Source organism: Saimiri boliviensis, chromosome 3, assembly GCF_048565385.1.
Source record: "Saimiri boliviensis isolate mSaiBol1 chromosome 3, mSaiBol1.pri, whole genome shotgun sequence".
NCBI lineage: Eukaryota > Metazoa > Chordata > Mammalia > Primates > Cebidae > Saimiri > Saimiri boliviensis.
This window is the reverse complement of record NC_133451.1, coordinates 146,158,166-146,230,254: the sequence shown is the minus strand read 5'-3', so window position 1 is coordinate 146,230,254 and position 72,089 is coordinate 146,158,166.

Sequence of the window (72,089 nt, the reverse complement as noted above, 5' to 3'; positions counted from 1 at the left end):
ATTTTATCTTTTTGTTCCCCTTGTAAAAACTACACTGAAATTTATTGCAAGTCTCCTTACAAAAGTAATAAAATAATGTAAAATGATCATAAAACCAATCACATATTTTATAGAAAATAGCAGAATAAAATCACTTTTTGTGAGATGTCAGATGCAAAGAAATTTATCACTTGAGAAAAAACAATGTCCTGCTCTCTATAAGCATTTAATCTCTTCAACTTCTTGTGCCATTGCAGGACTGGAAAGCCTGCTTATTATCACCAATTTGAAAAGACTACTGACTACTGATTATGCTTTTATAACCCTTCAGTGTGAGTTCTGTTAACTGAAAAATCTTTTAATAATTGTCTATCTTATCTTTTCAGCTATATTTACTTAGTCTCTGCCTTTTCACATGCCAGCCAAAATAAAACAAAACACTCAGTTTTCTGTAATATTATTTGAAACCAATGGTTCTTTTTTAATTTGTTTGTTTGGTTGGTTGGTTTATTTATTTATTCTACGTTAAGTTCTGTGGTACATGTGCAGATCGTGCGGATTTGTTACACAGGTATACACGTGCCATGATGGTGATTTGCTGCATCCCTCACTCTGTCATCTATGTTAGGTATTTCTCCTAATGCTACCCCTCCCCAAAGACCCCACCCCCTGTTATTTCTCCCCTAGCCCCCTACCCACCAGGCCCCGCCATGTGATGTTCCCCTCCCTGTGTCTGTGTGTTCTCATTGTTCAACACCCATTTATGAATGAGAACATGCTGTTTGTGAAATCAATTGTTCTTATGATATACTAAGATCTACTGACATTGGCCTATGTAGAAATGTAAACAAAAGATTGCAGAGATCATAGGACACCAAAAGCTGAGTGTATTATCCAGTAGTTCAACATGCTTCTAAGCAAATTAATAAAAGCATAGAGAGGTTAAATGGGGTATTAGGCTCAATTCAACTAGTGAGACTCTTTTGAAATAAAGGTTCAATGGGGATTTCAGAGAAGTAAACAATGAGTATGTTTCTGAGAAGGCTCACAAAACTTAAAGAATGAAGCTGAATAGGAAACAGTGAAGAAATCATAGGCACAAAAAGCAAGAGATGGTAACCATCTGCCCTCCATCTCCACTGGAAATGGAAGAAGAAGAAATGGTCTACAACAACAATGGTCAAATAAGAGCTAAGGCTTACTCAGTGGCCCCTTTTCAGTCATCAGTGAACTCAGTGTTCTGAAACATTGTACACTTGCCAATTACTCCCTCCTTCCTGAACAACCTCATCCATCCTCCAAGGCATCCGTCCTCCAAGGTACAACTCTCTGTTCTCATCATACCTTGCAAATCACTCCTTTTGTATCCATGGTGTCCATGGTCTCAAGATCATACGAGGAAGGCAAAAGTTTAGAAATGGTCTGGGTTAGTTTCCACATATTTTTTTTAACTTTTACTGTTTTGTTTTAGTGCCTTTGCTTCTTCTGACCATCTGTAAACTACAATGTTATCTAAGATTATATCCTTTTGGGAACCTTTTTCCTTTTATTATCTTTTTTCCTTCCTGAGCATCTCACCTACATATACTTGTGACCCTTAAAATTATCATCTACCTCTAATCTCTTTCCTGAACTCCAAACTAAAGATCTTTCTTAGTTGTCTTGAAGGTGCATACAATTATATCATGTTGAAAGTCAAATTTATCATTTCCACCTAAATCCTTCTTCTCTCATGTTTTCTATTAATGGCATCTCCATCAAAGCAATCCTGAATTGACCTTTAACAACCATGAAAATGACTTTTAGATCTTCCTCCTCCCTTGCTGCCTCCTACATTGTGTATTTTTTATCTCCCCTTCTACGCTGATACTTCTTGAAAGTAAAGACATGTCTTATACATCCTCCTTATCTCTATGCCTACAATAATATCTAGTATGTATTAGGTACACAAAGTAGAAAGGAAAAAAATTAAAAAGGGAATGGAGGCAGAGAGGGTCATCATGAAAAGAAAATGGAAGTAGAAGAAATGGGAAGAGATGTAAGAAAGAAATAAATTAATAAAGTTACTAAATTGTTACCCATAATACGGTGTTCAAAGGTTGTAACAGCTGGCCCTGTCATTCTTCTAAGGAAGAAAGCTCTCTGCTGGAAAAATATTATGAGTGGTCCTTGAAGTAAAAGTTAAGCTCCCCAAGATCTAAACATCAGCTAGTGAAAGCTTGGAGGGAGACAGAGAAATTTTCTACATAACAGAGAGACAGAGTTTGGATATTTCCAAGGCAAAATAAGAGAAAAAGAGTGAGACACAGAAAGAAATAAAGATTAAATGAAGCAACCAGGACCATAACAATGTACTCACCTCCATGACTGCAAAATTTCCAAGCAGTTCCAGGAAATGTATTAAAGTTTGGTGTAAGTAGGTATTTTTGTTCTTGCAATGCAGTGAAGTTATGAAATTTTAAATCTAGGTTTACATGGGGTGAAAACTGAGACAAAACTCATGAATGCAAAAGCCAGAGCACAAGGCAACAGCTGGCATCTGGGTTTATATTCACAATCACATATTGTAGTGAAAGTACTTGGCCTTCTTGTAAAGGAGCGTGAAGCATGACCTCATACTCTGCCAGGTAATTTGATACAGATAATCAGATCAAAGGAACAATGATCCCATCCAAAAGATCAAACCAAAGTTATAAAATCTAGTGCTCAAGACTGTGCAATATGTATTGCTAAATAAACCAACTAAAAATTCTTAAAAACTCAAGCTTTGTGTTCTTGGTCAACCTCTTCTTATACCCATTGAAAACAGTGATGGAATCTCTAAAAAATATTTAAATACTCCGAAGCTGCTAGCCTAGCCCTGAAAATAGGCACTGACACATACCAGATGAATATTAAAAAAAATCTGTATTAGATGAAAGATACTTTGGCAATAGGCTAACAATCAACTTCAATATTGTCCTTTTTCCTTTCTAGAGACTCTGTGTTGATCAAGGTACACTTGTGTTCTCATAGGTGAGTGAGGTGGGAAGCAAAAGAAGGAGATAGGGATGTCTAATGGTTTGAAGTAGAAATATTCATGTCTGAATCAAGTTCTAGAAATAGAAAATTTCTTACCACTAGACTACTACACTCTTAATCTCATTTTGATGCCATACAGGTTATTTATTTCCTTTATATGCTTCAGTTCAAGTTTTATAACCTATAATTATATGTGTTGTTATATAAAAAATGGATGTAGCTACTCATTTTGACAGGCTAATGAGGTGCAGGAGTTCTACCGTAATACTTGTTTTGTAATAAACCGAAATGTGGACCTCCAAAATGTGCTGCTGTCTAATAATAAAACCATTCATAGCAACAGCTAAGAGATGAGAATTCTTACTTTTCAATCTGTGATATTCACCTCTGCTATAAAGAAAATGCTCTGGGTTGTTTTTGAAGCAGAAAAATAAGTAAATACCCAAGACACACTCCAAAAACTGATGTTAGTTATCAAAATAACCTAGCAAAGCCTCGAAACCATTTGAAAAATATCAATCTTGTGAAGGTTATAACAATCTTAGTGTCTACTCTACTGTCAGCATTTACAGAAATTTTTTTTTTTTTTTTTTTTTTTTTTTTTTTTTTGCTTCTCTTGGGCATCATTCCCAGCTAGTATATTCTTACTCTAAGATGCTCTGTGCCACATTTTACTTCAGGTTAGAAGCAGTGCCAGATAGTTTACATTGCATTTTTCAAATGCATATCTCCTTCTGGAGTGCCAACTTTGAACATTAGGTAGACACCTTTCTCCTTGACCAAGAAACAATACTTTTTTCTTTGAATCAGTCATGTTTGTAAACTAGCTTCCATGTTATAGCAGCAAAAAAAAAAAAAAAAAACATTGGTGGCAGTCTCTAGACTTTTATTTTGTCTTCCCCTGAAACTTTCTCTCCTGATGATGCAAACAATCAATATGTGAAACAGGAGTTGGTGGATTTCAAATCAGAAGCCATTAAGCAAACTGCTGTTTGGTCACCATGAAAAAAAAAAAAAAAAGAATCAGTTTCCAATGACAGTGACATAAAATGCAGAACAAAAGAAATATTTGATTTTCCCTTCAAACCACTGCTTTACTCATATTTTCATAGCATAGAACAAGCTCTCACTGCTTTCTAACATAACTACCCAAACAACCAAAGTTGCCAAAACACCTCACCTACATGAAGTTTGTCTATCTTATGAGTCAATCTGTATGCTATAGAGCAAGGAGAAAATGCTGGGAAGGCCAAAAGTGCTATTTATGTAAGAATGTCCCTCACTCTCTTTCAAAATCTGGTTTTTTTTTTTTCTTTTTTTTTTTTTTACTTTAAATTCTGGGATACATGTGCAGAACATGCAGGTTTGTTACACAAGTATACCCAAGCCATGGTGGTTTGCTGCACCCACCAACCCCTCATCTACATTAGGTATCTCTCTTAATGCTATTTCTCTCCTAGTCCCCCACCCACACAGGCCCCGGTGTGTGATGTTCCCTTCCCTGGGTCCATGTGTTCTCATTGTTCAACTCCCACTTATGAGTGAACCGAATCTGTTTATTTTTAGTTGGGACAGAATTCTAAGACGCCTAAAGGCAGCACAGTGTGCTTATTAGGAGCTCAGGCTCTGGAGTTCAACTGAGTTGAATCCTGACTCTGCTATTTACAAACTCTCTGACTCTGGGCAAGTTACTTAAACTCAATGCTGTGTTAGATCACTTATGAGATGGGGAAAATAATAATAATTCGTATAGGGTCTTTATAAGACTGAAATGCATTAAGATACATAAAACAACTAGAACTGAGCCATGAACATGGTGTTTGTTTAATTTCTAAGCTCATAAAACATTATGAAAGGCAAGAAATAAACAGAGAAGGGTTTCTGTAGGCAAATTGCACTGACACCAGCCGGTATTATCAACCAAAAGTTTCACGGAGGCAAGGGAGGTGTTGTCTAAAAATAGACACAAGAACTGGGGACATTGAATCTGGGAACAGACGCCTGCTGAGCATCCAAGGGCATCAGTTTATTACATTGCAATAGAGTAGTGAAAGTTTATAAAGAGGAACCTGAAGCGTCATGTCCAAGGACATCACTTCAGCTCAGTAAAATAGTTAATGTTTATAAAGAGGATCCTGAATATCCAAGAAATGATTTTAAAAGTTAAATTATTATTTTCAAAAATTTAACTGAAGAGGCAATACATTTTGAACAATTTCTGTTGAGGACAGCCAAGTAAAATGTGTTTGTGCCTTAATGAATACCTGTTCAGCTATCAAAAATAAAAACTCATTCAGACCGATTCAATCTTTAAGTGCTCTTGTTATAAGAAGATAACAAAAGTAAAAATAACATGTTAACATGGCAAATCATTTCATGAGAAGGTATGGCACTGTCCCCTAATCTTCACCCTCCAAGTCTTCTTTTGGGAAACAGAAATGTCCTATGTATTTAGGGAGATAACTACATGCAACCTGGAAACAAAGATGCATGCCCCAGCCTTCCCTGTAGCTCTATGTAGCCATGTGACAAAACCCGCATTAAAGGAATGTGAACAAAAGTCTTTTATGTAACATCTGCGGTGCTTCCTTACAAGGGAATTGCTTTCCTTCTACTTACTTGTCCTCTCCCCACAAGCTGTATTGAAACAAGAAGCAGGTAAGCTAGCTTCAATCATACAGAGGAGGCAACAACCAAAGAAATGACTGAAAAATGAAGACAGGGCATGCAGGGTCCCAGGTCAGCCTGTGGAGAGAGCAGAGCATTCTGCCTCCCCTGGACCCATCCCTCCCTCAAGGCCATTAACTTCTGTCTCACTGGGGCCAGGTCTTTTGTTGTAGCAGCCTAGCATTATCTTAACACATTTGGAGAAAATAATAGAAATTAAATCCAAACTTATTTCAAGTGCAAGTATTAGGTAATTTACAGTGTTAGGCTTTACAAAAATGCAGAATTAATTGGATTCAATTTCTGACCTCAGAAGCTTTATAATCTGGAAAATAATGAGAGAAGTACCCAAATAATTGTATTACCATGCATTCCACATTGCTCATCATCTGAGGGTTATAGAGAAGGCAATATGGTGTTATAGGAGGAAAGAGTTCTATCAGTTTGAACCAGAAATTATTCAATCAGGAAAATAAACTTTCATGAAGATGGCCTTTGAAAAGAACCTGTAATTGATAGGATTTCAAAGGCGGGAATAAACAATGAAAAAAAAGGAGGGCGACACTTCAGGAAAGAAAACAACATAAATGATAGCAGTACAGCAGAAAAAAAATGATACATCTTATTTTGTCCTATTAGAATGGAGGGTGGGAGGGCTTAGGAACACATAAGCTGGAAGAGTAAGTTTAGATCAAATGGTGAAAAGCACCAGGTTGTTACAATTATAAAATATTCATGAAGCCCTTTCTATATGCAAGCATGATGCTAGGTACTTTATGTGTACTTTCTCAATTTATCCTCAGAATATACTCTAATTTTTTATGTATCACTTCTTGTCTGAGGAGTCAATGTCTAATTGAGCAGAAAATTTTGAAGAATCACAAGAAACTGAATGACACGCTCTAGCTGGGCTTCCAGAGACCTAATTATGTAGGAGCATGAAATACAGGATGTAAAAGGGAGCAATAACAATAAAGGTAGTTTGGTAATAGATAAGACACAAGGTGGGATTGAAATGGTGTGGCAGTGTTGAAACTGAAGAAGAAGGGCTAGATTCAAGCAAGACATTATGAACAACTTGGCAAGTAACCATGTTACTGCGTGAAGAGTCCTATGAAGCAGAAGATGGAGGAAAACCCTAACATTTAGAACATGAGCCCTGAAATTAACAAAGTAAGAAGTGAAGTGTTATAATTAACAACAAAAAAGTAGCAAGTAAGGCAGATAGGCAGATGCAGTGGGTTTATTAAACTCTTTCTAGAGTCTATGCAGAGAACTTTTGCTGTTTACTATGTGACCTTAGGAAAATAGCTTAATGTTTCAATCTTGTTTTCTTCTCTGAAAAATGTGAATAATAACATCCAACTTACAGACTTTACATGGGAATTAAATGAGATAATATTTTTTGAAAAGAAAAGGAAAAGCACTGTGGATAGCCCATGTCAGATATTCATTAAACACTAACTAATACTGTTGCTATTGCTACAGCTATGTGTCTTCTGGACGTTATGAAAAACCGGGAGTAAAATGTTTAAGTTTAGGAGATATTAATTGAAGATGTGAGAGTGGATAAAATCCTCAAAGAAAAAATTTTTTTAAAGTTTTGAGAAAATCTTGGATTACCTCCTTTTTAAGACACAGTAGGAGAGAGGGGATTCCATGAAGGAAAGAGAGGAGAAAATATTAGTAAGGTAAAAAGAAACGAGAGATGGGGAAAAGAAAGATCATCGAAGAGATGGTTAAGATGTCAAATGCTGCTTAGAGGATAAAAAAAGTTGAGATTTGAGGAAAATGTTAGCAGCAGAGTCAAAAAGTGTTGTCTGTCAGAAGATGGAGACCTAAATGTGTTTATTAACATACAGGAAAGAGCCAGTAGAGAGGAAGATTAAATTTACAAAGAAAAAAACCAGAAAATTGGAAAGAATAAGATCTCAGTGAAAGAAAAGAGGTCCAGATCAAGGGCATAAGTGGAAAGGTCAGCCTCGACCAGGAGGAGACAAGCACTTCCCTACAGTGGGGGATGAGAGAAATGAAGAGGAGGTCAGAGCCGTGAATAAAAAACTGAAGGTCCTAAGGGCAGTGCTACATGATGACAGAGCTCACTTAAGCTGGCTTTTTAGTAAAGCAATAGGTTAGGTCATCTACTAAGGGGAAGTGAAGTGGATCAAATTAAAGCCTTGAAAAAATGTTCACAGTTTATTTTCTTCTTCCACAGGTAAAGGGCATTTACTCAGAAAAGGATATGTCTTCATGTTTTCACCTTAATAATATTTTATCGAAGCCATTTTTCTCCTCAAAGCACTCATTTTCCTAGTATTTGGAGAAAGTTTTCAGAGAAAATCATCTTAAATGACTGAAATTAGTTCACTCTTTAATGTCAACTCTACATAAAAATGGACTAAGTGGTGGTGGTGGGAGTGGTGAAGGGGGTTCCAAATTGCACAGCATCATTCTGAAGCATTCGCCTTCCTACAGAATGATTATAATACAATTTTTATAGACTTCTATACCCACTGTATTGTGTTGAATGATGTCCCCCCAAAATGCATTTCTTCCTGGAGCTTCAGAATGTGACCTTGTCTGGAAATTAGGTATTTGCAGATGTTTAAAATGAAGCCATACTAGATTTGGTGATCCCTGATCCAGTAGGTCTGGTGAAGGAGGGAGAAAATTGGACACAGATGAAAGACAGAGGCAGAAACTAAAGTTATATTATGACAAACCAAGGGATGTCTGGGGCTCTCAGAAGCTAGAAGCAGCTGTTTTAGTCTGTTTTCATGCTGCCAATAAAGACATACTGGAGACTAGGAAGAAATAGAGGTTTAATTGGACTTACAGTTCCACGTGGCTGGGGAGGCCTCAGAATCACAGTGGGAAATGAAAAGCACTTCTTACATGGTGGCAACAAAAGAAAATGAGGAAGAAGCAAAAGTGGAAATCCCTCATAAGCCTGTCAAATCTCATGAGACTTATTCATTATCATGGGAAAGACCAACACCCATGATTCAATTACCTCCACCTGGGTCCCTCCCACAACACATGGGATTTCTAGGAGCTACAATTTAAATTGAGATTTGGGTGGGGACAGAGCCAAACCATATCATTCCACCCCTGGCTCCTCCAAATCTCATGTCCTCACATTTCAAAATCAGTGACGCCTTCCCAACAGTCCCCCAAAGTTTTAACTCATTTCAACATTAACCCAAAAGTCCAGAGTCCAAAGTCTCATCTGAGACAAGGCAAGTGCCTTCTGCCTATGAGCCTGTAAAATCAAAAGCAAGCCAGTTACTTCCTAGATACAGTGGGAGTATTGGGTAATACAGCCATTCTGAATGGGAGAAATCAGCCAAAACAACAAGGTTGCAGGGCCATGCAAGTCCAAAACCCAGCAGTGCAGTCAAATTTTAAAGCTCCAGAATGATCTCCTTTGACTCCAGGTAACACACAGATCACACTGATGCAAGAGGTGGGTTCTCATTGTCTTGGACTGTTCCTACCCTGTGGCTTTGTAACAGACTTGCACTCAGACTCATTGTCTTGGACTGTTCCTTCCCTGTGGCTTTGCAACAGACTTGCACTCTGATCTGCATTTCTTCCATAAATTCTTCAACTAAAACCTGTCTTTTATTCTCCCACTCTCAAGTAGATATTCTATCAAGTAGATATTCAGCCTCCCTCCCAGCTGGTTTCAAGAGTTGGCATTGAGTGTCTACAGCTTTTCTAGGCCCATGGTACAAGGTGTTGGTGGATCTGCCATTCTGGGGTCTGGAGGATGGTGGTTGTCTTCTCATAGCCCTGCTAGGCAGTGTCCCAGTAGGGACTCTGTGTGGAGGCTTCAACCCCTCATTTTCCTCCTGCACTGCCCTAGCAGAGGTTCTTCATGAAGGTCTCATCCCTGTAGCAAACTTTTTTCTGAGTATCCGGAGTTTCCATACATCTGAAATCTAGGTGGAGGATCCCAAACCTCAGTTCTTGACTTCTGTGAACCCACAGGCTCAACATCTCATGGAAGGTACCAAGGCTAGGGGCTTCCACCCTCTGAAGCCACAGCCTGAGCTGGAATGGCTGGGACACAGGAACCAATTCCCTAGAATGCACACAGCACTAGGACCTTGAGCCTAGCCCACAAAACCACTTTTTCCTTCCAGGTTTCCAGGCCTGTAATGGGAGGGGTGGCCATGAAGGTCTCTGACATGTCTGGGAGACATTTTCCCCATGGTTTTGGGGATTAACATTAGGCTTCTCCCAACTTACGCAAATTACTGCAGACGGCTCAAATTTCTCCCAGCAAACGAGTATTTATTTTCTATCACACAAACTGCAAATTTTCCAAACTTTTATGTTCTGCCTCTCATATAAAACTGAATGCCTTTAGCAGTACCCAAGTCACCTTTTGAATGAATGCTTTGCTGCTTAGAAATTTTTTTCTGCCAGATATCCTAAATCATATTTCTAAGTTCGAAGTTCCACAAGTCTCTAGGGCAGGAGCAAAAAGCTACCAGCCTCTTTGCTAAAACATAACAAGAGTCACCTTTGCTCCAGTCCCAACAAGTTCCTCATCTCCATCTGAGACCACCTCAGCCTGGACCTTATTGTCCATTTCACTATCAGCATTTTTGGCAAAGCCATGGAAGTTCCAAACTTTCCCACATTTTCCTGTCTTTTTCAGAGCCCTCTAAACTGTTCTAACCTCTGCCCAGTTCCAAAGTTGCTTCTACATTTTTGGATACCATTTCAGCAACACCCCACTCTACTGGGACCATTTTACTGTAGAAGGCTGTTTTCATAGTGCTGATAAAGACAGACCCAAGACTGGGAAGAAAAAGAGGTTTAATTGGACTTACAGTTCCACATGGCTGGGGAGGCCTCAGAATCAGAGGCCAAGAACAATCCTCCTCTACAGGCTTCCAAGTAAGCATGGCCCTGCCAATACTTTGATTTTGGACTTCTGGCCTCCAGAACTGTGAGAGAATAAAAGTCTATGTTTTAAGTCACCCAGTGTGTGGTGCTTTGTTTCAGCAGCCCTAGGAAACTAACACACTCACCGAAAGAAACAAAGGATGTAAATCCTATAATTATTGAATGCTTCCTATATTAGGTCTCTTAATAAATCAAAAATCAGATGTATCATATTTTGCCAGAACTTAGCTTTGCTAAGCCTGCACCCCTCTTTGGAAATGTCAGGAAAAATATTTCTTAACCTATCATTGTAAACAGAGTGTGTTTTATCTGAAAATCCTGAAAAAGCAATGTGAGTGGACATGAGATAAAAATATCTTTAAATTTCACTATGTAAAAATTATCCAAGTACTGTTAGTCCCAAGGTTTTACACAAGAGGTTAAATTGGAGTGAGAACTTATCACTTCAAATAACCAATTGGTAGAAAAAAAAAAAATGCTCAAGGTCCTAATCCATGTCTCTTTAAAAAGAGAGACACCAATTAGAGCACTGAGCCTGGAGCAATCTACAGTAATGAAAGTAAACAAGAGTGAGGTATCTGTCTGGAACTACTTGATAACACATCAAAGGGAATCACCGGCACACAAACACCAGAGGGAGTAGGAGGACAAAGCCCAGTTTAGGTGTGAAGCCTTCCCTGCTGAATCTTACCACATATTTGTATAAAAGAATAACCTGACTCTCTCCACTATAAGCCTGTGAGATGTTACACAAAGAAATACATCAAAATTTAGAGATCAAGGTCTGAGATTGTGTTGCAATTATTCTGGAGAGGTAGTGAAAAGATACCAGAAAGAGCCATGGAATAGCAAAAAAGAAACCTTAAGACTCAGCTTCTGTTGTTTTCTTGAAACAATATATTTGGAAGGGAGATAAAAGGAGAAAACTATTTTTTTTTAATTTAGAGAGCTCCTGGGAAATATGCTGTATTTATAGGTACAAAATGGAAAAAAAATTGTAATGGAGTAGAAAGGGCCATAGTAAGAAGTTATAGGAGATATTATTTGTAAAGAACATTCAAATTTAGTTTGAAAATGGACCAGAATCATTATAGACTTCTAAAAAAATTTGAGTAGCAAGATCAAACTGACTTTATAGAAAGATGCTTCTCATTGATCTGTGAGCAGCATCATTTACAGAACAGAGAAGGCAATAAAAAGAATTCAAGCATGAGGCAATTGAGCATAGAGACTGAGCTATGCGTGTAAAAAGATCGGGACATGGGATTCAAAATGGATGAAATAAAACAGACTTGCACTCGGATCTGCATTTCTTCCATAAATTCTTCAACCAAAACCTGTCTTTTATTCTCCCACTCTCAAGTAGATATTCCATCAATCTTCTGCCTGAAATCCACTGATCCCAACAACTTTTTTTTATTGTTCCTGTAAATCAAAGAAAATGACAGAGACAAGTCTCATTTTAAAAGGTTTATTTGCCAAGATTAAGTACACGATTTGCTGAAGAGGGTCTGGGAATCACAAGATTTAAAGCAAAAAGGGTGAGTATTGGGGGAAAAGGAAGACGTTTTTTAAAAGGTATGAATAGATAAGAGGCAAATGATTGCATTCTTTTGAGTCTTTGATTAGCCTTTCACTGAATACACAATCTACATGAGAGAAAGGAATAGAGAAATAGTAACTTATACCTTCTTCTAGCTCTGTGAATCTTCATTTTTACATAAGACAAAATAAACATAGGGTAGAGGAAGCAATGAGATATGCATTTGTCTCTGAGGTAAGCAGAAGGATGACTATGAGTTCTAACCTTTGTCCCATACCTGTGAAGAGAAGCTATCAGTTTACATTGCCAGGGTGAAATTCAGCAGAACTGTTTTAGAATGAAAATCATGGGGCCAATGAGAAATTTCTTTGTGGGAAAATTGTGAGGAAGATATGTAGCTTTTTAAATCTTTGTAGCTATCTTTTTAAGACCAAAGTGGGAGGCAGGCTTGCATGACCCAGTTCCCAGCTTAAATTTTCCCATTGGCTTTAGTGAGTTTGGGGTCCCAAGATTTATTTTCCTTTTATATCCTTCATCTCCATTATGTCCTCACTTCTCTGCCTACACAAATTACATTCCATAGATCACCATTATAATCACTCCTTTTCAAATGCCAGGATGACCTGTCCCTCTCTCTTTCCATTATACTAAATACTATTGTTCCCTAAGCTCAAATCCTCACCTTCTTCACTCTTTCACCTAAACAACTGAATGGGACTGAAGAAAAACACACAACCATGCACAGCTCTCTCCCTTTGATTTCATAATCTCTAAGCTTAAGAGGGCTCTCCCTCAGCAATCATGCGATTTTCCTGGCTCATTCACTCTCCCAGTTGCAAAGATAATTATTTCATGTCTTTGCTGTCTTCGAATCTCCCATACTATCTCCCCTCAACTGATGGGATTGTTTTCTATTGTTCTGAAATTACAGTGTTCTGAAAATACAGTGAGATCAAAAGAAAAATCTTCACACACCTGTTGCCATAGGTATCTTTATATCTGCCTTTCTTCTTGTTACTAGAAATCATAGCATGTCCTTATCTAAGTTTAACCCCTTCTCTTACACTCTAGGTCTAATCTTCTCTTATACCTAGGCAAAAACATCACTCCAATATCTATCCTTCTTTCTTTTTTTTAATTATAATTTCTACTTTCTCCTAGATTATCATTATCATACAAATATAGCAGCTTAAAAAATGTTGCCTTATTTTCATACTCTTCTTTAGTTATTTTCTCATATCTCTATTTTATTTTATAGATAAATTTAAGGTTCTGTCCTGAACGTCATGCTTACCTTAACCTACTTCACACAGGCTTTGTCTTTACTTAACCGAAACTATGCTTACCAGGTCACCGTCACCACGCCATTGTTACATGCAATGATAAATTCTTAGTCCTCATCTCATTTGACTATCATCAGCATTTGACACAATTGATCACTTCCCCTTTGAAACATTTTCTTCACAAGGCTTCCAAAACCACTTCTTGTTTCTCCTCCCACTTCAATGTGGGTCTCTTGTGGTTTTCTTTTCTTTTATCCATTCCAGCCTATAAATATTATGACTCGGGGCTTAGTCCTCAGATCCCTTCCCTCTTTTATCTACAGTCTTCCAAAAATGATGAAATCTAGTCTCATAGCTTTCAAAAGCATCTATACATGAATAACTGCCAAATATATCTTCTTTTCCCAGATCTTCCCTCTCAACTCCAACCCTACATGTCCAACAGCCATATGTCATAATTCTTTATGGCATATCTGTTATGAGATTGACAATATATAAACATAGCATATTTACATTTTAATGGAATGGGATGTCCATTATTTTAAAAATAACATAACCAAAATGGATTTCTCAATTCCTCCACCTCCACCCCAAGATTCTACAGTCTTCTCCATTCATTCTTCCTAGTTGTTCCAAGCAAGAACCTTGGAATCATCCTTGATGCTTCTCTTTCTCTCAGACCATTCATCCAATTTATTACCAAAGCTTTTTGCTCAAGCCACCATTATGTCTCTCCAAAATTGTTACAAAAGCCTACCAAACAGTCTCCTTGCTTCCACCATTGCCTCCTTCCTCATATGTTTCACACATAAGCCAGGATGGTGCTTTCAAATGTAAGTCAGATCAGAACACAGTCAGAATAGAAAGTGTTAAGATTGTGAGACAATAAGTTAGTCTGCTGCAGTTTCATAATAATGGCAGAAGACACAAAACTACTGGGTCACAGACAAAAGATAATTTATTATTCACAAAAAGAATAGTCAGTCTAACATTCTCATACCAGTTCACCAAGCCCCAGTTCTCACAGAATGATGTAGAGCCGGGTATTGACAGCACATGCAGTGAGGCCTGTTACAGGACAGGGGCATAAACGTTAGAAAGCCCTGACATCACATGAGTAGCTGCTGACAAACCTGCCTTTCCTCCTTTCCTTATGGAGTTCTCTCTTTCTTTATTAACCTGAAATACAAACAAATCTGCTCCAGAAGAAAAAAAAAAAAAAAGCAACTCCATCTTCCTAGGTTACTCGCTATGTAAACATCATTAAACAGACAGTTCAGAGAAAATTATCTGTTAATGCCTTTGAAGATGTACAGAAAGGTGAAAGACTCATAGGAATTTTTATCCCAGCAATCACTTCTCTGTTTAAAGACCTCCAGTGGTTTTCCATTTCATTGATAGTAAAAGCCAAATTCACTGTAAAGTCCTGCAAGGTCCTATGTGGTGTTATCGTCTGCTCTCTGTTAGAGCTCCTCTCCTACCAGTGTCACTCAGCTCCAGCCACACTATCATCATTACTGTTCCTTAAAATGCCATGTATGCTCCTACCTTGACTAGCCCTTGGAATATTCTTCTTCCAGCTATCTGTTATGCTCACTTTCATTAGTGGCTTCTCTGTCTAATGTTAACTTATCCAAGACCCTTCCTAGATCATCATATATAAAAGAAGTTTTAAAATAACATCCCAGGACTCCCTATCCCCCTTTACCCTATTTTAAATTCCTTCATTGGTTATGACCACTGAACACATTATCTATTTGCATGTTTATTGTCAAAATAACCTCATTAAAATGAAAGCTCCATTAAAGCACTTAAAATAGTGTCTGGTACATAGCACCTAAGAGTAAGGAAGGGAGAAAGGGAGAAAGGAGAGAGAATTTAAGGGAAGAAGGAGGGCAGAGTGAAAGGAGAAAAAACATCAAAAATTATTACAAGGTGGTAAGTCTGAGGAAGTTTAAGGAGAGTAGCACCATGGCAAACTGGGCTATTATATTTTTTTTAAGAAAAAATCGCTAATAAGCAAAAATTTTCATAGGTTAAATGTATCTCGATAAAAGATTATTCAAGCGCTCTGTTTTAAACCAGTATTTCTCAAATGGAAGTCCACAGACCTCAGAAGATAAATGAGGATAGTCCTATGAGTCTAATGATTTTCTAAGAGATTTTTAAACTTTCTTAATTTTGATTTTGATAAAAATAAAACATATGTGTCCTTAGCAATGTAAGATTTTACAAATAGCAATTTAAGAATACTGGGAGTCCACAAGTACTTTCACCATAAAAAGTAACCAGTATTTCTCAAATATGAGAGACATGTCTTAGCACTTCACAGCTCCAAAGTATATATCCTATTGTGTCTTCCACTGTTGCTTTCCCATTGTTTTTCTATTCAGGAATGTGTCTATACATTTAGGGAAATTTTACGTAACATGTCCTAATTCAGCCTCTAATGTAACTCAGGCCCTCAAAGCCATAACTGTTAAAATTCCCATAATCATGAAACTTTTCAAGATCTGAAGTGTTACGTTCACTATCAAAAGAGCAATTAAAATGTATTTAGAAGATTTCAGTTAGCTCATTGTATAAGCAATGGTTTTTCATTGCCCACTCAGAGACCAGTGCAGGCTTTAGCCTTGGCAGAATGAATTGTTTGTTCATTTGTGTCTGGAGATAACCAGAGTCCACTCCAGAGCAGCATTCAGGAGATGTGTTTAATTTCTAATCAAACCCTATGTTAGTCTTTTTGAACTGCATAATAAAACACCATAAACTGCGTGAGTTAAACAACAGAAATTTACTTTCTCACAGTTCTGGAGGCTGGAAGCCTGAGCTCAGGGTGCCAGCATGGAAGGTTCTGGTGAAGGGTTTCTTTTCTTTTTTTTTTTTTTTTTTTTTGAGATGGAGTCTTGCTCTGTCACCAGGCTGGAGTGCAGTGGCCGATCTCAGCTCACTGCAATCTCCGCTTTCCAGGTTCAAGTGACCTGCCTCAGCCTCCTGAGTAGCTGGAGCTACAGGTACATGCCACCATGCCCATCTAAGTTTTGTATTTTTAGTAGAGATGGAGTTTCACCATATTGGCCAGTATGATCTCAATCTCTTGACCTCGTGATCTGCCCAACTCACCCTCCCAAAGTGTTAGGATTACAGGTGTGAGCCACCATGCCCGGCCTTGAAGACTCTTTTATTGGCTTACAGACAGTGCCTTTCTGTATCATCGCATAGTCAAGAGAAAGAGAAGGTGAACTCTCTGGTATCTCTTCTTGTGAGGGCACTAATCCCATCATGAAAACCCCACCCTCATGAACTCATCTCTACCTAATTACCCCCCAAAGGCCCATTACACAGAGAGTTAAGGCCCCAACTATGCATTCTGAGGGAATACAATTTGGTCCAGAGCAATACTTAATATGACACAGCTGTTTTGTATTTCAGGGCATTCACAACTCCCATTTCCTGGGAGCTGTTCATAAGCAGGAACTCATCCTGGCACTCAGCAACCCCACTCAGGGTTCCCAGCTTCCTCCCTCTTCTGCCTTAGCATCTACCTCACCTCTTAATTGACTCTCAGTGCTTTCTGTCTGAAGATGGGCAGAAGTGTGATCATGGGTGGCTGCAAGAGAAGTAGATCCCTGCCAGACGGGTAGATCTCCCCACAACTTTTTAACATATACTGACACAAACTTGATATTTAAAAGTGCATAAATCAAAGTGTAGAACCTATATAGGTTAGTTGCATGTGTTTAAATATGTATATATGTGTGCATATTGAGATATGTATGTATATGGTATTATAAAACTACATATATATATACATATGTGTATATATATATATATATATATATATTTATATCTGCAAAAGTGAACTAGATGATCAAGGGACAGAATGAGAAAAACATTCACTTTTTAAAATAAATCCTTTTTGACTTTTTGAATAGTGAATCCAGTGTATGAATTTTCTTTTTAATAAACATATAAACAGACTTAGAACCTACCTTCTTTACTGAGTGAACTTCTCAGTAATGTTGATGCAAGAAAGGTAGGTACCCCATGCCTTGGGGGAATGGAGAAGCAATGGCATTTGTGTGATTAGATGAAAGCCACTGCTACTAATACCTTTTAGTATAAAGAGCTGTTCTCTATGGAGGATGCAAGCACAATTGCATTCAATTGTAAGGTTGAAGAGCCCCAGGAAACATAGACGTTGAGATCTTGATTCTTTTTTGAGATTGCTGTTACTAGAAATTTTCCTGTTGATCAATATGGTACCACTAGAAAGAATGACTTAAAATAGTCCTCAAGGATGACACTACCATTATGGGAAAGGCATATGGACTGGTGAGCTGGCTCAGAGCCAGGACCAATAATTCATGGTGGAAGGACTGATTACAACATAGCAGCATCTGTGGATGGACTTTTTTGCTGAGTCTGCTCCCTGGTAGGTGCCCATATTTGGACTATAATAGCTAAGCAAGTGAATAGGAACTAAAGTTGAACTTGGCAGCCCAAGTCTGAAGCACCCCTACAAAGCATCACAATGAGGGACTGAGATTGTCTTCTCTAGAAGAACCTCTACAGTCTCTCAAATTCCACCCGTTCTTCACATGAAAGTCATTATAAATAGTGGGAGCCCAGCTGGGCTTAACAGTGTAGGGAGAAACCTATAAAACATCCCTCCCTACACTAGAAAACTACTAGATCTTCAGTGGTGGCATGCAACCGTGAATTGGACACCAGAGGAAATTACAAGACTTTCCATTTTTAGCAGCAACATATGAAAGCAACAGAAACAAAATCATAAAAGACAATGACATCCTCTTTCCCATGACAATTTAGAAGTGTGGCTATCCTTTTGACTAAGTAAGCCCCTGAAGTATTATAAGTAATTTTTAATTTGATGGAAAAGAAGAAAATATTTGAATAAGGTATTAGACTTTCTAGTAATTTGTGCACATGAATAACCAAGCTAGTGTCAATATAAAATAAAATAAAATAGACATGAACTCCTTTATTCTCCAAGCTGGTGAAGTGGACAATACCTGTACCCTAAGAAAAAATAACTGCATCCATGAGCAGCCTTTGTACTGCCCAGGAAAAGCCAAACAGTCCTCACAAATCAGTGGTCCAGAATAGAGCTGGGCCTCTTGGAGCCTGAAACTAGAAGGTGATTCACTTAGAATGAGAAATTAATAAATTAATTCAAACCTTTTTCAAAGTCTTGATTTATAGAATTAAAGGTTCTATGTATCTCTCTTCTTGTTCCTGAAACCATTTAACGTGCCTAACCCCTTACTGTATGCATTACAGAATATTATGATTAAATCAGAGTTTGATTTTGCTCCACAAACATCCTTGTTGTACTAACAGCCCCTAATGAGACTATGAGTTGAATATATTAAATTTAAAACCATTATGCTGAGAATGAAACGAAAGAAAATCATCAGTTATTATGCTAGCGTCGTGATCTTTTAGACATGAGCTGATTGTTGGACCAGCCTTCATTACAAAAGGAGGATTAGGGCTTGATTTAATGGCTTCCACTTTCCATGCCCCAAGGTTACCGTGGCAAACTCTACAGGATTATTGGGCAGAGATAATGGCGGTGGGGGAGAATCAAGAAAGTTCACACAGTAGGAAGAGCTCCAAAATGTTTTTTGAATCTTGGATATAAAATTATAAGAGTTTCAGCTACTTAAGGAAGGTGAAGATCTCAGCCAAATTGCTTGGCAACAGCTTGGCTGTGTGATAACTCAGTGGGCTTATTTTGTGACTTTATTTGCTCTCTCAGGAGAATATTGAAACTGCAGCCATGTCTGGATACCATAATTCAATTCCCAACTAAAATTTGAATTGTTAATTTTTTTCAAACAAATTATAAAGAGTAATACAAATTATATCATTTTGGTTTTGTCTGATCCTCTTGCATACTGAAGAATATCTTAACCAATCAATAAACCACATGTGAAAAGAAAAAATTTAAAGTGTATGTATTCTGTTACATGTTATGTTTCTTAATCCTTATTGATTTACTTTGCTCAGTAAAACCTTTAACTGTACACAGAAGCAAGCTTGGAAGCTTTCTGCAAAATGAATATTATGTTTCTCTTATTAGCTGTCCATGGAGTTTGCAGTTAGAATGATTTTTATTTTGACCACCCTATTAATTAGTGAGAACTTATATAAGTTTACAAATATATTTCCCTGTGCCCAATTGTGTGGAACATTCCCGTGTGAGATCCCCCAAAAGGCGTGGGTCTCACTATATGGTGAGCTTGATCCTAAACCCAGTTTCCTGCTGGAGGCAGTCGAGCTATTGGAAAGAAGGAACTGAAAGATGACTGATCAGTTTCTAATATCAACCACGATATCGTTTGGGCCTAAACTATGCAGTGTTGCTAGACTGAGTGACTCCATACCAACAACCAGTTTCTGCTTTTAACTTTTATGACTCTTTCTTTAAGAATAGCTTTAACCTTTTCTTTACTTGCATGACTGCCTTATACCCTAGATAATGATTTAACTGTAGGAAACCCTACTGTGTGGATATTTACAAAGCAAATGCCACAATACGGATGGCTTTGATCCCAGACACAGAGATGCCTGAACAGGGGGAGTTGAGATAAGTTGAATCAGGAGCAGACAAAGGAGAATCTGGTTAAAAGATATTCTGATGAGCAAAACCAGAAAACCTTTTCACATGTGAGTCCTAAAACAGGATCAAACCAAAGATACCTGCAGCCATGAGGAATAATGTCTGGATATAAATAAGCTTTGTGATCACAGGAAATTCTATTACTTTTTACAACCACTGATTGTGTATCTGACTTCTCTATTGTATAGGCCATGTAAGGTATAGATTTGCATTTCCTCTTGCAATGATGTAAACCAGAGCAGAGAAAGTGTATTTATTCCTGGCCTTTTGAAAAATAAATTCGCTGTTTTGGGCACTGCCTATTCAGCCCTCCAGACCCTGCTTCCTGTCTGTCTTAATTTCTTCAAGCACACTCTCTTCCAGGTATTGGGACCCTCTTGCAGGTCGAGAGATCCCCGGCAGACGTGCCATCCCGACCATCCCCGACACCCAATATTGCATGCTAACATAAAACTTTAAGAGATTAGTGGGTACATCACTTCTTTGCTATAGTAAATATTAGGCTTGGTATCCTTGTCACCGTGGCATGAGGTGGGTACTTTGCAAACTTATCATACTTGCTCTCCACCATAAAAGCTTTTTACTCTTTGATATTTAATAACTTTCACATCTATTCAGGTATCACAATTGCTATAGAAATGCCATATTCAGAGGTAGGAAGCTCCGCCCCAATCAATGACCCATCTTATTTGTATTTAACAACCGTATAGAATACAAGGTTCATTTCCAGCACTACATTAATAATGAATGACAATAATAAAGCTGGGAGATCAATATTAAATTAATTCAAATGAATAAAATCACAATAACTGAGAAAAGATAAGAGATAAAATGATAAAATCACAGTGACTGAGAAACTAAAAAGACAAACTAAGCAAAAACAATGAAAAAAAACCCTAAAGCAAAAATAATTTTATAATGAAAATGATTAGAAGTTGATCTAACAGAAAGTAGCAAACTTATGAAAATAATTCCAAACATACACCAAGAAGAATAATATTTATGTAAAATATAGAAGTGTTTTGACCAGGCATAATGGCTTGCCTGGTGCAGTGGCTCACACCTATATCCCAGCACTTTGGGAAGCCAAGGTGGGTGGATTACTAGAGGTCAGGAGTTTGAGACCAGCCTAGCCAACACAGTGAAACCTTGCCTCTACTAAAAATACAAAAATTATCCAGGTGTAGTGGCATGTGCCTGTAATCCCAGCTACTCGGGAGGCTGAGGCACAAGAATCACTTGAATCTGGGAGGCAGAGGCTGTAGTGAGCTGAGATTGTGCCACTGCACTCTAGCCCACAGAGTAAAACTGTGAGAAAAAAAAAAAGCTTTTATATACACAAAGAAAAGAAAATTTAAAATTTTATTTAAAATAAAATACAGAACACTTTAAAAATTACCTTATAAATTTGCTAAGATACATTTAAATTAGACACAGTGAGTTACCCTCTATAACAGACTCATCATTAGCCTCTGCTCACTATTACTGTTGCCTGTGTTAGGGGTCTTTACTCCAGCTGTTTTCCCTTATAGTTATAGAGTAAATGCTGACTGTGCTAAATTAAGTTCACCAATTCTTAAATGTCATACACCTGAATCCTCATGACTCAATCACTCCCTAGAATAGATTATCGACATTTCAAAAATGAAATAGATTATATAAGAATAAGATGATTCTACATATCGTTCATAGAGATAAAAAATGTTATAAGAATAGGAATTATCACTAAGTTATCTAAAAAGAATCCTGTCATTAATCCCCAGACCAGTTAAGCTGGATTAATCTCCTTATTTTAAAAGATGAAATAGGTTTATCAAGATAAGAACATAATTTATTGAATACATTAGTTTCCCAAAGATAAATATAATAACTACCAATCCTCTTCTTTTTCATCTCTTCTCCTTCTATTTAGTAATACTTTTAATTTAGTAATTTTATTATTTCTCAGGCAATGTGTGTGTGTGTGTGTGTGTGTGTGTGTGTGTGTGTGTAGCTTGGGGGGAAGAGGGAGTAATAATGTAACAAAAAATAGTCTTTAGTAATCTCTAAAATGGAGAAGGTATATAGTGCATAACTGTGTGGTCTTGGGTTAGATCCCAAGGCAACCCAAAAGTTGTACATGCAGAATCTTCTCTCTCTGAAATGCTGATGTCATTAAAGAATGTATTGGGTTTTTGGAAGTCACAGAGAGGAGTGCATATCCAAAAAGTACCACTGTTTCGTTTTGATAGTTTTTAATTTAAATGACAGTTATATTATGGACATCGTTTTGGAAATTCTGCAATATCAACATTTTGTTAAATTGTGGTACAATCACATTCATATACATAAACACACAAATATGCTGAATATTAACTTGCCAATGGTTTTGTTATTTCAAGACTTTCAGCAGTGAAGATCATAGAATTAAGAGTAAACCAAATTCAGGCAACCAAATATGTGACTTGGATAAAAGTTAGAGGTCAGGTACTGAAGGAGGCTAGGCACTGATAACAAAGTTGGAATTAGAAACCAAAAGCTATGCATTTAATCAGGGATTATGGATAATACAGTTGTCAGAGATTAAGACCAGTCAGCACATTGAGACCAGGAGCTGTGAGCATTTGAGAGAGCAAGATGAGAAGTAGTGAACTAGAACCGGACCAGAAAATACAGCTCTGCTACTTCCTTCTGGAATAAAAACCAGTTCCATAGTGCGATAGACCAGGACCTAAAACCAAAGGCTAAATGTGTTAATCTAGTTAGATGCGATGTTGAAAGCCAGGGTAAATATGCCCTCTCAGTTCCTGGAAATCCTTCCATAAATCCTGTAAGAGGTTATGCCTGAAAATGTTTGTGACAGAAGTATTTTAAAATTTGAGGTAGAAAATGGGTATGCCTTAAACTGCTAGAAACATTTGTATTTTTCACGATCTTTGAATGCATTTTTGCCTTTGTAGGAATATTTGTTTAAAGATACTCTAAGTGACCATTTCCACGCATTACTTATTTCTGGGGAGGCCTAAGAAACAGTCCCACTACTCAAGTGACATGCAAAATTGACCACTATGAATTTTCATGAACACTCAGAGGATTTTCAAACCAAACAAGTGTTCCCCACAGGCAATTAGACACTTTAGGAAAAGTCAATGACAGTTCTACATGGTTTTGAGCTTGAAATTCAAATCTATTCTTTTTTTTTTTTTTTTAAGTTTCAGAAAATAAGAACTATTTTCCCTAAAGCATAGACGGCTTTAAAACAAAATTCAGGAGAAATATTAGAACATTTAGGTTACAATGATGCTAACTAACTGAAACTGACACATATTTTCTGATCTGCCAACAAAAAGAAAAATAAAAAAGAGAAAAATGATAAGAGCAATAGAAACTTGTAAAAAATCAATTATTAATTGTCTACCCCCAGTTATGCTTTCCATAGGTTTAATCATTAACAAAACCTCTGAAATAGTTATTCAGTTTTATGAGAAAGAATTGAAAAAGTCATAACACATCACTTAGGTACTTAATAATGCAGATTGTTTCATTACATTCATCTTTACCTCTCTTTCTACATCCATTCATTAAGGAAGCAACAACAGGTCGTGGTGCATAGAGGACTTGATGGCAAATTCAGCCTTCAGTAAGAGCAGAGTGAAACATGCTGTCTAGGGATTGTACTGGTGAACTATCTATAACACATTATTCAAATTTTGAAATATCCAAAAATAAATTTACTTCTTCACACTTTAAGAACCAAAAACTGAGAGAAAAAAGAAAAAAAAGATTAACAAAGCCATCCTAAATGAATGTCTGCTATACACTAGAAATTTGTTGAAGGTTGTGCTCACAAAGTTGGTTACAAACTTAAGAGTTGATAGGATAATTCTAGCAATAAAGATACAGATAATATATAAACTGAAAGAGAATTAAACCAGCACATTACTTAACAAATACCAGAACCAGAGAAATAATTTCTTGTTCAAATTTGAGATGTCATATAGAAATGGGGAAAAGGGAACCTTTAAAATTAAAAAAAATTTTAAAGACTCTATGACGTATAAGAAATAACTTAATTATTGCCCTGAAAATATGTAGAGATATCCATCTCTAAATGATATTTATCCAAGAAGTAAAATAAAAACTTATGTTCTTTTGGGTTCTATTATCTCATTGAAATATAAGTAATCTTGGACTCAGTGAAATAAAAGACAAAACATAAGAGGAAAATTTATCTGGCATAAAAAAGTAAAAATACAGAGAAATCCCAAAGCAGCACAATAAAATTTACAATAATTAAAATATGCATTGGAGCATGTAAAGGACAGAACCAAGACTGCAAATGTAATCAGTAACAACCTAGAAAAGTTCTCTACAAAAATCATAAATACAGTGAAAGAAAATTCAACATGTGAATAGTCACCACTGAGAAAGAAATAAGAAGAAATAGAGAAGCAACCAACAAAGAGATATTAGAAAGAACAAATATAATGTCCTAAGTGAAAAAAATGAAAACATAGACATTGATAGATCCAAAAGGGTTACCAAATTCTAGACAAAATTAATATAAAATGGGCTAAATTAAATATAAACTGTATAAATTTTTAAAGTTTGCCATAAGATTTTGGAAAAATTCAGGCAGACAACAAAAATAGATTATTTTTGTAGAATCAAAAAAGTCAGTTTTTTGTCTCATTCAACCCAGAATACCAGAATTGTCTTCAGAATTAGGAAAGATAAAAGATGTGGTACTTATTTTATACCCAGACAAGGTAACATGACCAAATGGCTCAGGGAATATAACTACCTAAGTATATCTACCTGAAATACTAAACAAAATATTGTTATCAGAATATTGAGAGAAAAAACAAAAGTAACAACAAGCAACTAGAAGTAGAGTAGGACTATGCCAAGCAATTAAAAATATTAAATATCTGCAATATGATGTCTTTGTCAGAGAACAGGTTAAGAAGCTAAAACAAAAGTCTGCAAAATAAAGGGACTGAAACAAGACTGCAGCTTATTCTCTTCTACAAGAGTCCAGAGGCAGGAAGCCAGTCCCTGGTAGGAGGCAGACAATCCATTAGGTCATACGGAAATCTAAATTCCTTCTATATAATTGCTCTGCTACCTCTTAGAGTGTTATCTTCATGAAAATGGTGAGAGCTTGCATAGACAATCATGTCCATATCCTGGGCCATGAAAATTGGGCCAATAGAGGGGGTAAAAAACAATCAATTTCTTTATATAAAACTGATCGAGATATTGCACACATTACTTTGCTCACATCCAATGGAGCGACATTTAGTCACATGATCTCACCTACCTGCAGGAAGATTAGAAACTAGAGTCTCTAACTGAATGGACACATGACCAATTAAAACTCAGAATTTGTATGTATGAAGGGGAGGCTATTTTTTCAAAAAGCTGAGGATAACTAATGCTGATATTCAATTTGCTAACTACTGTCTTTGCCATATATTAAAAATAAGTTTTAATATATGCCCAAATTGAAAGCAAAACAGAAGCATGAAAAAGAAAGTTGACATCTATAACCAAATAAAAATAATAATTAACATTTAAAAATCTAGATTATATTAGAGAATCAAGAGAAGATAGTGAAAAAAATATATGCCAAAACATTCATTCTATATAAATTCAAAAATTCTTATTCTTAAACATATTAAGCTAGGAAAAGTTTAAACATTAAAGTAACTTCCATTAGAAGAAGATAAAATGAGATGTTTATCATTCAATCACTAGAAAAAGTGAAAGAAGCAGAGAAAAAATAATGCGACAGCAAGGAAACATTTTAAATTAAAAAAGATGAAAGAAATAAGATCACTCAAAACAGTCTAAATAAAAAATAAAATAACTGAACTCTCCTATTAAAACAAAATTTGGGCAGGCACAGTGGCTCACACTTGAGGAGGCCCAGGCTGATAGATCACAAGGTCAGAAGACTGAGACCATCCTGGCCAGCATGATGAAACCCCGTCTCTACTAAGAATAGTGGCAGGCACCTATAATCCCAATTACTTGGGAGACTGAGGCAGGTAAATCACTTGAACCTGGGAGACAGAGGTAGCAGTAAGCTGAGACTGCACCACTGCAGTCCAGCCTGGTGACACCACTCCAGCCTGGTGACAGAACAAGACTCATCTCAAAAAAAAAAGAAAAAAGAAAAAGAAAAAGAAATTGACGATGTTCAATTCAAAATTCACACCTAACCCAAGGACATCAAAATACTAAAAACAAAAGGAAACAGAAAGATTTAGCAGGCAAAATCAGACCAAAGGAAGCAACCAGTAATATTAATTTCAACAAAGTAAAATTGAATTTAGTAAATTATTTAAAAGATAGTCATTTCTGTTGATAAGCAATTCAAATTACAATGAAGATAAATCAGTCATTAACTTCTATGCTAGCAGTAGAAGGCAAATACTGATGGAAAATTATTTTTGTTGTAAGAATTTAAAACTCTCTTTTACAGAACAAAGATTGGCCAAGGTTTTACAAGGATTTCAATGGTACAATTAATAAGATTTTTTATTAGACAAAGTAAACTTTATTCTACAGAGAACATTTTCAAAATGTTATTATGTAGTTCTTCATGAAGATAATCTCAATAAATGCCAAGAAACAATATATTTTACAGTTCACATTCTCTGACTGAAAATGAAAACAATGCTAAACAAAAACCCCCAAATCACTTGTAAATGTAAAAATGCCTTGCTGAATAACTCTAGGATGAACAGCAAAATGAAAACTTGAATCATAAAATATTTTTTAAATTAAATGTTGTGGTTATTAAATAAAAATGGAAGTAAATGAACTCATAATTCAATTACAAATGGTTAGGGGAAACATTTAAGAAAACAGGATGAGTAAAATCGTTTACTCATTATTCAATCATTTATTCAACAAATATTTTGACAAAGCCTATAATGTTCCAGGCACCGGTTTAGGCACTGAGGATATAGGGAATTTGCATTTTAGTAAGCAATAAATAAATAAGTAAACATATAATTAAAAAGTAAACAAGTTATTATATAAAAATTATATAGAGATCGATGCTGTAAAGAATGTTAGGATAAGGAGTCAGAGATAGAAATAGGGTAGGAGGAAATAGCTATTTCAGATAAAATAGTCACGGGGTTTTATCTGAACAGGTGACATTTGAAAAGTGATTTGAAAGACAAGTGAGCAAAACAACCAAATGTCTGGAAGAATTTGATGAAAAATGCAGAAATTGTTCAATCAGTAAACTGAAAGCTGATTCCTAGGAAAAGTTGTGTGTATACCCCTGAAAAATAATACCAAGAAATAAAAAAGAAAGCATGCATACAAATATAACCATAAGAAACTGTAACAACAAACATAAAAAACACTTAAACATTTCTGTGACATAGCATAGTTAGTGCATTGACTTTTGTTCTGGTCATATGGTGAGGCATTCATTATTCTCCAGAATGATAAATACTGAGCTATTAGCTCAGCTTTCCTCTAAATCATACCTCAGTAAAAAGCCCTGTGATTTCCAGCACATTCTTGCCCAGCAATTTTGCTGCCTTTTCAAACTATGCTAAAGTTTTCTCTCACTTAATGGCCATTTTGCTCAAAGAAACACACATTTCATCACTTACAGAGTTACTGTTGACAAGTAGAGAACAACAAAGCCACAATGAGATAAAAGTGGTTTTGGACCCAGACCCAGGCTTGTTCAGTCCAAATTCTTACCTCAGCAAAATTTCAAGTTCCTTATGTCATGGCTAAATAGGAGCCAATTGTGAAGAGCCAAAATAAAAATATACTACACCCACTAAATAACTCCATAAAATGATTATGAAGCAAAGAGCCCAGAAGATATATAATTTTTCTAAGAAAATACATATTTTAAGAAATAAAGAAATAAATCAAAAACTTAGGAAATAGAGTTTTGCATTAGACGTTTTGGTAGTCTGGGAATTTGGGATAAATGTTCAAAGAAACTTTGCTTTAAAGAAAATACCAAGGACCTGCCAAATATCCACTGTGAAGCTTATTAAAAGAAATCAGAATCAGACCTGATCCCTTCACCCCCATTTACCCACATCCAGCTTATTTTAAAAGAAAGCAATGGTAAAGGAAGTCAATGTGCTACAAAACTGAACTGAGTTAGGTGTCAGCTGAGAGAGAAGAGTGCAATGGGTTTCCCCCTCCATTTCCTCACTTCAATCTAATTAAGGAGAGACTGCAAGAGAACCAGCTATAGACATCAAGAGTACCCGAAGGAAGAGGAGACTGGCAATCCCTTCTTTGTCTGATTAGTGTAGAATATATGGACCTTAGCCCTGCCAGGTACAGAGGAGACTGTGGTAAGAGAGGCCTTGGGAGAACCTGACATATATACCCTGTAGCTGAGTTGAGCAGGTATCAAAAGCAGGAATAAGGAGAGAGAGCAGAAGAGGGCCTTCACCAGAAGGATTTCAAATAGGTGTTGTGGTCTTGAAGGTGCCCTCAAAAGAACAACCAGAGGACCTCACTGTTAGGGACCTCAGGTGTACTGCCAGGATGGCAAAGTAGTCTCTGTAGCATTCCAAAGAATTAACATCTGCAGACTGCAGTCCCCAAAGACATCAGTGGCAACAGCAGTTAAGTGGTAAGACTTTTATACTCTCCTAAAGTCCCCAAGCACCCTATCCCATCCCTATAGCAACTTGTTCAGCAGATAGAGAAGAGAACAAGCAAGAGAAGAACAATGAAATAACACACCTGGCCTTGGCTTTTGCTGCTTTCTAGGATTATAACAATAAAAAGGATTAAAGAGCTAACTTAAAGGGGCACCACAGCTCACAAATGAAAGAAATTGAGCGCTGGTAGGAATATTGACTGTAATCATTTGAAATGTATCTAGTATGTTAAAATCTTTGATGCTTTAACAAAAAGACGAAAAGAAAAGAAAAGGAGCCAATGTTCACCACAGGAAGATGCTAAAGAAACAAATAATTGTCCTGAAAACCAATACATAAAGAGAAAAAATCAGAAGTACAAGAAAAAACACCCATGGGAGTTTGTATAATGAAACTTAAGCTCAGAGTCTCCAGAGTTCAGTGCAATTCCCAGCACATAGTAGCAAATTAATAAATAATTTAAATTAAAGGCAAAAAGGAGGGACATCAGAAAGATGGGGGAATATGAAGCATTTTATCTTCCTCTTCCCCATGGACACATAAATTCAACAATAACAATACATGGACCAATTCCCTTTACAAGAAATCCAGAAACCAGTTGAGGGACTCCTCAATCACAGGCAAGAGCAACAAGAGCCTAATTGAAGGTGGCAGAAAAATTCAAGGTTCCCTCCTCTCAGCCACATGATCAACAACAACAACAAAACCAGTTACCAATTTTCTACCAGGGAAGATAAGAAAAGGACTGGACCATACTTCAAAAGTTATGACTTTTCCAAGTGCTCCCCAAAAGATTTATTTTTGCCTGGCTGAATCTGAATGCTGCCAGAAAAGGTCCCCATTAGGAGCCACTGAGAACAAAGGCAGCAGGTTGGACTTGCACGCACGCTCTCCGTACGCCCTCCCTCTGGCTCAGTGCTGAGTGAGTGGGGTAAAACCTTCAAATCCCAACTTGTCCCTGGAGAGAGAAAAAGAGTTGAATTGTTCATTCATCATTCCAACTTTTCCAGGGACTGCCTGAGGAACTGTTTTTTTGTTTTTTGTTGTTTTTTCCTCACCTATACAGCAAAGAGACAGCAGAGGGAGCAAGAAATTACAAACTCTTGAACTAAAAAAAACAGGCAAATCCCGCCACTTGGGACCTTACACACACCACTTCAGATAAAATGCCATGCAAAGAGGTTTGAGATGCCCCCAGAATCTCTAGCTGGGCTGACTGGTGAGAGTCTTATCCCATACAAAGCCAGTCTTTGAAGACTGGTAAACATGTCTGTTTTTCCTAATATGAAGATACCGACACAAAAAAATCAAGGAAAATGAAGAAACAAGAAAATACAGCCAGAACAAAGGAACAAGATAAAGCATCAGAAACCAACTGTAATAAAATAGAGATGTATGATTTATCTAACAGAGAATTCAGATTAACCACATAAATATCCTCAATGAGCTCAGGAGAAAAATGCATAAGCAAAGTGAGAATTTCAACATAAAGCTAGAAAGTATTTTTAAAGTACCAAACAGAAACCTTTGAGTAAAAGAATACAGTAACTACACTGAAAAATTCACTAGAAGGATTCACCAGAAGACTAGATGAAAGAAAAGAAAGAAACAACAAGCTCAAAAACATTGAAAAGGTAACCTATGAAGTGGAAGAAAATATTTGTAATCTATAAATCTGATAAGGGGTTAAGAGATTTTCCACAAATTATAATATGTAATTATCTATAAGCAGATAATTTTACTTCCTTTCTGACTTGGATGTCTTTTTTTTTCCTGCCTAATTTCTCTGGCTGGGATTTCCAATACTATATTAAATAGAAGTGGCAAGAGTGAATTTAACTGCTTCTTTCATGACCTAAGAGTGAAAGCGTTCAGTTTTTCATTGATGAGTAGCTGTTATCCTTTCACTTCTTCCCTGTATTATGTTGAGGTAATTTTTTTTTCTATTCCTAGTTTGTTGAGCCTTTTTTAAAATCATTGAACAGTATTGATTTATATTAAAAGCATTTCTGCATCTGTTGAGATGATCGTGTGGTTTCTATCCTCTGTTCTGTTAATGTCTTGTATCACATTGATTTGCATATGCTACACCATCCTTATGTCACAGGCATTAATGCCATTTGACATGATGTATGATATTTCCTGATTTAGTATTTTATGGAGATTTAGTCATCTTATGGTGTCTTCGTATGAGTTTGGCATCAGAGTAATGTTGGCCTCATGATTTCGGGAGTTTTCCCTCCTCTTCAACTTTTTGGAAAAGTTATAGAAGGATCAACATTAATTCTTTTTTAAATGTTTGCTAGAATTCACTAGTGACGCCATTTGATTTGGGGCTTCTTTTTATAGTGAATTTTTTTTATTACTGATTCAATCACTTACCAGTTATAGATATGTCCAGAACTACTTCATGATTCAGTCGTGGATGTGATAAGAGTCTAGAAATTTATCTATTTCTTTTAGGTTATCTAGTTTGTTGGCATATAATTATTCACAGTAGTCTCATAATTCGTTTTATTTCTGTATTAGTAGTAATGTCTTTTCTTCATTTCTGAAGGGGATATCACCACAGATTCCACAGAAATCCAAACCATCATCAGAGATTATTACAAACAACTCTATGCACATAAACTAGTAAACCTGGAAGAAATGGATAAATTCCTGGACACCTGCATCCTCCCAAGCCTAAACCTGGAAGAAGCCGAAACCCTGAATAGACTAATAACATGGTCTGAAGTCGAGGCAGCAATAAAGAGCCTACCACCCAAAAAAAGCCCAGGTCCAGATGGGTTCAGAGCCGAATCCTACCAGACATACAAAGAGGAGCTGATACCATTTCTTCTGAAACTATTCCAGACAATCCAAAAAGAGGGAATCCTTCCCAAATCATTTTACGAGACAAACATCATCCTGATACCAAAACCCAGCAGAGACTCAACAAGAAAAGAAAATTTCAGGCCAATATCCATGATGAACATAGATGCAAAAATCTTCAATAAAATACTGGCAAACCGATTGCAACAGCATATCAAAAAGCTCATCCACCATGATCAAGTAGGATTCATCCCGGGGATGCAAGGCAGGTTCAACATACGCAAGTCCATAAACGTAATTCACCACATAAACAGAACCAAAGACAAAAACCACATGATTATCTCAATTGATGCAGAGAAGGCTTTTGACAAAATTCAACAACGCTTTATGCTAAAAACCCTCAATAAACTAGGTATTGAGGGAACGTATCTCAAAACAATAAAAGCTATTTACAACAAACCAACAGCCAATATCATACTGAATGGGCAAAAACTGGAAGCATTCCCTTTGAAATCTGGCACTAGACAAGGATGCCCTCTCTCACCACTCCTATTCAATATAGTACTGGAAGTTCTAGCCAGAGCAATCAGGCAAGAAAAAGAAATAAAGTGTATCCAAATTGGAAAGGAGGAAATCAAATTGTCTCTATTTGCAGATGACATGATTGTATATCTGGAAGACCCCATCATCTCAGCCCAAAGTCTTCTGAAACTGATAAACAACTTCAGCAAAATCTCAGGATACAAAATCAACATGGAGTGCAGTAAAAGTAGTACTGAGTTATAAATTCCTACACTGAGAGAGAACAAAGATCGCAAATACACAATCTAATTTTACAACGTGCAAAAATCACAAGCATTCCTATACACCAGTAATAGACTTAAAGAGAGCCAAATTAAGAACGAACTGCCATTCACAATTGCTACAAAGAGAATAAAATACCTAGGAATACAACTAACAAGGAACGTAAAGGACCTCTTCAAGGAGAACTACAAGCCATTGCTCAACGAAATAAGACTCCCTGTTTAATAAATGGTGTTGGGAAAACTGGCTAGCCATGTGCAGAAAGCAGAAACAGGACCCCTTCCTGATCATTCTATGGTTGTTCTAACCTAACAACCATAGAATGGTTGTTCAGCATTTGAAGCAAATTGGAAAGGTGAAAAAGTTTCTCAATTTCTTTTGTAGTTGTAAGAAGCTTCTCAACGTCTCCTGTAGTTGTAAGAGGGTCAGCTTCTTACAACTGAAGAAATTGTAATTATTACTCTCAGTTGGTCATTGTCAACTTCTGATGGCTGGCCACTATGCTCCTGATCCTTAAGGTTCTCTTATCTGCAAAATTTCCTGAACACCACTAGCAGTTCCTGGGCCAAATGTGTTGTTGATGTGAGTTGTCTCCACTGTTTTATGACTTATTTTGAACTTGAATGAGAGAATCACTGAAATTTGCTTTTTGGCTAACATCATTTCCATAGTCTAAAATAAACATAAAATGAATAGCAAGTAATGTCATTAGCAAAAAAATAAAATTTAAAAAAAAAGCAAGAAATGCTCATTGAAATTGTGTATAACATATAATATATCCCAGTATCAAATGGCAAATTCCAACAATGAGAAAACTGCAATTACTTTTGCACCAACCTACAAATTTTATTTTACTAATAATCAGTGATATTGAGTATTTTAATATCCCTGTTGGCCATTTGTATGTTCCTTATTCTTTTAAAGAGACAACTACTCATCACATTTGCCTATTTTTAAATCAGATTAATTATTGGTTATTTTATTATTTATTTATTTATTTTTGTGTTGAGTTGTTTAAGTTTTTTACATATTCTGGATATTAATCCCTTGCAGATGAACAGTTTGCAAATATTTTCTCCAGTTCTGTAGATTTTCTCTTTATTCTGATAATTGTTTCCTTAGTTGTGCAGAAGCTTTTTAGTTTAATACAAGTCCATGTGTTTATTTTTGCTTTTCCTTCCTGTGCTTTTGAGGTCTTACACACACCAAAGATCTTTTCTCAGACAAATGACTTTTATCATTGTATAATATCCATCTTTGTTATTTGACAGTTTTTATTTTTTTCTTAGTAAGTATGGCTACCCTATTCTCCTTTGGTTACCATTTCCATGGAATATTCTTCCCATCCTTTTCATTTCATTCTCTGTGTGTTCTTATATCTATAATAAGTCTCTTGTAGACGGTATATGATTGAATCTTAATTTTTTATCTATTCAGGCACTCTACAGCCTTTCATTGAGGAGTTTAATCCATTTATGCTCAAAGTAATAACCAATAGGGAAGTACTTACTACTGCCATTTTGTGTGGCATTTACGTCCTTGTAGCTTTTTCGTCCTTCTTTCCCTTTCTTGTCTTCTTTTGTGGTGGTATTTTCTGTGTAATGACATACTTTGATTTATTTCTAATTTTCTTTTGCGTATTTTCAATAAGAATCTTTTTATGGTTATCAGACTTAAATAAAATATCTTGTAATTATAACAATCTACTTTGCGTTGATAAAAAGTTAACCTCAATTGCATATAAAACTTTTAATTTTTTACTTCTCTTTCTTCACACATTTTATGTTATCGATGTCCCAATTACATTATTTTATATTGTATATCCTTTAAAATATTTTCATAATTAGTTTAAATAATTTTATCTTTTAACTTTTATACCAGAATTAAAAGTGCTTAATGCACCACTATTACAGAATTATTCTGTGTTTATCTATATATTTACTTTCACCAGTGAGCTTTATACTTTTATATCTTTTTATGTTTCTGTCCAGCATCCTTCTGTTTCAATTCAAAAGATTCTCATTAGCATTTTTCATAAGCCAAGTCTAGAGCAGTGATAAACTCTCTGAACTTTTGTTTGCTGGGAACGTCTTTATCTCTCCTTCATTTATGAAGGACCATTTAAAGCAGTATAATATTCTTGGTTGTCAGTTTTTTCTTCAGGACTTTGCATGTCTCAGTCCATTCCCTCCTGGCCTACATTGTGTTGGCTGAGAAATTTATTAATGATCTTATGGAGGATAACTTGCATGTGATGATCCTCTTTTATCTTGCTGTTTTCAGAATTCCCTCTTTGTCTTTGACTTTTGGCAATTTAATTATAATGTGTCTCAATGTAGATTTCTTTAGGTTCATCCTACATGAAATAGGCTGGGATCCAGAATCTAGACTTCCAATCTTACCTCAGATTTGAAAAGTTGTTAGTAATTGTTTCTTCAAATAGGTTTTCTTCCTCTTTTTCTCTCTCTTTTATGTTTCTATAACTTCAATAATATATGTTGGTCTATTTGATGTTTGTCTCATAGGTATGTTAGACTTTCCTTATCCTTTTATTCCCTATTTCTTTTTCCTCCTCTGACTAAATACTTTCAAATGATCTGCCTTCAAGATAGATTATTCTTTCTTCTGCTCAATTAAGTCTGCTGTTGACCCCCTCTGATTCATTTTTAGTGCAGTTATTACATTATTTGGCTCCAAGATTTCTGTTTGATTCTTTTCTATGTTTTCCATCTCCACGTTGATACTCTCATTTTGTTCATGCCTCAGTTTTTGGTCTTGTTGAACATCTTTAACATGCTATTTTGAATTATTTGTCAGGTAATACATGTATACCTCCTTTTCTTTCAGGTGGCTTTCTAGAGATTTATGTTGTTTCTTTGATTAGACCATGTTTCATTGTTTCTTTACGTGCTTTGTAACTTTGAGTTGGGATCTGTGCATCTGAAAAAAAGTAGGCACTTTTTCAGTGTTTATGGGTTGGTTTTGAACAAAGAAATACTTTTTCCAGTCACCCTGGCTAGAGATTCTGAAAGCTTCTCAAACCTATCTGTGTGTGTATCATCTCTGGATTTCCACATGTAAATTCCCAATAGGAGGGATTTGCCAGTTTCTTTTTTCAGGAGCTTATAATCTCTTTCTCATTATGGTGTCTGTGTATGGTTTTGTAGGTTCTCTAACCTGCTACAAGCTGCCCAACTTCCCTCAGAAGCCAATAGGCTTCTAGAATATGTCAGGTTCCATCAGTACTCTGGAGTTAGGTGAGACAGAAACTAGTACCTCAGAAGTCTCCTGAAAAGTCAGAACTTTGAAAGCACTCTCTCTTTTTTTGATCTTAAAGTAACCAGGCATTGGAATGTTCTACAGCTTATTTCATGCTAAGTGAGGTAAAGAATTATGGCAAGTGAGTGTGTAGTAGTCCAAACCATTGCCTTAGTTCTCAGAAGCCTGCAATCTGATGCTCTTTCTTGTCAGCACTTAGATTCAGGCAAGACAGAAACCAGTCCTATAGGCAGCCACTTAAAATGTCTAAACATTGAATGTATGTTTTAGTCTTCTTTTTCCCTCCCCAAAAAGAAGCCAGGAGATGAACGTTTTTCTCCTAATTGTGCCACACTGAGCCAGGGGAGGAACTATGGCCAGTGAGTATGCATTAATTCATTCTTGCATGCATTGCTATAAAGAAATACCTGAGACTGTGTAATTTATAAAGAAAAGTGATTCAATTGTCTCACAGTTCTGCAGGCTGTACAGGAAGCATAATACTGGCATCTGCTTGGCTTCTGAGGAAGCCTAAGGAAACTTACAATCATGGCAGAAGGCAAAGGAGGAGCAGGCACAGTCATGTGGCCTGAGCAGGAAGAGAGAGAGCTAGAGGAGAAGTGCTAGCCACTTAGAGAACCAAATCTCACAATAACTCACTCACTATCAAAGAACAGCATCAAGGGGATGGTCCTAGTCATGAGAAATCCACCCTCCTGATCCAGTCACCTGCCACCAGGCCCCACCTCCAACCTGGGGATTACAATTCAACATGAGATTTGGGCAAGGACACAGATCCAAACCACATGAGAGTACTACACATTTTTTTTCTAGTTTTTAATGCAGCTGGTTTTGCATCCACCTGGAGTGCAGGAGCTGCTTAACTTGGTTTCTAGATTTCTCACAAATTGGTTCGCTGGTGCCTCTGTTGTTGAATCATTGCCTCTGTGGTGAAAGGAGATTCTGGGGTTTTCTGATTTGCCATTTTGGTGTCACCCAGAAACTTCCTTTTAATTACAAATCCAGTAAGGCTTACGTTTCCTGAAAGTCTTTTGAAAAGTATTGCAATGTAGCTGTTTCAATTATAATTCTTCTAAATAAAAAGCAGAGAAAAATACTTAATAAGGCTGCCTAAATTTTCATGACTTGTAAATCACAATACAATTAAAGTATTTTGCGACATTTAATTTATATGCACTTTTTAATCTGAATTAAGGCTATTTGAGTATTATCTTTATGAGGTAAATGCAGAAAATTAAATAAATGTAACAAATGTCAGTTTTGTAGTCACAATATTATATGCTCATTAAATTTATATATATCATTACATATACATATTTACACATATATTCTTACATAGATAGATACACACATATATAAATGAGATGTATGTATATATTAACACACTAAGAAATAAAGCTACTTTTATCTTTTGAGAATAGCCAAAATATAAAAAAAAGAAAAATACAATCATATGAATATTGCCTTTCAGAAATGAATGAAATATGTAAAGTGTTTATTATATAATAAAAAAAGATTGTCTTTGTTTTGTTTTGTTTTATAGAGATGAGGTCTCTCTCTGTCATCCAGGCTAGAGCACAGTGATGTCACCATAGTTCACTATAGCCTTGAATTCCTGAGCTTAAGCAATCCTCCTGTCTCAGCCTCCCAGATAGCTAGGACTAGAGGTGTGTGCCACTATGCGTGGTTAATGTTTTAAATTTTTTAATTTTTATAAAGATACAGTCTTACTATGTCACCCAGGCTGGTCTTGAACTCCTGGCCTCAAGCAATCCTCACACTTCAGCCTCTTAACTTTTGAGATTATAGGTGTGAGGCACTGTGCCTGGCCAAAAAAAGGTTATCTTTCATAAATATAAGAAAAACATTGATATGTTATCACCTAGATGACACCCAATTATCAAATTCTAGGGGGTTGATCTATTGTCTGATATCATCTAAGAAGGACGAAAGCCCAGAAAACCTTTTTTAATTGAAAGATAGAACAGAAGTACCAACATTTTTAGTTTTTGTTTTGTTATGTTATGACATAGAAAAGTGCACACAATGTTAATGTAAAATATATTGGATCTTCAGAAATATATTTGTTAGAACTCTTTTATTGACAAGTAACAAAGCCTAAACCATGGTAGCATAAATTTCTTAACAGGATATTTATAATAAGAATATGAAGAATCTCAAAACATAGATGCAGCTGGACTCCTGGACAAATTGAGTTCAAATGCCTTTTTGACTCTTTCTCCAACTTTCACCATTATGTATTAGTAAAAATCAGCTCTAGTCTCTTTCCATCCCTGCAGTGAGGCTTTTACTTCTTTTCAAATTCATACAGTAGAAAAAATGCCAACAATAACCCTAGAGTTCGTAATTCAAAATTCAAAAGACCAGAAGAAAACTAAAACTTAACAGCTTAATTTCAAATTATTAGAGCAGCTTTGAAGAGGCTAGTGCTGTTGTACTAACATGACCGTTCTCACTATAACCATAAAGATTGAGTTAGTAAGGGGTTATGAATATGCTAAAATGAATTATGGAGCAAGTAATCCCATGAGTTTTTCACTACAAAAAATAAAGAGCTAATATAAAGATAGTTTGAAATGCTTCAAGCATGAAAATATGTAACATAATTTGACAACTTCTGGTAGACTTTTGCTGTTGTTGCTGATATGTAAATACTGTGTTTGTCATTGATGAAATAGAAAGAAAAGGTAATAGAACCTATAAATGTTTAGACTAACACTTTGTTTTATTTTCCAGTGTGCTGTGTAAAACAATTAGCCCAAAAACAAGAAAAGAAAAATTTAAAAAGCAAATACATGTTAACTGGGACTATTATTTAGCATCGTGAACAGGAAAAAGATGTGACTGTTATTATGGGGGAAAAAAAGTGAAACATTCAGCCCATGCAGAGCAATAATAAAGAAAAGAAAATGAGATACTGGGATATTCTTAGCTAAAGAAACAAATACACAAACAAAATGGGACATAATTTTGTCTGATATGGTGTGTCTTTGCTCCCATTTGGAGAAGTGGGTGCAGAACAAATCACCAGAATACAAAAGCTATGAACTCCATAAAGTAAATTTATCTTGTGTTTCAAGCAGAAAAGTACTGAAAACACTTTTATAAATTTGAGTGAGAATAACTCAGTATTTTTAGTGACCTGATATTGCTTATAATGAATAAGCAAATAGGATTTTTATACTGGTATTACACTTACAAATGAGAAAGCATCCAGAATTCATTAACAATAAGAAAATAAATGTTACTCCCTGCAAAGTATAATGAATAGATTACTGTGCAAGACCAAGTGGGAAAGAAATATCCTATAACTGTCCATAACAGCTAGAGAATGTTATGGCAGACCAACATAATTTCTTTTAAATCTAACCAGTACTTACTTCCCAGGAGTGACATTCAGCAGTGGGACTCTGCTAGTCATGGATAACATTCCCTTGCGAAATCAAATAACCTTATTCCCTCACCATTAATAATCTAATACAATATTAACTGCCTATACTAAAAACAACCAAATTCAAACAGACTTTTGACACTTCTTAAGATTCTAAGTCCTTTGCTACTTCAAAGAGCACAAATTATCAGTTTTATTTTTTCTCATAATTCCTGATAAATTAATATGAATACAGGAATGCTTAATGTTCTCACTATAATATGCATGTACTTAAGCCATTATTTTATATCTATATTTGTACTCATTGTCCTATATGAGGTATTTGCTAGAACCCAAAGTTTTCTATGTCACTTGCTCTGTGAAACCCCTCTGTAATTTAAAAGATTACACTATTTCAAAACCTTTCATTGTTTTAAAATATTTAAGCTCAATTTCCGTTATTGTGAGGATAATATACCTTAACCAGTATATTAATTAGTGTTCAGATATTCTTGCAATGTCATTGAAGTTAAATTTATTACAAGGAGATATTTGGGGACAAATTGTTTTCCAGCTCAAGTTTTGAAGAATCATATTCTGACTGGTATTTCTTTTTATTGCAAGCTTTCTTGATTTAAGGCTCTTTGAAATAATATTTTTAATATTAATAACTTGAAATCATATGGAAACCTTATCTCTGCCAACCTGATGTGAAGACAAAATGTTCACTCCCTTTAATTATATTTCAACTATAAGCCTTTATATCATTGTGATGTACTTTTTATTATTCTAATTATTGTAGTTCACCCTTATTATTACAATGCCACTGAAAATATGTGAAATTTTGTTACTATTTTGTCATATTTAATTATTATACTTTTGCTCTGGACTGAAAGATACTACAATTATAAAATTGACACAAGTAATATATTTCTTAGTGATCATTGCTAGTATATGTGTTCTACTTGAAAAAATACTAATTAAGCTGATACAAACAGGCAGTGAAAGCAAAAGATTCTTTATACAAAATTTTAAGGGTGATCATTATAAAATTAATGTCGTATGATGATTTAAGTATATTGGGTATATTTCAGGACATTTTGATCAAAAACATACATGCAAAATGGCACATTTACATATCATTGTTTATGATAAAAACAGAAGAACTAGTTTCTTCTTTTTTACTTATAACACTACCCAGGCTGTACTTAGACTACACACATATTAATATATACATGTTCAATAGTTATTAGGGTGTTTCTTACTACTAATTTTGACAAACCTGGAATATAAATGTCATTGACCTCACAATAATAAAACGGGATGTTATTATAGAAAAAAATGATGCAATGTCACTGTTGAGAGGAAAAATTAAACGTGTCAAAAATTTAACTTTCAGACACTTTCTGAGGAAGCCACTGAAAAGTATGCTGCACTAAAATGAAGTCATAAAAGAAAACAAAGACTAGGAATCTAGGAAACAGAAGACCCAACAGAGGAGAGTGGTAAAAGAAATTTGTACAAACTTGTCAAAAAGAAGTCCCAAGTTGAGAGTTGTGCAGGAAGCCTACACTAAAAACCATCATGGCACAGAAAGATGGAAGCTTCTGAAAAGGATATGTTTGTTAAAAAGTAAATAAAAGGGTGATACTAACAGATTATCTGAAAAATTTGACTGTTTTCAAAAGTATATTCAGAGATATTTCCTAGAGCTGTTAGAAGGGATACAAAGAATGTTTTTGATTTAAAGAAAACCAGGTCAGTGGTGGAGGGGAGGCAATTATGAACTTCAAAGAGAAAAGATCTGACTGGAAACTGTAATCATGCTACAATGCTTAAGTTCAGCAGTAGAGAAAAAAAACCCAAACCTATATGCACACACAAACATTTATAATAAGGGAAACACTGAAAACTGGTTTAACCAAAAAACATAATAATAGGTATGTTAGAGTAGAAAAAGAAAAAATTCTCATCTGTTGTAATAAGAAGTCAATAGATATTGTCTAAAAATTTTAAAAGAAACATGAGAATAGTTTGTACATATTTAACAATTGAGAAGTAAATTCCTAAAAGAAAATGTTTTAAGTTGAAAAATATAAAGTAAAAGTCCCTGAGAATGGTAAGTTAGGAAATGGTGGAGGATGTTGGCAAAAGAATACAAATAAATTTGAAAAGATAAGTGAGGTGACCATATATTCTGGTTTCTCAGAACAGGCTTTTTTTTTTTTTTTTTTTAAATCAAATAGCAGTGTTTCCATATTAGATTAGCTTATTTTTCCATTACACATTTTCTTGTATTTGTACAAAAAAAGTGATAGATGTTAATAGTTTGGCTCCATTAGCAGAAGCAAAAGACCAAAAGAACTCATTCTGCCAGTTTCATATCTGTGTCATCAGCTCCTTCAAGTAGAAAATGAGTTAATGCTAATAATCATTTGATTTTTTTTCATAAAACTTAAGGAATCCAAATAAGACTTTAGGAAATCCATTCCATTGAAAGTCAAACATCTGACATTATTATGAGTGCCAATGAAAAGGTGTTTGTTTTTCCAGTAACAATATATACACAAATTTTGAGCTGAGCACAGTAGCTTATATCTGTGATCCCTTTTACTCAGGACGCTAAAGTAGAAAGGTCCCTTAAGCCAGGAGTTTGTGGCTCCAGTAAGCTATGATTAGACCACTGCACTCCAGACTGGATGACAGAGCAAGACCCTGTCTCTAATATACACATATAAAAATTCTGATGGAGGCCATCATCGTGGTAAAAACAATGCTCCTGCTACATTAAAAACCTATGACATAAAAATGTACTTCGAACTGATTGTGTTGCACTCACAATTTATAACTCTATTTAAATATATCATGATATCCTACCAGTTAAAAAGGAATAAAATTTTTAAATTTATATTTTATGTTTACACTATAACTGACTACAAAATTTTGTAATAAAACTAATGTAAAAATAAAGCAACAACAACAACAACAACAAAAAGTTTCCAAATGGTGATATGCATTGCCTCTTTTCTACCTCTCACAAAATATTAAGCCATTGAGAGCTGTAAAATTATGTTTTAAATGTCTCAAAAAGACATGGAACTTTTTGTTAGCAAGTCATTTACATTTTTAATACATCTTGTTCTGGGAGACTGTTGGTTATGATTTCTGTTCTTTTACATTTGCTGAGGAGTGATTCACGTCCCATGATGTGGTCAATTTTAGAGTGGGTGTGATGTGGTGCTGAGAAGAATGTCTATTCTGTGGATTTGGAGTGGTGAGTTCTGTAAATATCTATTAAGTTTGCTTGTTCCAGGTCTGAGTTCAAGTCCTGGATATCCTTGTAAATTTTCTGTCTCATTGATCTGTCTAATATTGACAGTGGAGTGTTAAAGTCTCTCACTATTATTGTGTGGGAGTATAAGTCCCTTTGTAAGTCATTAAGAACTTGCTTTATGTATCTGGGTGCTCCTGTATTGGATATTTAGGATCATTAGCTCTTCTTGTTGCATTGATCCTTTTACCATTATGTAATGTTCTTTGTCTTTTTTGATCTTTGTTGGTTTAAAGTCTATTTTATCAGAGACTAGAATTGCAACTCCTGCTTTTTTTTTTTGGTTTTCATTTTCTTGGCAAATCTTCCTCCATCCCTTTATTTTGAGCCTTTGTGTATCCTTGCATGTGAGATGGGTTTTCTGGATACAGCACACAAATGGGTTTTGGCTTTTTATCCAGTTTGCCAGATTGTGTCTTTTGATTGGGGCATTTAGCCCATTTACATTTAGGGTAATATTGTTATGTGTGAATTTGATCCTGGCATTTTGATCCCAGCTGGTGGTTTTGCCTGTTAGTTGATGCAGTTTCTTTATTTTGTCAATGCTCTTTATCATTTGGTATATTTTTGCAGTGGCTGGTACTGGTTGTTCCTTTCTATGTTTAGTGCCTTTTTCAGGAGCTCTTGTAAAGCAGGCCTGGTGATGATGAAATCTCGGAGTAATTGCTTATTTGTAAAAGCTTTTATTTCTCCTTCACTTATGAAACTTACTTTGGCTGGATATGAAATTCTAGGTTGAAAGTTCTTTTTTTTAATGATGTTGAATATTGGCTCCCACTCTCTTCTGACTTGAAGGGTTTCTGCTGAAAGATCTGCTGTGCGTCTGATGGGCTTCCCTTTGTGGGTAACCCAACCTTTCTCTCTGGTTGCCATTAGCATTTTCTCCTTCATTTCAACTCTGGTGAATCTGATGATTATGTTCCTTGGGGTTGCTCTTCTTGAGGAATATCTTTGTGGTGTTCTCTGTATTTCCTGGACTTGAATATTGGCCTACCTCGCTAGGTTTGGGAAGTTTTCCTGGATAATATTCTGAAGAGTGTTTTCCAGCTTTCACTCCAACACTGAGAAATTGGCTTTTACTACCTGGCATCTATTTAGTTAATTAATTTCATTATACATAGCAGTATCAGAATTAATAATTTGTATTTCTTTGGCAAACAATAGTATCAGTTAAAGTACATGGGGTTTCACCACCTCAGGCATATTGGTCTAGAACTCCTGATCTCAAGCAATCTGCCCCCCTCTGCCTCCCAAATTGTTGGGATTATAGTCATGAGCCACCATTGCTGGCCTTACAAAGGTTTTGACAAATTTAGAGAGTTAGATCTTAGAAATAAACTCAGAACCACACAACATCATGGAAACTGAACAACAGGCTCTTAAATGTTGACTGGATAAACAATGAAATGAAGGCAGAAATAAAGATGTTCTTCAAAACCAATGAGAACAAATACACAACATACTAGAATCTCTGGGACATATTTAAAGCAATGTCTGAAGGAAAATATACAGCAATAAATGCCCACATGAAAAGCAAGGAAAGATCTAAAATCAACACTCTATCATCGAAATAGAAATAGCTAGAGGAGCAAGATCAAAAAAACTCAAAACCTAGCAGAAGACAAGAAATAACTAAGATCAGAGCAGAACTGAGGGATATAGAGTCACCAAAAACCCTTCAAAAAAGCAATAAATCCAGGAGCTGGTTTTTTGAAAAGATCAGCAAAATAGACCACTAGCCAGATTAATAAAAAAGAAAAGAGAGAAGATTCAAATAGATGCAATAAAAAAAGGATAAGGGGGATATCACCACTGATTCTACAGAAATACAAACCACTATCATAGATTACTACAAACAACTCTGGGCACATAAACCAGTAAACCTGGAAGAAGTGAATAAATTCCTGGACACTTGCATCCTCCCAACCCTAATTCAGGAAGAAGTCAAAACACTGAATAGACCAATAACAAGGGCTGAAGTTGAGGCAGCAATTAATAGCCTACCAACCAAAAAAGCCAGGTCCAGATGGGTTCACAGCCGAATTCCACCAGATAGACAAAGAGGAGCTGGTACGACTTCTGAAATGAATCCAAGCCATCCAAAAGAGGGAATCGTTCCCAAATCATTTTATGAGACCAACATCATCTTGATACTACAACCTGGCAGAGACTCAACAAGAAAAGAAAACTTCAGGCCAATATCCATGATGAACATAGATGCAAAAATCTTCAGTAAAATACTGGCAAACTGATTGCAACAGCATATCAAAAAGCTTATCCATCATGATCAAGTAGGCCTCATCTCCAGGATGCAAGGCTGGTTCAATATACACAAGTCTATAATCGTAATTCACCACATAAACAGAACCAAAGACAAAAACCACATGACTATCTCAATTGATGCAGAGAAGGCCTTTGACAAAATTCAACAGCCTTTATTCTAAAAAAAACTCTCAATAAACTAGGTATTGATGGAACGAATCTCAAAATAATAAAAGCTATTTATGAGAAACCCACAGCCAATATCATACTGAATGGGCAAAAACTGGAAGCATTCCCTTTGAAATCTGGCACTAGACAAGGATGCCCTCTCTGACCACTCCTCTTTAATATAGTATTGGAAGTTCTAGCTAGATCAATCAGGCAAGAAAAAGAAATAAAGGGTATTCAATTAAGAAAGGAGGAAGTCAAATTGTCTCTATTTGCAGATGACATGACTGTATATTTAGAAGACCCTATCGTCTCAGTCCAAAATCTCCTGAAACTGATAAGCAACTTCAGCAAAGTCTCAGGATACAAAATCAATGTCTAAAAATCACAAGCATTCCAATACACTAACAACAGACTGAAAGAGAGCCAAATCAAGATTGAACTGCCATTCACAATTGCTACAAAGAAAATAAAATACCAAGGACTACAAGTAGCAAAGAATGTAAAGGACCTCTTTAAGGAGAACTGCAAACCACTGCTCGATGAAATAAGAGAGAACACAAACAGAGAAACATTCCATGCTCATGGTTAGGAAGAATCAATATCGTGAAAATGGCCATACTGCCCAAAGTAATTTATAGAATCAACACTATCCCCATCAAACTACCAATGACCTTCTACACAGAACTGGAAAAAACTACCTTAAACTCTATATGAAACCAAAAGAGAGCCCACATAGCCAAGTCAATTCTAAGCAAAAAGAACAAAGCTGGAGGCATCACATTACCTGACTTCAAAGTATACTACAAGGCTACAGTAATCAAAACAGCATGGTACTGGCACCAAAACAGAGATATAGACCAGTGGAACAGAACAGAGGCCTTGGAGGCAATGCCACACATCTACAACCATCTGATCTTTGAAAAACCTGACAAAAACAAGCAATGAGGAAAGGATTTCCTGTTCAATAAATGGTGTTGGGAAAACTGGCTGGCCATGTGCAGAAAGCAGAAACTGAACCCCTTCCTGACACCTTACACTAAAATTAACTCCAGATGGATTAAAGATGTAAACATAAGACCTAACACCATAAAAACCCTAGAAGAAAATCTAGGCAAAACCATTCAGGACATAGGCATAGGCATGGACTTCATGACTAAAATACCAAAAGCATCGGCAACAATAGCCAATATAGACAAATGGGACCTAATCAAACTCCAGAGCTTTTGCACAGCAAAAGAAATAGTCATCAGAGTGATTTGGCAACCAACGGATTGGGGAAAAAAATTTTGCAATCTACCTATCTGACAAAGGGCTAATATCCGGAATCTACAAAGAACTAAAAACAGATTTACAAGAAAAAAACAAACAAGACCATTCAAAAGTAGGTAAAGGATATAAACAGTCACCCTACAGTGTAATAGAAAACAATAACTTATTCTTCCTATTGAGTTATAATTTTGTATCCACTAACTTACCTCCAGCTATCCTGTTCCCCACTCCTTCCAGCCTCCAGTAACCACTACTGTGTTCTCTACTTCTATGAAATCAACTTTTTCCTTTCACATATGAATGAGAATATGTAGTATTTGTCTTTTTGTAACTGGCTTATTTTACTTTACTTAATGTCCTCCAAGATAATTCATATTGCCATGATTATAGAATTTTATTTTCTATGGCTAAATTGTGTATATTATCTGATTTTACCTATTTACTTGTTAATGGACAATTAAATTGATTCTATAGCTTGGCTATAGTGAATAGTGCTGCAATAACATAAAATTACCTATATCTCTTCAACATTTTGATTTCCTTTCCTCTGAATATATATTCAGTAGTGGGATTTCTAGATTGTATGTTATGTCTAGTTTTAGTTTTCAGGAATTTTTATATTGTTTTTCATAATAGTTGCACTATCTTACATTCATACCAACAATGTATGTATAAGTCCTTTCTCTGCATCCTTACCAGCACTTCATATATTTTTTTAGAATAACCATTCTAACTACTATGAGATGATGTCTCACTGTAGTTTTTAAGTTAGTGGAAAAGTAATTACAGTTTTGAATTGTGAATGTTAAATCATTATACTTAGGTTGAAACACATATTTATTAATCAAAGTAGGAACCATTACAATCCATACATTTTTGCCAATGAGAAATAAATTTCTGTAGTGTAAAAATTCATGCTTTGGGATTTGACAAACTCTTAGAAAACATTTTCTGTATCTTGCTGGTGTGAAAGCATTTTTCCCTGCAAAAAGTTGTTGCGATGCTTAAAAAAGTGGTAGTCAGTTGGTGAGGGGTCAGGTGAATATGGTAGATGATGCAAAACTTCATAACATGGTTCATTCAACTTATGAAGCATTGGTTTTGTGACATGAGATCAGACATTGTCATGGAGAAGAACTAGGCCTTTTCTGTTAACCAATGCCTGTTGCAGTCATTGCAGTTTTCAGTGCATCTCATTGATCTGCTGAGCACAATTCTCAGAAAAACTGGTTTCACTGGAATTCAGAAAGCAGTAGTGGATCAAACTGGCAGCAGATCGCCAAATAGTGACCATGACTGTTTTTGGTGCAAATTTGGCTTTGGGAAGTGCTTTGGAGCTTCTTCTCAGTCCAACTACGGAAATAGCCATTGCCAACTGTCATATAAAATCCACTTTTTGTCACAAGTGGTTCACTGTTGTTGCATAGAATAAAAGAAGATGACACTTCAAAATGACAATATTTAAAAATTTTTGGTCAGCTCATGGTGTGCACACAGAACTTTTTCACCTTTCCAATTTGCTTCAAATGCTGAACAACCATTCTATGGTTATTCTAACCTAACAACCATAGAATGGTTGTTCAGCATTTGAAGCAAATTGGAAAGGTGAAAAAGCTTCTCAATTTCTTTTGTAGTTGTAAGAAGCTTCTCAACGTCTCCTGTAGTTGTAAGAGGGTCAGCTTCTTACAACTGAAGAAATTGTAATTATTACTCTCAGTTGGTCATTGTCAACTTCTGATGGCTGGCCACTATGCTCCTGATCCTTAAGGTTCTCTTATCTGCAAAATTTCCTGAACACCACTAGCAGTTCCTGGGCCAAATGTGTTGTTGATGTGAGTTGTCTCCACTGTTTTATGACTTATTTTGAACTTGAATGAGAGAATCACTGAAATTTGCTTTTTGGCTAACATCATTTCCATAGTCTAAAATAAACATAAAATGAATAGCAAGTAATGTCATTAGCAAAAAAATAAAAATAAAAAAAAGCAAGAAATGCTCATTGAAATTGTGTATAACATATAATATATCCCAGTATCAAATGGCAAATTCCAACAATGAGAAAACTGCAATTACTTTCACACCAACCTACAAATTTTATTTTACTAATAATCAGTGATATTGAGTATTTTAATATCCCTGTCGGCCATTTGTATGTTCCTTATTCTTTTAAAGAGACAACTACTCATCACATTTGCCTATTTTTAAATCAGATTATTTATTGGTTATTTTATTATTTATTTATTTTTGTGTTGAGTTGTTTAAGTTTCTTACATATTCTGGATATTAATCCCTTGCAGATGAACAGTTTGCAAATATTTTCTCCAGTTCTGTAGATTTTCTCTTTATTCTGATAATTGTTTCCTTAGTTGTGCAGAAGCTTTTTAGTTTAATACAAGTCCATGTGTTTATTTTTGCTTTTCTTTCCTGTGCTTTTGAGGTCTTACACACACCAAAGATCTTTTCTCAGACAAATGTCCTGAAGCATTTTGTCTGTTTTATTCGAGAGATTTTACTGTATTGCATATTATATTTAGGTATTTGACCCACTTTGAGTTGATTTTTATAGAGTGACATATGGAGGTTCAGTTTTATTCTTCTGCATATGAATACCCACTTTTCTCAGCACCACTTATTGAAGAGCTTGTCTTTTCCCTAACGTATATTTTCTGTGCCTTAATCAAAAATTTGTTGGCTATAGATACATGGATTAACCTCTGGGCTCTCTATTCTGTTTTATTGTTCTGTTTCTGTTTTTATGCCACTATCATGCTGCTTTGGTTACTAAAGCTTTGTAGCATATTTTGAAGACTGGTAGTGTGATGTCTCCAGCTTTGTTCTTTTTGCTAAGGATTGTGTTAGCTATTCAGGGTCTTTTGTGGCTCCATATAAGTTTTAGAATTGTTTTCCATATCTATGAAAAATGTTATTGATATTTTAATGGAGATTGCATTGCATTTGAATTTGTAGATTGTTTTGTGTAGAATGGTCATTTTAACCATATTAATTCTTCTTATCCATGAGCATGATTTTTTTATTGGTTTGTATCTTTAAGTTCTTTCATCCATTTCATCCATTTGTCATAATTATTAGTAGTAGAGATCTTTCATCTTTTTGTTTAATTTTTTTTATTGCATTTTAGGTTTTGGGGTACATGTGAAGAACATGCAAGATTGTTGCATAGGTACACACATGGCAGTGTGGTTTTCTGCCTTCCGTCCCCTCGCCTGTATCTGTCCTTTCTCCCCATGCTATCTCTTCCCACCTCCCCACCCCCCCATCCCTCCCCCGTTTTCCCCCAAACGGACCCCAGTGTGAAGTGCTCCCCTCCCTGTGTCCTGGAAACCATCATTCTCAGCAAACTGACACAAGAGCAGAAAATCAAGCACCGAATGTTCTCACCCATAGGTGGGTGTTGAACAATTCTTGTTTAATTTTATTATTCTTAAGTATTTTAAATTTTTACAGCTACTATAAATAAGATTGCCTTCTCGATTTCTTTTTGGCTAGTTCATTGTGTATAGAAATGTTACTAATTTTTCTAAGCTGATTTTGAATCCTGTGACTTTACTGAATTTGTTTATCAGCTTTAGGAGTATTTTGGTAGAGTCTTTACATTTTTCTCTATACAAGATCTAATCTGCAAACAAGAACAATGTGACTTTCTCCTTTCCAATTTGGGTGCCCTTTCTTTCTTTCTCTTGCCTAATTGTTCTGCCTAGTACTTGCAGTACTAAGTTAAATAAGTGGCTAGAGTAGGCATTCTCTTTTTGTTCCAGTTCTTAGAGAAAAAGCTTTCTGCTTTTATTCATTTACTATGATATTAGCTGTGGTTTTGTCATATTTGGCCTTTACTTTGTTGAGGTACATTCCTTTTATACCTAATTTATGACAGTTTTTATTTAAAAAGGTATGTTGAATCTTAGCAAATGCTTTTTCTCATCTATCGAAATAATCATAATTTTTGTTCTTCATTCTGTTGATATGGTGTATCATGTGTATTGATTTGCATATGGTGAACCATTCTTACATTCCTGAGATAAATGTCACTTGTTTGTATTATGTTTTTGATGTGTTGTTTGATTCAATTTGCTAGTATCTCGCTGAAAATTTTGTATCTATGTTCATCAGGTATATTGGCCGGTAGTTTTCTTTCTTATGTCCTTTTTTTTTTGGAGGCGGGGGGGTTATAAGGGTTATGCAGGCTTTATAAAGTGAGTTTCAAGAATTATCTCTACTTCAATTTTTTGGAATAGTGTGGGAATAATTGGCATTAATTATTTTTCAAAGGTTCAGTAGAATTCAGTAGTGAAGTCAACTAGCTCTGGACTTTTCTTTGTTGGGAGACTTTTTGTTATTTATTCCCTCTCATTAATCAATATGGTCTGTTTATGTCTTCTCTTTCTTCTCAGTTCCATCTAGGTAGATTGTCTGTGTCCAGGAATTTATCTATTTCTGTACTATTCCATTCTCATTCTCATATCGCTAATCAAGATATACAAAGGAAAAAGGTTCAATTGACTCATAGTTCAGCATGGCTGGGGAGAGCTTGGGAAATTTACAATCATGGTAGAACACAAAAAGGAAGCCAGATACGTTTTTCACAGGTGGGATGAAGAAGAATGAGTGCCCAGTGAAGGGGAAGGCCCCTGTAAAACCATCAGATCTATTGAGAATTCATTCACTATCATGAGAAAGGGATGAGGAAACCTACCTCATAATTTAATTATTTCCACCTAGTCTCACCCGCAACACATGGGGATTATGAGAACTACAATTCAAGATGAGGTGAGTGGAGACACAACCAAGCCATATCAATTTTTACTACATTCTTAAATTTTTTTGGCATGTAGTTGCTTATCATATTCTCTAATAATCCTTTGGTTATTTTGTGGCATGAGTTACAATTTCTTCTTTTTCATCTCTGATTTTATTTATTTGGGTCTTTTCTTAGTTAGCCTAGCAAATGATTTGTTGAATTTGCTTATCTTTTTAAAAAAGACAACTTTTTGTTTTATTGATTTTTTTTTATTTTTTGTCTATTTTATTTGTGCTTTAATTTTTATTATTTATTTCTTTATAGTAATTTGGGATTTAATTCATTCTTGCTTTTCTAGTTCTTTGCTATGCTTGCAAATAGTTTGATCACATTTGGTTATCTATTCAGCCAGTCTATATCTTTTAAGTAAGAAATTCAGTCCATTTATATTCAAGGCTATTCTTTACAACTGAAGACTTAATCCTGTCATTTTGTTAATTGTTTTCTGGTGGCTTATTCATTTATTTACTGATATGCCATGTGTTTCTTTTTTCTTCTCTTGTTATTATTGTAGCTTGGTCACTTGCTGTAGTAATGAAGTTTGATTCTTTTCTCTCTCTCACTTGTGCTTTGCCAGTGAGTTTTACACTTTTTGTGTGTTTTTATAATAATTATTATATTTAACTTCTGTATACAGAACTTCTTTGATTGTTCCTTGTGAGGCTAAACTAATAGTGATGAATTCTTAGTTTTTGCTTGTCTCAGAAAGACTTTATTTCTCCCTCATTTGTGAAGGATAGCTTTGTTGGATACAGTATTCTTGACTGAAAATTTTTTTCTAACATCACTTTAAATATATCATTGCATTCTCTCCTAGTCTATACTGTTTCTGCTGAAAATATTCAGTTAATCTAAAGAAAGTTCTTTTATATGGTACTTGATGCTTTTCTATTGCTGTTTTAGAATTTTCTTTGTCTTTGACTTTTGAAGATTTGACTATAATGTGCTTCAGATGGGACATTTACGGACTGGATCTGTTTAGGAATCTTTGAGCTTTTTGAATCTAAATGTCCATATCTTTCCAAAGACTTGGAAAATTTTCATTTATTGTTTAATTAAATTGACTTTCTATGTTTTTCTTATACTTTCCCTTTCTGGGACTCCCATAATATGAAGGCTTTCTTTATTCTTTTTTACTTTTTTTTTTTTTCTCTGATGAGGCAATCTCAAATGACTTATTTTTAAGTTCAAAGATTCTGCCTTCTGCTTGAGAAAGTCTACTGTTGAAGCTCTCTCTTGTACATTTTAATTTTATTCATTGAATTTCTCAACTATATGATTTTTGTTTGGTTATTTTTTGTGGTATTTGTTAAGTTTCTTATTCATAGGACTTGTACATTTGAGGACAAAAAATATTTCTTATTCATATAGTAAGTTTTTTGTTTATATTAAATTATATATCTGTATTTTCTTGTATGTCACTGAATTTCCTTAAGATTATTATTTTAAATTCTTTTTCTGGCAATTTATAGATTTCCTTTTCATTAGGGTTTATTATTAGAGTTACTTTGCTTCTCTGGTTGCATTATATTCCCTTGCTTTTTCATGTTTCTTTTATCCCTGCACTAATATCTATGCATCTGGTGAAACAACTTCCTCTTTCAAATTTCCTGAGTGGCTTTTGCAGAAAGACTTGCACCTACCATTATATCTTAGTGTACCTGTTGGAAAGGGTGTAGTGACTCTGTTCCTGGGTACATACAGTGGTACAGTTTCTATGCAGCTTCTTCAGTTGTGTTCAATAACAACAACTAAGGGTGTCTACATGGCCTAGGCTATAAAAGTTTGTGGCAGTGGCAGCAGCAGAATAGGTTGTTAAGGTCTTCAGTGACAAAGGCTTTGGGGTCCTCCTATTCTTATTTTACCCAAAATGCAGAGCTTTGGCTGAAGGGATCCATGTACCAGGTCTAACATCGCCTACAAGCAGTTGCAGCAGTGCTGGGTTCCATGTGAAGGTACTTGGAGCAGCTGTGGGGCCAGGGTCCTAGACTCAAGGTCTCAGGAATCTATTGTAGCACCTGTGTATTGAATTGCAGGTTTGTTCTCTATGGCAGAGTCAGATAATGGTTTCCCACACAGCCAGGGTCTATTACTCTGAGGCACCCACAGAAGTTTGGGTTCAGGGATTGAGATGTAACTCTGATTTTACTCTCAGTGAGTAAACAACCCTTGTCTGATTCCAGAGAAAAAGGAGTGCTCTGGAGTTTTGAGTCCAGGGAAGAAGTTCTGGCTGTAATTTGAGAATCTGAGCCAATACGGTTCAATAGTAACTTGGGTCCCAGAGGAGCAGGCACTGTAGAGTGGTGACACTAGACCCTGGGATCATGAATTGTGGCTATATCATAAACTCACTGAGACCAGGTGCAGTGGCAACAACTTTCCGAGAATGGTGGAGCACAGCTGTCATTTTGGCTCTGGTGGGTAGGGAGCGCACACCAATGACTCCACTCCCCAGGGAGAGGGGCATGTCAGAACTTCAGGTTTTAGAGGGATAGTTCAGCTTCAGGTAAGCAGGGTACTAGAGTTGTTTTGCCTGTAGGGCAAGGCGTCTCAGCTCAGCCACTGCTCTGTTTCCCTAGGATGTGCGAATTTCGTCAGCTTAACCCTAGGATGTGAGCTACTCAGCTTGGCCAAGGCACCACTTCCCTGGGAGGCAATATGCCTCTTCAACTCAGGCTCAGGGTTTGTAACTATTCCAGCACAGGCACCATTTCCCTGAGATGCAGTGACTTGCTTCATCTTAGTTATTGTGATGTGTGACTACTCTAGGAAGCCAAGGCAGCATCTTCTGGAAGGCAGGCTGCTGCTTCAACTTAGACACTGGGGCTGCACAGCTTCTCTGGTAGGCCAAAGTACTGTTTTCCCAGAGGACAGGGTATCATTTCAGCTCAGGCACAGAGGGGTGTGAGTGCTCTGGGTAGCCAAGGCACCATTTCCTTGGGATGCCTGGCATTGCTTCAGCTCTGATACAGGGTTCAGTGTGCTTTAGCAACCTGGAGAGCTATGTTGAGCAGCTCTGCTGATGTACCATTTCCTTTGGAGGCACTGTGTAGCTTTAGCATGGGCTCAAGGGCTGGGGTACAATAGTGACTCAGAAGGGCATATGGAACAATACCAAGCTACTATTTCCCTGAGGAAGGAGTACACTGCTTTAGGTCTATTCCCCAAATACAGGGCATAGCAACAGTGACTGTGAGGAGTAGATGGAGCAGCTCTGCCAAGGCACCATTTCCTCCAGTGGGAGTGTGCAGCTTCAACTCCCTCAAGCAGGTAGGGCACCACGGTGATGGGAGAAGACTGTGGAATGGCTCTGCCAAGATACTGTTTCCTCAGGAGGAAGTCCATAGCTTCAGCTCAGAGCCCTTAGGAGCACAATGCAGCAGCAACCGGGAGGAGCAGATGGAGTTCTACCAAGACACCATTTTTCCAGGGAGCAGTGCACAGCTTCAGCTCAGGCCCGTAGGGGTTAGAAGCAGCCAGGACTGACAGAGGTAAATGGAGAGGTTCCGCAAAGGTGCTATTTCCCTGTGAGGAGGTGTGCAGCTTCAGCTCTGGCCTGAGGGAGCAGGGAGTTATGGACATGACAAGACTGGTTATATATCTGGCAATAGCATCTGTTGGTAGCTCAGCTGGATCTTCTGAGCTCAGATTATTAGGCATAATTGGAAGTTAAGAGAATTTGAGGCTAATTTAAATAAAACAAAGAGTGCTGTGCTGAGAGTCCCAGAAACAAACTAAATCATACATCATGGCCAAGATCAAGCACAAGGAAAAAAAAAATAATAAACAGAACATAAAGCCAAGAGTTCAGGGGTCAGGTAAGCACAGAACATAGCAGGATGCAGTAAAGGAGCAAAGTTCCAGGACAGTTATTGTGCATTGGACACAAGATGTGTAGATGGATCAGCCTGAGCTAAAGGCACAGTATTGGAATGAGTTTAGTTCTCCAGACTCTGGCTATAGAAGCTTTCTATGAACTCTACAGAAACAATACTCTGAATCTCAGAGAGCCAAGCTACAGGAAAAAGGAATCAAGAACATACATACCAGGCCAAACACGGTGGCTCACTCCTTAATCTCAGTGCTTTGGGAGGTTGACATGGGAGGATCATTTGAGGCCAGACTAGGCAAAATAGTGAGACTTCTATCTCCACAAAAATATTAAAAAATTAGCTGGGTGTCATCAGCTTGTAGTCCTAGTTACTAGGGAGGCTGGTGCAGGAGAACTGCTTAAGCTAGGGAGTTCAAGTTTACAGTGAACTATAATCATGCCCTGGCACTCCAGCCTGGGAGACAAAGCAAGATACTGTCTCTAAAATTTAAAAGATGAATCTAGAAACCATCATTCTCAGCAAACTGACACAAGAACAGAAAAACAAACACCGCATATTTTCACTCATAGGCGGGTGACAAACAATGAGAACACTTGGACACAGGGAAGGGAATGACACTTACTGGGCTACGTTGAGGGGTGGAGGGGAGGGGAAGGGAGGGACAATGGTGGAGGGGGGTGAGGAGGTTGGGGAGGGATAACACCAGGAGAAATGCCTGATGTAGGTGATGGGGCAGGGGGATGGAGACAGCAAACCACCATGGCATATATGTACCTATACAATAATCCTGCAGGATGCAGGATGTGCACGTGTACCCCAGAGCCCAAAGTACAATTAAAAAAGAAAAAAATAAAGAAAATATATGGGCCAGGTGTGGTGGCTCACACCTGTAATCCCAGCACTTTGAGAGACTGAGGCAGGTGGATCACCTGAGGTCAGGAACTCGAGACCAGCCTGATCAACATGGTGAAACCTCATCTCTACTAAGAAATTGGCTGAGTGTGGTGGTGCATGCCTATAATCCCAGCTACTTTGGAGACTGAGGCAGAATCGTTTGACCCAGGAGGCAGAGATTGCAGTGAGCTGAGATCATGCCATTGCACTCCAGCATGGGCAACAAGAGAGAAACTCCATCTCAAAAAAAAAAAAAAAGTATATATATATATATATATATATATATATATATATATATATGAAAAATATAAGGTCTAATTTTCTATTATTATAAGTCATCTTTAATTTTTAAGTTACACACATACATTTCAGTCAAGCACATGCTTTCATAAAAAGGAAGCTGCAGGAAAATGATCTCTCCTTCTAGTTTCATTATCAATATAAGCCTATTCTTTGACCACTGGTATAAACATTTAGCTTACTTACTGCTCATTCATAGTTTTATTATTTCCACCACTGAACATGACAGAGGCTGTATTCCTGAAAGCTACTTGATAATTGTAATTGGCAATTCCCAAATTAAACTGATAAAATTTTTTAACTGAGCATTTATTTTAATTTTTAAAATATTTTTATAGATACCTAGAAAAATTTGATTGCAGTTTTTAATGCTATCTGTTACTTATCATATACTTTTAATGGAACACTGGAATGCTCTTTTATATTAATTTTCCTAAAGTAAATGAACTTTTTATGTAATGGAAGAATAAAATTAATACCTTTGATATATTATCTAATAAGTATAATTTGGAGGAAATAGAGTATTAATGACCCAAGGTGCAAATTACCATTTAAGTAAGGGTAGAAAGATGATAAAACACAGACTCATTATGTACCTCTAGCAATTTGGCAAGTTTTATTCTTTTTACTGCTTAAGTAATTATGTCTTCCTTTCAGTCATCACTTTTTTCGTTCTCCAACTAAATAATTTTTAACTTACAAGCATTCAGCCTCCTACTTTTGTGGCTGCTTTTGCAATTCCAAATGATAAAGTCTTCTACAAAATTTAATCAATATATTTACAAAATTAATACAAAATTTAGCTATTATCCTCTTTCTACTAATTTCAAATTAATCCAAATTAAGTGTTCATTTAGTTCAGAATCAGGAGATTCCAGTTACCACTGTACAATTCCCAGAATCAGGCAGTTGAATTCTATTCAGTTGACCGGGAAAAGGTAAGAAATGTTGGCTGTCCCCTTAACTTCTTTACATAATTAGGAATGAAATAATCTAACTACTCCGAGTCAGATCAGGATATGTTTTACAGTCTTATATCTCAAAAGAGGAATCTCCAGTTTATGGGCTGGACCCAATCTAAATCCACTTTATTCCATTCTCAAGGTAATAATACTGCATTAGGTGCTGCCAACATATTCCAAGGTACAATCCAATCCACTATTCTGTTAGAAGGTACATCTAATACCAGGATAAGAAATAGGTTTAATTTTGCATGTCAACTCTGATTAACTGCTGAAGGCTGCCTTGAGCAATCTGTTAAGGACATTTTAAGGCTACATGCAGACTTGAAAGAATAGATGTATTAGCAATGTCTACCATGGATTCAGAAAGGGGGAAATTGCAACTTAAATGCATCATATTTACTGATCCTAATCAAAAAAATTAAAAAAAAAAAAAAAAGGAAATTCCTAACCCAGAAGTTCAAGTAATAAGAATAGTTTATATCTACTAAGCTGGATTCCCTTTCGTCTTAACAGAAGAATTTCCATCTCTGACAGTTTTCCTTTTACATGTTTCTCTCTGTCCTGCTGTATTTGCTAATTCTTCCCTTTTTCCACCAGAAAATAGAAGTCAGAATTCATTTAATAATTTTTCATTTCTTCTAAAATTTTTATACAGTGAACTTTTAACTAATACTTTCTCCCAATTATAGTGAAAGTTTTGAATCAAAACAAAGTTGTGCTTTTATTTGTATGTAGAAATGTTTTTACTTTTAGTAGATCAATTTAGTCTTAGGGAAATAAAAGTCTTACCGTTTCCTTTCCGAAGGTCACTGGGGGAGGCTACCTGATTCATGTAGACATGTGTGCTCAGGCCAGACCTTGCCTTGGGATCTGTCTGTCCAGCAACCACTCCTCTGCATCCTGTACTCCAGCTCACCTCCAATCCCACTAATTGCTTCTTGACTCTACTCTGTGCACCATAGTCCACAATCTTCAGTACCTATGGTTTGGGTGGAAAAACAGGAATGGCTCCACCCTTCCAAGATCCAGGAATGTGCATGCCACAGATCTAGCCAGTCCACACTGTGATTTCTTTGTGAATATTAATATTATTGAATATTCACAAAGAAGCAGCTTTCTTTCTGAAGTCACTGAACTTAAAGTATGCCAGCCTGGCACTATAGGGGATGCACTACAAAAACAGAGCCTGAACACAGACAGTAAGTAGAATAGAGGCTACCAACATCTGGGGGATGAAGGGAAGGTTATTGTTTAATAAGTATAGAGATTCTGTTTGGGATGATGAAAATGTTCTGCAAGTGAATAATGGTGATGGTTAGACAGCATAGTGATTATACTTACTGCCACAGAATTTTACAATTAAAAATAGTCAATGGGGTAAACTTTGTGTTCTTTAATTTAACACAAATAAATAATAAAATGGTAGTTAAAAACATCTGAGGAGGAGGTGGAGTAAGGTGGCCAAATAGAACCCTCCACTGACCTCCCCCATAGGAATGCCACATTGAGCAGCTATGCACACAAAAGGCACCTTCATGAGAACCAAAAATCAGGTGAATAATCACAGTATCTAGTTTTGACATCATATCAAAGAAGGAGGCACTGAAAAGCATAGAAAACCCAGTCTTGAAATGACAACACCACCCTCCCCTATCTCCCAGCAGTGCCGCATGGAATGAGGAGGACGAGTCTGTGTAGTTGGAAAGGGGAGGGTGAAGTGATTGTGGGACTTTGCTTTGGAACTCAGTACTGCCCTGTCACTGTGGAAAACAATACAGGGTATCCATGAAGATAGTATTTACACCAGCCCTAGCCAGAGAGGAAGCATCTGTCCCACCAGTTGGAGCCTGAGCTCTAGCTAGCCCCACCACTACCACTGCTCTGAGATTCTAAATGAAATTGAAAGGCAGTCTAGGCCACAAGGACAGCAATTCCTGGGTAAGTCCTGGTGCTGACCTGGGCTCAGAACCAGTGGACTTGGGGTACACTGACTTGTGAGACACCAGCTGGGATGACCAAAGGAGTGTCTGTGTCACCTCTATCCCAATCCCAGGCAGCACAGCTTATAGCTCCAGGAGAGACTTCTTCCACTTGAGGAAAGTAGATGGCAGAGTAAAGAGGACTTTGTCTTGCCATTTGAATAACATTTCAGCCACAGTAAAATAAAGCACCAAACAGAGTCCTGAAGACCCCATTTCAGATCCTAGCTCTCAGATGACAATTCTAGACATACCCTGAGACAGAAGAAAACCCAATACCTTGAAGGGAAGGATACATTTCTAGCAAGATTCATCACTTGCTGACAAAAGAGCCCTTGGGCCTTGAATAAACATCAGCAGTACCCAGGCAGTACTCATCAGGGGCCTTGGGTAAGAGCCAAGTACCTGAGTCAGTACTGACTTCAGGTGTGACCCAGCACACTACCAGCTGTGGTGGCCACCGGGAGAGACTACTGCCTAAAGAAAGGAGACAGAAGAGTTAAAAAAAAAACTTTGTCTTTGGGTTGGTTCCAGGTCTTTGCTATTGTAAACAGTGCTGTACCCAAATGCCCATCGATGATAGACTGGACAGGGAAAATGTGGCACATATACACCATGGAATATTATGCAGCCATCAAAAACGATGAGTTTGTGTCCTGTGTAGGGACATGGATGAACCTGGAAACCATCATTCTCAGCAAACTGACCCAAGAACAGAAAATCAAACACCGCATGTTCTCACTCACAGGTGGGAGTTGAACAATGAGAACACATGGACACAGGGAGGGGAACATCACACACTGGGGTCTGTTGGGGAGAAACAGGGTAGGGACAGTGGGGGGTGGGGAGTTGGGGAAAGAGAATGGGGAGAAATGCCAGATATAGGTGAAGGGGAGGAAGGCAGCAAATCACACTGCTATGTATGTACCTATGCAACAATCTTGCATGTTCCTCACATGTACCCCAAAACCTAAAATGCAATTTAAAAAAATACACACACACACACACACACAAAAAAAAAAAACTTTGTCTTGCAACTTGGGTACCCTCTCAGCCACAGTAACACCAAGTAGAGCCCTAATGTCCACAACTCCAGGCCCTAGCTCCTAGACAGCACTTCTAGACCCACCCTGGGACAGAAGGAAACTTACTACCCTAAAGGGAAAGACACAAGCCTGGCTTGACTCACCACTTTCTTTTTTTTTTTTCCTGAGATGAAGTCTCACTCTTGTCACCCAGGCAGGAGTCTAGTGGCGTGATCTTGGCTCACTGAAACCTCCAGCTCCTGGGTTCAAGCAATTCTCCTGCCTCAGCCTCCCATGTAGCTGAGATTACAGGTGCCTTCCACCATGCCTGGCTAATTTTTGCATTTATAGTAGAGACAGGGTTTCACCATGTTGGCCAGGCTCGTCTCAAACTCCTGACCTCCAGCCATCTGCCTGCCTCAGCCTCCCAAAGGTATGAGCCACCATACCCAGTAAAAGTGGCCGATTCACCACTCTCTAACTAAAGAACCTTTGGGTTTTAAATAAATATCAGAGGTATCCAGGCAAAATCACTATATGCCCTCAGCAAGGCCCAGCACTGTGCTGGTTTCAGGTCTGACTCACCCAGTGGTGGTGGCCACAGGATGCTGTGTCATCCCTTTCCCAGCTGCAGGCCGCAGGGCATGGAGAGACAGAGAGAGAGACTGTTTGTTTGGAGAAAGGTAAGGTTGATGCAAAAGTAATTATGGGTTTTGCCATTGAAAGTAATGGCAAAATCTGCAATTATTTTTTCACCAACCTAATAATTCAAAGAATTCCTTGAGATCTTACTCAGAACCTCCAAGGCAGTACCTCTACCAGTCTGCAAAAGTCACAGCATACTGGACTTGGAGTGTCCCCTAATGCAGATATGGCTGCAGTTATCAAAGACATAGATCACAACACAATTCCCTTTGAATACTTGGAAAATCTCCCCAAGAAAGATGGGTTCAAACAAACTCATACTGCAAAGACTACAATAAATACCTAACTCTCCAGTGCTTGGAAATCAACAAATATCAAATCACAAGCATCAAGTCCATCTCACAAGGGAGAGGGTCAAGATGGCAGACTAGAAACAGCTCATGTGTGCCACTCTCACAGGGAGCTAACAGAGTGGTTAGTGAACACTGACCTTGCAGGTTGATTATCTGAGAAACCATGTCAAGATCCATCAACACAGTGAGGAGGCAGACAGAGCAGAGAAGAGCAAACTGGCCAGCAGCCCATCTGAGATTAGCGCAGAATCAAGATAAGCTCCTTAATATGGAAAAAAGGTGAGTGAATGAGTGAGTAAGTGAGTGAGTGAGAGCTTCTGGGAATTTCACACTTGCCACAGGGACCTGTACAAGCCTGAGAATAGGAGAATCCCCCTGATCCCTGACCCTTGTCCTCTAAACTGAAGCAAAGGGCCACCTGAAGTTTTTGCAAAGGCAACACTCAAAACCACAGGGACGTCTACAAGTCTTGGACCCCAGAACAGACCAGCACCAGTGTGATAGCTCTAACAGAAGGACAAAAATTGTGCCCAGAAGCAGTAAGATTGCCTCACATCCCTCATCAAACAAGGCCCAGAGCCAGTTTCTGCACAGAAGCCCTGCTTCTACCTGAATTCTAAAGGTAGATGCAGCCTTCTGTTCCCCTGGAAAATATTCAGATGCCAGGGCACACAACTCCCCCCACCCTGGATGCTCAAAACCAGTGAGCCTTACCTGCTAGAGCCTCCAGCAAGCAGGCCTGCTTCTATTTGAACTTTGTGGGTAGGCACAGCCCTATGTTCCCCCAGGAAACATCCACATAGCAAGGCAGGTAATTTCACCTGCCTCTACTACCTGTAGCCAGGCAAGTTACCTACTAGAGCTTCTTCCAGCCCAGTAGTCTCAATTCTGCCTGATCTCTGCCAGTAGGCTCAGTCTTCTATTCCCCCAGCAAACATCCAGATGGCAGGATGGGTGACTCCATCCACACCCACCACTTATAGTCAAGCAGGCCATGACTACTGAGCCCACAAGTGGCAGATCAGGTGATTCCACACATTAACACTGCTCCTAGGTGAGACTTGTTAGCTTGGGAAGTGCCCAGGCAGTGGTGAGCTCTTACTCTTAGACCACAAAGAGGGGTGATACTCCTCTTTGGAAGTCAGCAGAAAAGCAAGGTGTGCCTCCCTCCACAGGGCTGGCCCAAGAAGGGTACAGCCTGTCTGCCAACTGCAGGCACGGCCTTAGAAGCCCCATGTTCCAGAACACCTAACAAAAGAAATGTTGGGATAGAGTCAGTGACTGGAAGGAGCTCCTCCAAGGCCCAAGAGTGGATCAGCTGAGGGTGTCATCTTGCTTCTCCCATGCCACAGAGCATTACTGCCAACTGAGCCAAAACACAAAACAGCCATGCAGCCATGCAGCTGAGTAAGAGCCTATCTGACAGCCAAGCACCAAAGCAAAGATCTAGCCACAAATAAAAATTCTATACAAAGTTCTGGCACCTGGAAACACCCAGAAATGAAGCCAACTGACTATACTCAATTTACATCACAGTTAAAGGAAGACTAGCCCTCACACATGAGAAAGTATCAACACAAGAACTCTGGCAACTCAAAAAGCTGGTGTGCTAGTCCTCCAGAAATGATTCTTGGCAAGATTGAGATGACAAAAATGATAGACATAGATTTCAGAACAGAATGACATAGAAGCTCATTGGGATTAAGGAGAAAGTTGAAACCCAACCCAAGGAACTTAGTAAAACAACCTAGAAACCAAAAGATGAAATAGCCATTTTAATAAAGAATCAAACTGAACTTCTGGAACTGAAAAAAAAAATTACTTCAAGAATTTGACAATACAATCAGAAGTGTCAACAGCAAAATAGTTCAAGCTGAAAAAGAACCTCAAAGCTGGAAGACTGGTTTTTCAAATTAACTCAGACAAAAGTAACGAAAAAAGAATTTTAAAAATAAAGCTTCCAAGATATAAGAGATATGTAGAGACCAAATCTATGACTCATTGGCATTCTTGAAAGAGAGGGTGAGAATAAGCAACTTGGAAAACATATTTAAAGATGTTGTCCATGAAAATTTCCCTAAACTTGCTAAAGATGAGGTCACACAAATTCAAGAAATACAGGCACACAGTGGTAAGCTGGATAAAAAGACAAGATTCAATTGTCTTTTGTCTTTAAGAGATAGACGTCACATGTAATGATATTCACAGGATCAAAGTAAAGGCATGGAGAAAAATCTACCAGGCAAATACAAAACAACAAAGAGCAAGAGTTGCTATGCCTATATCAGATAAAGCATATTTATTTTATTTTTTTGGGGGGGGGTGAGGTTTAACTGATATATACATTTTCTTTTTACATTTTTTAAATTTTACTTTAGGTGCATACTATATCTGGCATATCACCCCACAGTATCCCTCCCCACCCGCCCCACCACCCACTGTCTCTCCCCTGCCCCCACAACTGCCCCCAGTGTGTGATGCTCCTCTCCCTGAGTCCACGTGTTCTCATTGTACAACACCCACCTATGAGTGAGGACATGCAGTGTTTGGCTTTCTGTTCATATGTCAGTTTGCTGAGAACGATGGTTCCAGATTTATCCAAGTCCCTACAAAGGACACAAACTCATCATTTTTTATGGCTGTGTAGTATTCCATGGTGTATATGTACCCCATTTTCTTTGTCCAGTCTATCACTCATGGGCATTTGGGTTGATTCCAGGTCTTTGCTATTGTACACAGGGCTGCAATGAACATACGTGTGCATATGTCTTTATAGTAGAATGATTTATAGTTCTTTGGATATATACCCAGTAATGGGATTGCCGGGTCAAGTGGAATTTCTATTTCTAGGTCCTTGAGGAATCGCCACACTGTTTTCCACAGTGGTTGAACTAATTTACACTCTGACCAACTGTGTAAGAGTGTTTCTACTTCTCCACATCCTCTCCAGCACCTGTTGTCTCCAGATTTTTTAAAGATCGCCATTCTAACTGGTGTGAGGTGGTATCTCATGTGGTTTTGATTTGCATCTCTCTAATGACCAGTGATGAGGAACATTTTTTCATGTTTGTTGGTCTCGTATGTCCTCTTTTGAAAAGTGTCTGTTCATATCCTTTTCCCACTTTCGAATGGGGCTGGTTTTTTCTTGCAGATCAGTTTTAGTTCTTTGTGATTCTGGATATTAGCCCTTTGTCAGATGGGTAGATTACAAAAATTTTTTCCCATTCTGTTGGTTGCCAATTCACTCTAATTATGTTTCTTTTGCTGTACAGAAGCTCTGAATTTCAATTAGATCCCATTTGTCTCTCTTGGCTTTTACTGCCATTGAAATAAAGCAAATTTTAAGCCAACAACAGTTACAAAGGACAAAGAAAGGCATTACACAATAATAAAGGGTTCAATTTATTTAAAAGACTTAACTGTCCTAAATATATATGCACCCAACATAAGAGAATCTCCATTCATAAAAGTTTTTCTTGACGTATGGAAAGCCACACAATAATTGTGAGAGGTTTTTTGTTTTTTTTTTGTTGTTGTTGTTGTTTTGAGATGGAGTCTTGCTCTGTCACCAAGGCAGAATTGTGGGAGACTTTAAAACTCCATTGACACCAGCAGACAGATTATTGGGGCAGACAGCTAAGAAAGAAATTCTGAAGTTAAATTCAACAACTAACCAGTTGGGTATAATAGACATCTGCAGATCCAAAACCCAAAAATATATATTCCACTCTACCTAAAAATCAAGAATGCATACTTTTCTCATCTGCACATAGAGCATATTGTAATATCAGTCACATGCTTGACCATAAAGCAAGTTTCAAAAAACTCAAAATCACAATATGCATATATTCAGACCATAGCAAAATAAAAATGGAAATCAATACCAAGAAGTTCTCTCAAAAACTACACAAAAACATGGAAATTAAACAACTTGCTTCTGAATAACTCTTGAGGGAACAACAAAATTAAGATGGAAATCAAATATATATATATATAATGAAAATAGAGATACAACTTACCAAAACCTTCAAGATACAGCTAAAGCAGTACTAAGAGGAAAATTCATAGTACTAAAATGCCTTCACATCAAGATGTGATGATTCCCTAACATCACAAGTAGAGGAACTAGAAAATAATAAACAAGTCAACCCCAAAGCTAGTAGAAGAAAATAAATAGCTAAAGTCTGAGATGAACTGAATGAAATTGGGACCAAAAATCTATATAAAAGATCAATGAAATTAAGAGTTAGTTTTTCAAAAGAATAAACAACATTGATAGCTGATTAGCTAGATTAACAAACAAAAAGAAGGTCCAAATAAGCACAATCAGAAATAACTAAGATGACATTGCAACTGATATCACAGAAATTAAAAGAACCTCAGAGATTACTACAAACACCTCTATGCACACATTTTAGAAAATCTAGAGGAAATGGCTAAATTCCTTAACATGGACACAAAAAATCCTCAACAAAATTCTAGGAAACTGAATTTAGCAACACACCAAAAAGCCAACCCACCACAATCAAGTAGGCTTTAATTCTGGGATGTAAGGTTGGTTTCATATAAACCAATGTGACTCACCACATTAAAATAATTAAAAACAAAAACATATGATCATCTCAATATACAAAAAAATCCTTTGATAAAATTCCAACATCTCCTTCATATTTGAAGAATAATTTTACTAGACATATTATTCTAGGATAAAAGTTCTTATTTTATTCAGCACTTTAAATATGTTATGTCACTCTCTCTCGGCTTGTAAGATTTCCACTAAGTCTGCTATCAGACATGTTAGAGCTGCTTTATATGTTATTTGTTTCTTTTCTCTTACTGCTCTTAGTATCCTTTCTTTATCCTGATCTTTGAGAGTTTGCTTATTAAATGTCTTGAGATAGTCTTATTTGGGATGAATCTGTTTGATTATCTATAACCTTCTTATGCTTGAATATTGAGTCATCTACGACAAACCCACAGCCAACAACACACTGAATGAACAAAAGCTGGAACCATTCTTTTTGAGAACTGGAAAACCTAGAAGAAATGAATAAATTCCTAGACACATGCCACTGACCAAGATTGAATCACAAAGAAGTCTTAAACCTAAATAGACCAAAACAAGTAATTAAATCAAAGTCATAATAAAAAGTCTCCCAACAAAGAAAAGCCCAGAATCCAATAGCTTCAAGCGGAATTTTCATAAACATTTAAATAAGAATGAATACCACTCCTACTCAAATTATTTCAAAAAAGTAGAGGAAGAGGGAATACTTCAAAATTCATTCTAAGAGGCCAGTATTACTTTGATAGCAAAACATGATAAAGACACATCAGAAAAAGAAACTACCAGCCAATATCACTGATGAGCATTTATTTTAAAATGCTCAACAAAATACTAGTAAACTGAATTCAAGAACTCATTAAAAAGATCATAATCGTGACCAAGTGGGATTTATCACAGGGATGCAAGGATGGTTCAACATATGAAAATCAATCAATGTGATACATCATATCAGCAGAATGAAGGACAAAACCCATGTGATCATTTCAATTAGTGCTGAGAAAGCATTTGATAAAATTTAACATTCCTTCATAACAATAAAAAAAACCTCAAAAAGGCATAGAAAGAATATATTTCAACATAGTAAAAGCCATATACGACATGCCCACAGCTAGTATAATCCTGAATGAAGAAAAAGTGAAGGCCTTTCTTCTAAGATTTGTAACAAGACAAGGAAGGATGCCCACTTTCACCACTATCATTGAACACAGTACTGGAAGTCCTAGCTAGAGCAATCAGACAATAGAAAGAAATAAAGGGCACCCAAAATGGAAAGGAATACATCAAATTATCTTTGTTTGCAGATGAGATGATCTTATATTTGGAAAATCCTAAAGACTCCACCAAAAAAAAAAAAGTTGTTAGAACTGTTAAACAAATTCAGTAAAGTTGCGGGATATAAAATCAACACACAAAAATCAGTAGCATTTTTATATGCCAACAGTGAATCATCTGAATCTAAAATGAAGAAAGTAATTTAATTCACAATAGCTAAAAATAAAATACCTAGGAATAAACTTAACCAAAGAAGACAAAAATCTGTGTAATGAAAACTATACAACACTGATGAAAGAAATTGAAGAGGACACAAAAAAATGGAAACGTATCCCATATTCATAGGTTGGAAGAATCAATATTGTTAAAATGTCCATACTACCCAAAACAATATACATACTTGATGCAATTCCTATCAAAACACTAACGGCGTTTTTCAAAGAAATAGAAACAATAATCTTAAAATTTGTATGGAACCATAAAAGACCCAGTATAGCCAAAGCCATCCTCAGCAAAAACAGCAAAACTGGAGTAATCACATTCCCTGACTTCAAATTAAGCTACAGAACTATGGTAACCAAAACTACATGGAACTTGCATAAAAACAGGCACACAGTCCAGTGGAACAGAAGAGAGAAATCAGAAATAAATCCATATATCTACAGTGAACTTTATTTTTAATAAAGATGCCAAGGACCTTAGGGAAACAAAAGTCAATTCAATAAATGGTGTTGGAAAAACTGGATATCCATACACAGAAGAATGAATATAGACCTGTGTCTCTCACCATATACAAAAATAAAATCAAAATGGATTAAAGACTTAAATACAAGACCTTAAACTATAAAAGAATCACTGGGAAAACTCTTCAGGACATTGGTCAAGGCAAATATTTCTTGAATTATACCCCATAAGCACAGGCAATCAAAGCAAAAATGGACAAATGGGATCACATCAAGTTAAAAAGCTTCCGCACAGCATATGAAACAATCAACAACAACCTGCAGAATGGAAAAAAGATATTTGCAAATTATCCATCTGATGAGGGGTTAATAACTGGAATATATAAGGAGCTCAAGCAACTCCATAGGGAAAAAAATGCAATAATCTGACTTTAAAATTTGATTTCTCAAAAGAAGACATACAAATGGCAACAGGTATTTGAAAAAGTTCTCAACATCACTGAGCATCTGAGAAATGCAAATTAAAACGGCAATTAGATATCAGCTCCCTCCAGTTAAAATGGCTTTTATCCAAAAGGCAGGCAATAACAAACATTGGTGAGTATATGGAGAAAAGGAAACTCTCATACACAGTTGGTGGGAATGTAAATTATTAGTACAGTCACTGGAGAGCCACATAGAATTTCCTCAAAAACCTAAAGTAAGAACTACCATATGATCTAGCAATCCCATTGCTAGGTATATAACCAAAAGAAAGAAAGTAAGTATAACAAAGATATCTGCATCCCCATGTCTCTTGCAGCACTATTCATGATAGCCAAATTTGGAACGAACCTAAGTATTCACCAACAAACAAATGGCTAAAAACTATACATAACTAAAAACTATACATAACGTGGTGAAAGCCCGTCTCTACTAAAAATACAAAAAATTAGCTGGGCATGGTGGCACGTGCCTATAATCCCAGCTACTCAGGAAGCTGAGGCAGGAGAATTGCCTGAATCCAGGAGGCGGAGGTTGCGATGAGCCGAGATCGCACCATTGCACTCCAGCCTGGGTAACAAGAGCGAAACTCCGCCTCAAAAAAAAAAAAAAAAAAAAAAAAAAAAAAAAAAAAAAAAAACTATACATATTAGAGTACTATTCAGCCATCAAAAAGAATACAATCTTGTTATTTGCAACAACATGAATGGAACTGAAAGTCTTCATGTTAAATGAAATAAGCCAGTCACAGAAAGACAAAGGTTGCATGTTCTCATTTATACATGAGAGCTGAAAATTAAAACAATTGAATTCATGGAGATAAACAGTAGAATGATAGTTACCAGGGATGGGGAAGGAAGTGGGGATGGTTAATGGGTACAAAACATATAGTTAGATAGAATGAATAAGGTCTAATATTTAGTAGCACAACAGAGTGACTGCAGTCAACAGTAATCTATACTACATTTTAAAATAACTAATCGAGTATAATTGGGATATTTATAACATGAAGAAATGACCAGTGCTTGAGGTGATGGATACCCCATTTACCTTGATGTGATTATTACACATTGTATACCTATATCAAAATATTTCATGTGCCCCATACATACCCACTTTGTACCCACAAAAAAATTAAAATTAAAAACTTTAAAAAATATAAGACACAAATCCACTCATTTAATCTTTTAAAAATCCTCTGAGACCAGTAATACTATTCCCATTTAACAGATATGGTTAAGTGACTTGATCCAGACCACACAGTTGGTCAATAGCAGATTCTGGGGCCAAATGATCTGTGATAGAAAACTTATATATGTTGATGTTTTAAAAAACTATCAATATTTTGATGTTTTTAAAAATACAATAATTTCAAGAAATATAATTTTAAAATAAAACATATGAAACAAATAAAAACAAACAAACAAAAATATAGTCTGTCTGTGAATGAAGCAATACTAGGAAAAGGAACTCTCATGGCTGTATCAAGAATACATTTTTTTTTTTTCTGATTTGTCTCCACAGATATATTCCTGCTACAACCATGAGAGTTTCTGGCTCAAACACTAAGGCAATGTTATATCTAGATATTTCAGTGTTATGAGTTAATAAAGTCCCATTTTTCCATAATTACTTTGACTTCTGTCAAAAACAACAAAAATATCTCTGGCTAATGATGAGATTTACCAATTCATGAAATGATTTATTTTCAAAAATATGTGGAAAGCTGGAAAAAGGGCTTGCCTGGTGAGATTGTTCCCCACAAGAGCAGCTGAGGTAAGAGCCTGAATTAATTTCCTGGTTTGATTGAGGACTGTAGAGGACCATGAAGTATCAAGCATGAGGCCAGAAAATGGTACAAGACTAAATCATAGATATTAAAGTCCCTAAGACCTATGGCAAACATAATAGTCTTAGTCTGTTTTTGTGTTGCTATAAAGAAATATCTGAGGCCGGTATTTCATAACTTATAAGGAAAAGAGATTTATTTGGCTCACAGTTCTACAGAGCTGTACAGGAAGCATGACACCAGCATTTTCTTCTTGTGAGGACCCTGGGAAGCTTCCAATCATGATGGAAGGGGAGTGGGAGCCAGTATGTCACATGGCAAGAGAAGGAGCAAGAGTGGAGGGGTGTTATAATCTTCTAAATACCAGCTCTCATGTCAACTAATAGAGCAAGAACTCACTCATTACCACTGGGACAGCACCAACATGTTCATTAAAGACCCACCCCCATGACCCAAACACATCCTACCAAACCCCACCTCCAACAATAAGGATCAATTTCAACATAGGACTTGGAAGGGACAAATATCCAAACTATATCAACATTGAACTCATAAGACACTGAATTGGAATTTTCTGAAAAACTGTGGAGAATTTGGCTTCATCTTTAAATCTGAGGTTTCAAAGTAAAAGAGCAGAAGTCTAAACTCAAGTGCAAAAAAAGCAAAGAGAGGAAATGAAGTAAGATTAAGAATTCACAGGAATTCACAGAAACCAGGAGAAGATTCTCACAAGCTATAACCTGGATGTTCAGGACATGCTGAACCAGATCTTTAAATGGTAGGGGGCTCTAGACAACATCAATATTACAGGATTTTGTGAGACACATTTATTATTCATGATTACCCAGTCTGGACCTAAAAGGTATCCATTTAATAATTGATTAAGATGCAACCTTCCTGTTTCAAACCTTTCAGTAGACATCAATATTCCAGAGATTAGCTTCCTGTTTCTGATGGAGAGCTGGGAAGCAAAGGCCAGGCTTGGATTGAAACGAAAAGTTAAAAGATGGATGGAGAAAAGAAGAAAGTTCTCACCAATCTCTATACCCTCTCAAACACCTTGTTCAAACACCCCCTCTGAAATATATCCCCCACTTTACTGAATGCTCATTGTTTTCTTAAAGGAGAAACCCCATATCAAAACACTTCACTCAGTTTTAGATAGAATTTATTCAGCAATTATTCTGTAACCGTGAGTAAAAAGCCAACCAATAAGTATTGGCCAAGTGAAAATATAGAAAAAAAACCATGGTATTTGATGACATGCTTAAGTAACTAAACAATACACATTGAATTTCTTGTATATGACCAAAACAACCCCATATTTTAAGCAACTCTTGACCCTGTTTTTTTGTCTCTCGCAATCAAATAACATCCTGAGTAGTACATATATAAAAGATGCAAAAATCAACAGTGAAACAAAAACTTTTCAAATTTAGAAAATCTTCCTGAATAAAAAAAACTGCATGTGAATGCTGTGATTTAGGTTTCTCTAAGATAACTGTGTCACATATCGAAATCAAGCTGCCAAGAAAAATTAAAGGTGAAACAAATACTAAATAAAGTTCATAAAGATCTCATTCAGTAAAATGCTATCTGTACAAAGAGTACTTGACCTTGGTAAGTCAAAATCTGCAAAGCTTTTAAGAGTTTGTAAACCACTGAGATAAATCCCCATTCTAAAGAAACAGTCCTTATATTGGAAGATCTCATTCATGAACGAAAACAGAGCATTTCAGGGCAACCTCTAAGAATCAAAAAGCCACAAAATATATCATTGGATAGGCTAGAGATTAGAGCAGAAATGTTTTTAAATGGCAAAAAGAAAATGATACAAAATATTCATGCTAAATATCTGACAGTTAAGGAAAAAAGAGCATGCTTTTATAGGGCTTAAATATTTCAAACTCACTTGAAATTTTCAGATTTCTCCTTTATTTAAAAAAAATATGAAAAAGCTCTCAGGTCAGGATGCAAAAGAAAGTGTTATGTAATAAATCAATAAATTTTTAGAGAGTGTGTCAGCCAAAACCTTTGGCAAAGCACTACTAAGCAGTAGCACTACTAATTTCATGTGAGACAGACATTTGCCTTCAGTAGACCTCAGGCTACTCTACTGTAAAGGGGGAAAAGGAGTTTGAACTAGATAATAGCTAAGAATCACTACAATCCTAAAACTCTTAAATAATATATTTCCTTATTACATAAATAATATGCATTCATTAGAGAAAAAATTATAAACATAGATTAGCAGAAACACATAATGTGATTCTTGCCAAAGCCAAGGTTATCTTCTTTGACTATTTCTTTTCAAAACAATGAAACAGAGGTTTCAGAATACCTGAGACAGAGCTCAGTCAGATTTATATAAGTAAAACTCCTAAATAGACCAATAGACTAATAATGACCAGCAAGACTGAAACAGTAATAAAAACTTCCCCCCCCCCAAAAAAA